This window comes from Anticarsia gemmatalis, chromosome 7 (genome assembly GCF_050436995.1).
Source record: "Anticarsia gemmatalis isolate Benzon Research Colony breed Stoneville strain chromosome 7, ilAntGemm2 primary, whole genome shotgun sequence".
In the NCBI taxonomy this organism is placed as follows: Eukaryota; Metazoa; Arthropoda; class Insecta; order Lepidoptera; family Erebidae; genus Anticarsia; species Anticarsia gemmatalis.
Window position 1 is genome coordinate 5544931 of NC_134751.1, and position 68459 is coordinate 5613389.

At 35.2% G+C, this 68459-nt stretch overlaps 2 protein-coding genes across 2 annotated transcripts; both read right to left on the reverse strand.

Annotated features, from left to right (window-relative positions):
- Positions 1–14893: 14893 nt before the first annotated feature.
- On the reverse strand, positions 14894–24182 carry LOC142974349 (uncharacterized). Its single transcript, XM_076116622.1, has 3 exons — positions 23687–24182; positions 21625–21811; positions 14894–20231 (listed from the first exon to the last, which is right to left on the reverse strand). The coding sequence occupies exons 1-3, from the start codon at positions 24042–24044 to the stop codon at positions 19880–19882; spliced, it is 897 nt and encodes a 298-aa protein (XP_075972737.1). The 5' UTR covers positions 24045–24182; the 3' UTR covers positions 14894–19879.
- A 1020-nt stretch (positions 24183–25202) lies between these two features.
- Positions 25203–60700, reverse strand: OtopLa (proton channel otopetrin-like a). The gene is given in 18 exon segments (XM_076116623.1): positions 25203–27425; positions 27524–27691; positions 27781–28018; positions 28348–28632; positions 28918–29134; positions 29429–29806; positions 29896–30090; positions 30219–30384; positions 30492–30652; positions 30738–30864; positions 31291–31374; positions 31692–31927; positions 32005–32189; positions 40634–40797; positions 43418–43567; positions 60472–60590; positions 60593–60640; positions 60643–60700. Coding segments are annotated over 18 exon segments (3105 nt in total). The 5' UTR covers positions 60686–60700; the 3' UTR covers positions 25203–27284.
- Between the last annotated feature and the right edge of the window lie 7759 nt (positions 60701–68459).

Genomic DNA, 68459 nt, shown 5'->3' on the forward strand with positions numbered 1-68459 from the left:
CGGCGCATACGGCACAGTTCGGTGCTTCCGAGCACGACTGGGCAATGTGGCCCGGCTTGCCGCACCGGAAGCACGTGCCGCTTCGGTCAACCTCTGACGTGCACCGCGCACAGACATGGCCTCCTTCGAGGCACCGATAACAACGGCGCTCGCGCGGTGGGAGAAGATCCACCCGCGCCGACACCCATCCGATCAAGAGACGGCGGCCATCGACGAGTTTTTTGGCCGCCGCAATTGGGCAGCAGGCCCAGATAGATCCGCCGCCATGAGGGCCGAGGCGGATCTGACCCAGCCGGACGGAGTCCGCTGGGCACTCGCCGACCCTGGAGAGAGCGGCTTTTATTTCCTCCGGAGAGGCAGAGTCATCCAGGCCCGTGATCCGTAATTCGGCGGTTTTTGTGGGCCTGGACACGCGGACGATGTCCTCCTTAAGGACCTCGCGAAGTTTGGAGGCGAAGGCATCCGCTTTTTCGGCTCCGGACGCTCCTGGGAGCTCGAACATCCGAGCCCCCGTGGCAGCAACCCTGAACCTGACGTCATTGGGGCCAATGCCCAAGTCGGCCAGGTTAATTTTAGCCTTTGCGTCCCCAATGACGTCTTTGTAAGTTGCGCCATTTTTCGCCGCCTCCGGCTGCAGTGTTATGACGACTGCAGCCGATTTCGGAGTCCGGAGCTTCGACGCCTTCTTCTTGGATGCCTTCTTCGCGGTCTTCGGCGCCTTCTCTTTGGGCGCCTTTGCCGCCTTTCCGTTCTTGCCGACGAGCTGCCACTCATCGGCAGCCGTCGGGTTAGCGGGCAATGTTTTGGGCGGCATGGCCGCAACAGCGCTATAGGACAGCTGGGACTTTTTGCCCCGCTTTCCGTTTTTGGCCAAGGGAGCTGCTGGTGTCGGCGCGGTGGCAAGCTCAATCGCCGGCGCAGATGGCGCTGCCGTCTTGTTTTTCCTGGCGGCGGGAGTGGGTGCCGCCGCCTTCGCCGCTCTAGCGGCGGGCACAGGAGGTGCCCCTACCGCTTTCTTGTCCGCCGCTAGGGGCGGACGAATGCGAGGCTCCGGCGGAAGCCGGGCCTCTATGGCCCCGAATCGGGCGTCCACCATGAGGCGGAGGTCGGCGATGGCGCGTTCGATGGACGGAGGCGCCTGCCCAGTGGTAACGGGCTGGGCGCCGGTGGTGGTTGTGCTGATATTCTCCACCACGGCCTTAAGCGCCGCCATCTCTTTGTGAAGATGGTCGACCTCCGCCTTTAACCGGCTGTTCTGGGCCTGGAGGGCCAGGTTTTCTTCAGACGCGGACCTTCGGCTCAATTCGGACGCCGCCAGTTTTATATTTCTGGCAGCGTCTTTGAGGGACTTCACAAACGTCCCTTTTAGGTTGCCGGACTTGTCGGCAACCTCCACGACTGCCTCCAGATTGGACAGGATCGTGTCCGCCAGTTGGACGGCGGATTTGTCTTCGGGGTCAGCCTCCGACCCCCGCTTGCTCTGCGCCTTCTTCTTCTTCCGCGCCCCATCCGACTCCTCGGACTCGGGGCGCGGGCGTCTCTTTCGCCATAAGCGACCACTCACTGACGGATGAGTGCCGTCAAAAACAAGGCTCATATCGGAGCCAGTGTCAGAATCGACACTGGACTCCTGAGCATCTCGTCTCATCCTCGTCCTCACGCTGGGGCTCCCAATATGGAAGGGGAGCCGCTCCAGCACCGTGCGACGACCCTTCGCAACTGCGCAGTCGAGACTGCCGGGCTTTTTGCCCCCGATCTCCTCATAGTTGGGCTTCTCGCCCCTCCCACTGATTTCTTCGTTTTTGTTTTTAATAGTAGACAATTCCATTTGAATCCCACGAGTATGGGGGAAGTAAACCGTCCACCCAGGCAGAGCCCCCTGTACCTGGGTAACCCTATTACACGGTGAGGTCGGGCAGGTTTCACCGGATCTTACAAACTAAATTTTTTATTGAGGTTAAGTCCTCTTGGCCCGGCCAGTTAAGGCAAGGCCCTCGGTCCCAGCATTGGCCGCGAGACGTGACCACGACACCTCCGCTGGGATAACGAGTTTGAGGGCGGTGACCGAAGTCTGCCCACCCGGAGACGATACCGAAACCGGGGGAGCCCGCCCTCCCACCGACGGATCACCCGTCCCACATCTGTGTCCTCTGCAAGCAGAGGGACACGCACAGTGATTTTTTATAGAGGTTTTCTTCCTCGCGATCGCTGTCTCCCTGACCTCCGACAAACGACCCCCGATCCTCACCCAAAAATTGAGCCAGGCTTGCGGTTTGGGTTGGTTTTTTATGGAGGTTTATCGGATTAATTTGCCTACCTGTACCTCCCCTGTCCCTGACAGCCTTTGTACGATACGGACTTCATTACAGAATACAGAATCACATACACACTGCGGCTATTATCCGCCAAATATTAATATCACGACATTTTGACCTTCTTTTATTATTTTCAGGGGCAAATTGGGATCAATGGTTTGCGTATTTTGTTCCATTTTATATGTGGTTCGACGAAGTCGTGATTAAATTTTGAATTGTGGATTTAGGGATCATTTTGCTGAGTTTCTGGAAGGGTTGAATATTGTTTTATTACTTTTGATGACTTTTAGTTGCTTTTGATTGTTAATAGAATTAGTTTGTGAGTGTTACTATTAAATTACTTGGTAATTAATAGAAATGTGGACTTTTACGGATGAAATGCGTGCGAAATGTTTGTCAGACAATTCACATCACACTTCTAACAAACACAATACAATTTACCAAACAACCAAACCACATACAAAACTTCGTAAACCACCGATAATCGCACACAACAGCTAAATAGAACTAATCTGTACAACAGTTTGTTATAACAAAAACGTACCATCTTTGTCCAAGAAAATATTGGCCAACTAAGCCAATAACGAGGGCCGTTAGTCCCCAACTTGGGAACTTACGCCAACTATTTTTGTCCGTCATAATAGCCCAAGTTCGCACCGATCTGCTGTTTTCATTGAGACTGTCTTTATCTCGTTCATTGCTGAGAAAACTGTTAAAGTTTTCTATTACATCCCTATTGACACCTTCGTTTAGTGTTCTCTTAATCGGCTAATGAATATAAAATGAGCGTTTAAAGTAACTGTTTCGTTTTATTGTCTTGTTGAACTGTTTTTCTTAAGTTCGTTGTCAGTGTTGTTTGAAAGACATCTTTTGAGTAAACATAAGTTTATGTAGGTTTTTTGGCATAAAAGTAACCTAAAAACCAAAAGACAGCTTTAGTAGAATTACACCTGCAAAGCACATGATTATCGACTTAAGTAAATAATTTTTATTTCCTTCTTAATTGATGATTATGTTTTGAACAATGGATGTTACCACATTTCTTAGGGATGGCTGTTTCAACATCTGAAAGGCAGACATGTCGTGCATAAAATATCATTTTTAAATACGTGATATTTATATCCTACATATTTGTCTTTCAACTTTTATAAGATGCTTCTCATACACTCAACCTTTCTTACCTAACGATGGATCTAAAAATAAACTCAAAGATAAACTCCACTCACGCGGGTGAATGAACCCCAAAATCCAATAAGACAAGATCCACAACAAAGTCCCATCAAGTGGATTCTTCAACAATAGCCGGCTGCAGATATCGAACTTACTTCCGTACAATTGAACTGCTAACATATCGGGCTCCTGTAAAAAGTGGACATTGTCCTCATAAAAGACGGTTAACCGCAATCGATATGATATCGCTGGACAATTCCATTTCGTATCATTGTCGTATTGATATTTGGTTGGATTATAGAGATTTTATTGAATTCAAGTCTTTAAAATAAAAGGTTTTATAGAGGACTTACCTTAAATCCAGCCAATATTTCAGATTCCGAATACTCAGTTTACTTAATTGGATCCGCTAATAGTATAAAATTCGGGTTCATTCCCCAAGGCAAACAAAATTGTGACTGTTAGCGTATCTGGTAAAAAAAAAATGTTTGTACCGGCCCAATATTGGTACGGGCCGAAAATAACACCGAAAGAAAATCTTTTTTTTTTTTTTTTTTTTTTTTTTATCACCAGTGCTCCACATTCAGATCTAAAATCCGGGCACGCCTGGCTTATTATATTCAGAACAAGGATAAAGTGAGTTGGCACCGTTGGCACGCATTTTATCGATCACCACTGTTATCAGTACCCAGGTGCAGGCTTCATCTCTAGTGTAATCCCACACCCTCTTACGACACCCGCGGGAGAACCTTCACAAAACCTCTTCTCCGCCATATTTTTGTTCGGCGATGTCTAAATATTACGTCACGTCCAAGCTGACGCGAAGTGTTTGATTTATAATGTTGTATCCTTAGGACCCACGTCACTCGATTTGTACAATAAATAATCGTTTCGCTGTGACAAGTAACGGCGTACGGATATTTGTTGTTGCGTGCTGAATACAAAGCTTGGACTGGATGGAAGGATTGGAAAAGAAAGGCTTTTTATGTTTGGATCAGCGATTTTTTATTTGCCGATACCCTTGTACCATTGAATAACTTGAAAAAGTAAGGAAAATAAGGTTATTCTACGCTTATAATATCTTGGTCCATTTTTGCATTAAACAACGTAGTAAAGTCGACGAACGATATCCGTAAATCTAGTTACGTCATACATATTCACTTGCACGTTTGGCGCAGTGGTTAACGGTTGTAACCTTTCCGTCACACCGCATGTGGCGGGTTTGAATCTTATCTGGGGCAAATGTTTGTGTGATGAGCACGTATATCTGTTTATATCTGCACGTATACCTGTTTGTAAATGTATCTATATAAGTATGTATCTAGAAGTATATAATTATGTTTATCAGTTATTCGGTTAGCATAATACAAGCTTTGCTTAGCTCTGCTGCATAGTTTGGAATCAAATAACCACATGTGAGTTATCCAATTTATTTATATAAAAAAGAAAAAAAAACCTATATCGTTATATTTAGTACTAGTCATATTCTTAAGAATTTAGTACAAGAAGTTTTTAAACCTCTTCCGTAGTAAAACTTGACATCACTCGATTAATATTTCTGCTTCGCTCAGGAGTCGTAAACGAAATTTTACGCCACAAAAATGAGCACCTATTCATTTTAAAGCAGAATAAAGTTAGCACCTTGGAAATAATTTTACCATCGTTTATGGCGTATTAAAATTATAAGCGGGAAAAGCATTTTTAAGGATACATGCAATTCTTTTAATAAGATTCACCCAGATTCAAGATGAAATAGGTTTCTGTAGAAGTTTGAAGCTATTTATGCTTAGCTTTTTATTTAAAGTTCCCAGCCCGCACCATCCAGCGTGGTGGAATCTAGGCCTAACTTCTCCCTTACTCTGCGAAGTAACCTCTGCTCAGCTGTTGGACAGTAATGGGTAAAATTGAGTTATTTATTTGCTAATTCTTATTTGCAGACTAAATTCTATGTAAAACTTAGTCATATAACAAAAAAATATATAACAACAAACTGCACAAAAAAGTAATTAATCCTCAATCACTCAACAAAAAATCAAAAGAAAGCGATACAAGAACATTTTACTCACAAAATATTACACGAACGTTCTCATTAATACCGGTAATTGCCTAATAATGGAATCCTTATCTTTACGTATACGCCACCTGATCCTGAGAAATCTTTTTCTCATTACCTTTGCTAGTAATCCGTAGGTGAATGAGTAATCATTTATCCATTATAAGAGTCGGAGTACAAATGAATAGTTTTTGGGAGTATTCGAAAAGAAACATGTTTTATAAGGTATCTTGTGCTCACGCGAGCTTTGTTCATAATTAACTTGATCGTTATGTCAGAATGTTTCTTTCTTGTTTTGTTTTGTGTTCAATTGAGCTATAGAAAATAATATGGATGTATTTTACAACAACACTTAAAGCTGAAGGCTGAAGGAAGTTGGGGTTTAAGTTAACAGTAATTAAAGACTATTCTAGTAACTATTTACTTAACGAATAATAATAAATCAACACAGCAGTAGTAGTAGTAGTCACTTTCTGATTGCATCAGTAAAATAAAAAAAATAGTAGTTAGTTATTTATTATAGTGGCAACCAGAAAATAATTACTTTAAATAATAATCATAACAACCTCTCCTTCAACATTTTTAAAATAACTACATTGATACACAATTTATAACGACATGTTTCAATCTGAAACCAAACTATTCTAACCACAAGAAATGCAAATATCACTTACAAGTTACACTCCAAACAAATAAGTTTCAAAAAGATTTTTAATTTCTCTCTCGAAGTTCGTAGACGGCGTTTTGTCAGGATTTCCATCGGTTTAGTGCGACCACGACGTTTCTGTAAAACCAACTATTTTTCTTGAACGAGACTTGGCCGGATAAAAGAAAACTTGCTCTAACTAAGAGCACGGAGATTGCACTTATTTATATCCCGTTGTTATGTTGAACCGACACCTGCATTTATTTTAAAATAAGCTGGTACAATTTCACTAGTTTCACAAGTTTACGTCTTGTTTATACTTGTTGAGATAAAAAGAAATGTGCTTTGTTTGAGTTGAAGTTGAGATTAGTGTTTGTATTTTATTTTTGTTTCTTGGATTAGTGGAGCAAATCAAGTTTAATACACAGCTTGTTTACACATCTGCTACGATAGATGTACAAGGTCTGTATATATTGGCTGGTACGACATTTGAACATAAGGAATCCATTTTCTATAATAAATAGGTCCAAACCGACTTTAATAGTAGATTACGGAGATAGACCTACTACAAGGTGCAGGTTTATTGGAAGGGCGTATTACACACGTCTAATATATACGCGTAGCACATGCCCGTAAAATGTACGGTACATTATAGCTTGCAAGTGTTGGATGCGAAACGGACGGATAGCACAGCTGCGTAGCAAGGACACGTAGCGGTAACACGTAGCCCGGACGTCTACGCGTCCGTGCTACGTGTCAATGCTACATATTGAGAATGTTCAGTCCGAGAAATATTTTTCATAAAATATAGAACAAAAGTCGAACGGGAGAAATAACGATGTTATAAAATGTTCATTGAGTGTAAAATATTGTGATTATTTATATTTGTTTGCTACTTAATGATCCAGGTGGCACCGCTCGCGCGAAAAGTGATTTTAGTTTTTATTTGTTCTTGGGCATTTCTCCGTTATTTTTACTCTCAATTTCTCCGTTCTTCTTACTCTCCACAAACCTTGTCTTAACCTTATCGAAAATATTTTTTTTAATATGGGTAATAAAATAAATAATGGGCAAAATTACCACAATGGCAATACATACGTTAAACATTAGGTTAAGCACAAGTATCACAGTTGTATACCTACCTATCGATGAAAAGCATAAAATTCAAACCTAGACGGTAATATCGAAAATGTTTCAAACTATGTTAAACGAATCAGAAAATCCAGGCTCTTAAATCCTGGACCTCATTTAAAGACAGGAGGCTTATGGGGCAGCAAAATGCAAAAGTTAATTTTAATGCACCGTCCCTATCTCGTTATCTACTCGATGCTATGAAAGGATTGGCTTGATCTTGAAACAGGAATTGGTAGTATGGAGAGGAACGTTTTAGAAAAATGACTTTAGTACTCACAACCTGCTCATGAAATAGTTTTACGTTGTGGGGCATTTGATTTATCTATTAAAATTAGCAAATAACATCTTTATTCTGCCAGGAAACAGGTACCTACACGTAAGAAAACCAGCTTGCTAGGTATTTAACATAATAATATTTAAGCGTTTATAGACCAATTTAATTCCAAAGAAAATGAAGTATTGATTACTGAAGTTTAATATAAAACTTACCTTGTAACATGATTTTTCAAACTGAATTGTAATACAATGTTAGTTTAGACTCTACGTTAGCAAAGTTCCAATTGGATACTTATACATGTACGCACACAATAGCAGTCATATAATGAGACCACTAACATCTTCGTGCCTGTATAATGAAAACACAGAATACTAATCGTCAAAACCTAATTATCACACGCATATAGTTGTTTGCGTGACTATAACGACATGTTATGTTCCTAATAACATTATATTATCTTACCATATAGTAGTCTGTACTGTTATGACTGCACATTTGCGAGTAGGTACAATGAGCGATAAAGTGTGATTGTTGAGGACAACTTAAGCTTTTGTAACGCTAAATTATTAGTCATATTGTTTATTATAAATAGCTTTGTTTAAAAATGGTCAAACTATGCAGACTATGATTATTCTCCTTAATCTACTTTTTATACCTCAAAATTAAAATATTATTAGTTACTCTATTCCAAAATATACATTTGGTACAATTAATAATAATTAAGGAATTCATAGTACCAAATGAAAATTTTATCAAAGAAAGGGAACGAAAATATATATGAAAAAACGCGACGACGAGATGAGCGGTTTTTGGCTTCCATGGATCGTAGTAATTTATATAATTACAAAAAAAACTCTGTTAAGTATTTTAATTAGCATAAGGCACGAGTATCACAAAAAAACACAAATAACGTCGTGATCTAAAAAAACTAAAACAACACTCCGTCTCCACGCTATGCCTGCACAAGGACGGCGCACTAATCCCTCGCCGCTATTATTTTCTCATTGCGAGCCGCTTACTCGTTCAGATCTCGTACATCAACGGATAATTAAAATACTCGCCATACCAGACCAATTGGATCTGGAGATTCTTTCCCTTCAACATTTGATTTAGCTGCCCTGAACAGTATACTCTACAAGACTAGTCTTTATTAAAGTTTAGTTTAGTTTCTGCACGTTTGGCGCAGTGGTTAAAGTAGTCACCTCGCCGCAATAACCGTAGCGCCGCGTGTGGTGGGTTCAAACCCCACCCGAGACAAATCTTTGTGTGATGAGCACGAGTATTTGTTCTGAGCCTGGTTGTAAATTATCTATATTATAGTAGAATGTCTTTAGAAGTAGTATGTTTATCAGTTATTTGGTTACCATAGTACAAGTTTATCTTAGTTTGGAATCAAATGACCGTGTGTAAGTTGTCCAATGATATTTATTTATTTATTTCATTTTCACTCATGAGATTAGGCAAAGACCAAAGAACGATACCCGCTACGATGCTTTCTAACTTATTTTGCTTTGTTCTCATCTATCCATACGTTTTTGCACACAGGACAGTTGGTTAAGTTTATTGTTTTGAAGTTTTATTTGAATATGAAATGTGCCGTAGCCCCGTAGACAAGTGTCATTGATTCCATTTCTTGGGAAAACATAATATATTTTTTCTCGTTTCGATTGAAAAGAATATAGATATGAGTAAAATAATAAAAAAGAAGACTATTTTGATCAAACAGGATGTATAAAAATTCAAACACAAACCAGGTAATATACGTAGTAACTTGAACCGCAGGAAATGAAAACAGTGGCTAGAGGGAAAAGAATATAAAAATAACATAATAATATTTATTATTAAAACTTAACGCGAATAAAAATACACCTACGTAACTAATACTTCTAAAAACAAGAAAAAGAAAAGCAATTGTGGAAGTTTTAGCAATTTGCGAGAATAAAGTGAATTTCAATCAAAGTTGTTTGAAACACAAACTAAAGAGTCGCGCAGTGCAGAGCTGAGTACACCGTACACCTTGAACAAACAACCGTCGTTCAAACTGATAACGTACACTGTATTACATTTTCAAACAGGTTTTTACATACATAAAGAAAAACACATCAAAAGTGTTTTGCAGCAGAGAAAAGACAGTAGTGGAAAGTAGTAGTCAAACGATTTTGACTGCTTCTTTTGCACAAAGATTGCGGTCCCCTTCTCAGTTCTTTCGTCTAGAAATGTTGACTGAAAGGTTAGTGTCCTTATAACCTGTTAAAACTTACGCCTTTGCCCAAATTTTCTCTCGATTTGGTGATCATTTTACCAGATCATTATGGTGATCCGTCATTCGATTCTAACATTTATCTAGTGTACTTCTCTACTCTATCTGCGGCCTGCGTTTGCAGTGAGAATCTGTAATACTTATCTACTTACAGCTATTTTATTTATTGTTTTTAACGCAGAATATATTTTTGAGTTTTCCTCTCACTAATATCAATTTATACTTAATTATACTTTCATTATTAATGTTATTGAACAATAACAAATAGGCAGTAGACAGACAAACAGACAGAGACATAAGGACTTTATCACAAATATTTTGATAAAATTTGTTTACGAAATAAGATAACTAAAGAAAAACAGACTGTAGAAGTGGATATTGTATTTACTTTCAATATTCGAGGTTATCTAGTATCTATTGAAGGACGCCAGACGGTCTGTGTAAATACTGGTAATATAATCACCTGCAAAAGGTTAGTTAGATTTGGCTACTTCAACGCCTTAGTTAAGGAAATACTAGACAGCTTCTACTGTAGGGCGCTTTGACGTTTTGTCGCAGGAAAAACTCTAGATACTTTAGAATTCTTTCGAGTTAGAGCAACTGAAACAAAATTCTAATGTACATTTAACTAGCGGTTTCTCAAACATTCTCATCAAATTGGTATACGAAAAACTGTAGTCCGTGGGGAAATGTCAAGGAAATGATACTAATAATGCATGTTTTTTAAACTTCTTTGTAATTATAAAAATACGATATATCAGCATGAGGAAATAAAATCACACCTTTTTCCGTGGGAGTAGGCAGACACCAAATAACGCCACTTGCTGCGACCCCAACAACCTTCTTTTGTTTCATTCACGTACATGCATCTTGACAAAGATGATTATACCATAATCATAATTCAAACATTTAAAAGCTATCTACATACATCATACATCATACATCCCACACATCTGCAACAGAAAATAATTTTAGGTATCAACAAAATATTTTGATAGAACACGAAACTTTGAAGCTCTGTTTCACAACGCATAATCCTTCTACAAGATACGCATACATTAATTAGCATCATTACACGTTGGAGCATGTACCAGAATCAGATATACAGCACACGATAACATCGTACATAAAGAGGTAATTAATACAATATCAGTAACATGCCGTGTCGCTAATCAATCGAATAATAGCTGTAATTAATTTGGTTTGACGCTAGTACCTGTACAATATTGATTGGAGCAGGTATTATCTTCTGTTCGGAGATCGCTTTGAGTTGCATCTAATTATAGTATTAGGCGGATAATCCAAAATGTTGAGCTGTACTAATCTATTAACTTAAGTTTTAAGGCTGGTTATTTTTTTTTAGTTCTAAATAGTTTTCTAATAAAACTATAACTTCCTAGTAATGTGCCAGCCATAATAAAGTCTTAGATAAAAACAAGATACAAAATATGTCTTCCACGATGAATCTTCAAAGCGTTAGAAGCGTTAGAAAGTTGTTTGTTAATAGCTTAAAGAAAACTTAAATTAAGGTTTCTCTAACTATTATACATATAAATAATCTGTTTGCAAAACTAAAATAAACTTTTATCATTGTGTTGGTTTCATATGAAAAAATAATCCAAAACTAGTTCATATTCCCACTGTCAATGTTACCCAAATGATTCAAAGTTACCCAAGTTGACCTTATCTAACCTATACCTTTTCTTTAGGTATGAGGCTAATATAGACGTTGCTATTAATAGGAGCGTTTCATTAACTTTTAAAATTCAGCAGTTTTATGCGTGTCAAGTTTTCTCATCGAAATCAATGCGAAACCGTTAAAAAAGTTACGTTTTAATGTCGGTCATTAAAAACGAATCATGCTGAAAGTTCAACGGACGCGTAATTTGTTATTTTGCGTATTCAGAGCTTAAATTATTTTATTCTTACTGAAGACTTCTACTGCAAAATAAATAACAATTTGTTTCGTTTCCAAATTGCTGTACTGCGGCAAAGAAATAATGTTTTAGAAGACTTCGTTCTATGTAATAATACTCTACAATGGCAAAAATGTCAGCTCCTAATACCACAAAGCATCTCAAATACTTCTGGATCATACGCGACATAACCAGACTTTTCTTACTTGCATCAAACACACTGCTGTTCAAATTTGAAACACCTTATAAAAAGTAGAGCAAATCTACTTTTTACGACCATAAGGAACTAAACGACCTTTAAGTGATACTTATTTCTTTTCAATCAATCTCTATTCAGAAACACGCATATTAAAAGGCACCTACAGCAAATAGCAATCGCTCTTCTAATCTTTATCTTTAATTAAGCATCATTTCCTACAGTACATAAACCTATAATAATAGTACATCAAAAGCATGTTTATTATCTTCCAAACCACAAACACTACTAGCCAGCTAGTCTGGTGGTGAGTTGAGTGGTGACGTAAGCGACAGCCCTTCATTTTCCGCGGGCGGCGCCGTGCGACGTCCGGACATGTTTATTTTTCATTTCCGCCCCGACTGGACGCGCCCTCCAGCTACGGTCCCGCGCGGCCCTACTCGTGTGAATGCAAGGGATGAACGACTAGCGATTGAAACAGACAGGCTTTTTCGTGATACACATAAGTATTATTGTTGGTTTTGCCAACTTATGTATGTTTTGTGATGTGTGAATATTACGATCAACATAAAAATACGTACAAAGAGAAATGTATGCATAGTTTTTAAAAAAATCTTTCGGGTCGTAAAGATAAGATTGTTGGTAGATACAACTACAATACAATCGAAGCAACATAGGATTATATACTACTAAAATATTCTCTCACTGAGTAGAATGGACCCAAGACGACACATTCCGGCATTTTGTACAGTCAAGAAAAATATTTTTCTTTTGGTAATTTTTTGGTGTGATACCAAAATACATATATTAGCAGTAGTAGCAATAGAATATATTTGGGTCTATGCTTATAGGTAGGTACGTCTCGCGTCGTGGAGATATTTACAAACTCTTATAACTTGTCCCACACACCATCGCAATTCTGGGTTTGTAGAGCTACGTAAGAACGGAGTGGACTAAAATAATATTTTAATAAGCCCTTAGGTCGTTATGGTCCGCTAATTGACGGACTGGCTCCCAAAAACGTACTTGGGACTCGACATCGAACTTTCAAGGTTTTGGTTTAAAATAACAAACCTCACAAAACACTAGCTCCTAAATGGAAAGCTTATGATAATAATTGGAATATTAACTTAGATCTGTAGGTATATTTGTTACGCTTAACCGCTTATGACTTTAGAAATCAATTTATTAAGTGTAATAATTGCGTTTTTAATAATTAGTTTAAACGCTATTGAATACATGAACTACCGTTTAATGTACCTCAGAAACTGAAAATTTCAGTAAATTCCTACATAAATTTCGAAATTATCCAAAATGGCCGAGCTATTAACTCAAATACGCAAATGGTATCCTCTATTCACATCCACTCAGCTTGTCGTAAATTCCCCTCCCTTAATAACTGACAAGTCATTTTGACTACACATACAACTACATTTTCATATCTACAGATAAAGCAGCAACCCCTGCTATTCGGCTATTTCGCTACCTACCTATAAAATGTGCTATATGAATGAAACCAGCCGAGTATAATCACAAGAACACGAGTGTTAAATTGCAAAAGGCTCTTGTTTTCACCGGGCCCTTTCACGTGTTTATTTCAAACATTATGGTATGCATGGTTATTTTTTTAAACGCTCTCTTTATCGCAGGGGAGATAAAATAATTTAAAGAATGTTGAACCTTTTCCCGTTTCGTGTTTTCCGTGAGTGGTGTCAGCGAAAACAGACCCTTAAAATTCATCGCTCTGAAATAAAAATAGATCTACCTATCAACGAGTTTCGTGTATAGGTACCTAAATTAATTTATGTATTTGAATATTACTGCTTCTGTACTTAGTAAAATTTTAGACGTCTCTATACCTAAATACTATCCAGCTATGTAATGTTCGTAAAACTGTATGAAGTTACTACTACTTAGGTACTTACAATGATTGGTCCTTATTGGATTGAGATGACAATTCCAAGCAGAGTTTTGAAAAGAAGCCTAGAATAAAAGTACTAAGATGCAAAGACGCTTTTGCTACAGAATTTTATACACTCGAAAAACCGATATCTTTACACAATTTCTTTATATTCTTTTCTCCTTACAAACATTGCAAAACAAAATCACAATGCATCTAAGGTAGGAATTTAAAAGTAAATCCTTTAGATCTGCGTGCAACGCTGGCAGGCAATGTGCCGGTTCGTTTATCTCAATACAACAGGCCGACAAGCGTGTACGTGCGCAACAGATGCGGACGAGACTGAAATAAACTATGCTCACCTTTGTTACCAATACGTATAAAATGCTCCTTGTTTTTACGTTCATTTGGAACTTAAGAAAAACAATATTGTTCAATAGTACGATTTCCTACAAGCGTCAATTGCTATCGAGACTTTTTTATGACAAACTGATAAGTGGTAGTCTCGAACGGATGCCGTAGAAACTATAATTTTATATTTCAAACGCTCGACAGTCGAATAAAGAAAATTTATTACCAAGCAATGCGTACGCTCGAAATAGTCAAGTAGCCTGACAAAATAGGCCCAACAAAATATTTTTTAATAAACATTACGTAATTTGCTCATCACATTTTTCTTTTGTGTAAAATATCATTTTTTAGTCGGAACAATCCTATGTTTCAGCTGTATAAGTTCAGGGTAGCCACGTACGAGTTACTTATAGCTAAATTTAAAAGTGCGCTTTTGCATATAAATATCATTTGAAAACGCATTGTTTTCCACTTACTTACCACATTTCGGTATTTGAATTTTATAGTAAGAAACTGTGGTAAATAGCACGAAAAGTATACTATAGTAGAGTCTGTATTAATACTTGTATCGGTATATCCTTACCAACTAAGCATATGCTTACTTAGTGCATATTTTTCCTTCGCTTCTTCATTTTGTTGCAGTGGGGAGGGAATAAAAATAAATAACCCAACAAATAAAATATCATATATCTTTATTAAATTAGAAACAACCTTACATTACAATTAGTTTCTACACTAACTATACCTACTACTGACTTATAACAAATTTGCAAAATTAATAATCTTACAAATTCTTCTAGGCCCATTACTTGAAAGAACGCATAGCAAAAGGAGCGCATAGACGTATTTTTTTCTGAATACCCTCTTATGGCTAGAACATTCTTTCAAGCATGCATTACAGGTAAAATAACAACTGGCAGTCCGTCATATTGTAATGAATATCATGAGTCGTTACTATTGTTATATCCGGTATTCGCCACAAAACGGCTGACTGTTATTTTTTATTTTACCTGTTTTTTTATGGAGATTGCACACCAAATTCATCGGCTCTTTATTTCAAAAGAGCCAAATATACAGCAACATTGGTATGTACTCCATAAACGTTATAGACTATAGCCATCAAGTAACAAGATTAAAGTGACAGAGAGCGATGGCAATATATAAATGTATAGCTATTAACTTCCAAAAAAATATATCTTTTTTATATTTCTACTCTCTCGTCTATTATCACAGTCCATAGCTCCAACATTGTGATAATTGGAAAATTACTAGATTTTATGAGCAATATTCAAACGGACAATATCAAGACATATTGACTTCGCCATGCGCCATAGTGAAGTCACGCGCCACTCGGTGGTAAAAAGGTATGATATCTACGACTACTTTGACCTGAATAGCGTTAAGCAATCTAAATTGTTCGTCTTATAATTTTAAATAACTCCATTTTTCATTAATAAATTGTCGCTAATATACATTTCTTTTTCAGCTCCTATATAATTTTGCTTAGGTTCAAGCCTCGAATCAATTTAATGCTAACGAAAATAATATGGGCAGTGGTATTAGGCAGTGTGGTTTTACAATTATTCGGCAGTTGCAAATTTAAAAATTCTGAGTACAAAAACACAGGCAAATATGAGAAATAGACTAACCAAATTCTAACATTTGGCCAGAATTGGTGCAAATTGTCCGTTTAAATACTACCCAAAATAATATCGATGTCCGTACGACGAAATAGAAGCGAAGTTACATATATGGAATATCATCCAAACCGCTTATTATAAATACTATGTTATAAAATACTTATACATAACATTTCTATAAGGCCAAGCGTTTCTATAAGTTTACATCATGAGATTGCGGTCTGGTATGCTATACAGTATTTACATTACTTATTATATTATTTCTATCGGCCAGTAACTGGAAGATATGCGGCCTGCCGCAAAATACTTTCAGTTCATCCACAACGCAGTTATAGCGAGATTTGGGGTAACATAAGTAATACACTACGCGACTCTAACGCAACGAATTGTTGCTAGTTGTACGGTTACGGTACGGTACTACTATTATGGGTATGTTACGTTATACTTAATTTATAAAAGGTTGCAGGAATTTACACGGCATGTGCCGATAGGGTTCATTTACATATTCGGTTTTGCCTCCCGGCTACGCCGAGTAACCAAATATATGTGTAGCAAGCTTTACTTTTGTTACTGTTACTTCATAAAAAGTAACTGCGTTGTGGATGCATCATTCAAAACACTTCGAACAAGGACCTACCACTTACTACTTATTATCAACGTGCGACAGAGACAACGCTATACGAACTGCAAAGCTGTCTCTTATTCACACTGAAAATAAAATGGATTTAAGGTGTCATGGTACGGCATCAGGACATTAAGAAATTTGTGTAATAGTTGACAACTGCCACAGAGTAGTGCACTATATAAAATGCACACAAATAATATTCTAAGCATCCCGCTTGAGGCTGTAAAATTTTATACATTAAAATTTTCCCCGTAAGCAAATATTTATAAAACACCAGCTCTTAAGGTTATTCATATACTAAAGGAAGAACGTAATACAAATTCATTTAAAACTACTTTCTCCATTGTTACACGTACAAGCAAAATTATCTTTTGGCATTTTAATTACATCGAAACAGCATTCACTTTCATTTTCAACTTAAAAATTAATGGTCTCTAAAATGGCGAAATGCGATAAAAACTCTTTTACAACTAGGTATTTAATTTATTATTCTATTTTTGTTACTTTTTCTTCGCCTTTGATATGTGTAGGTATGTTAAAATTTCGCATGATTCTAGATTTTTTCTTCCAAACTCTCAATTTTTTCTTTCAATACCAACTAATGTCAACCATTTTGTTTTCTCAGAAATTACTAAACTTTTAAATATTTCTGTACTTGTATTATGCCTATTTTTCTAAAGTTCAAGCTATAGGTTATATTTTTCTTTAAATAACTAAAACAAAAGCAAAATAAAAAAATGATGCTAAATTAATAAAATACTAATACTTTTTCGTCAGAAATAAGTCTAAGTACAAAAATACTCTTCTTCTCCTTAATTATTATTTATGGTCTGATTTTTACTTCGGGAAAGTTGGAACAAAATACTACATCATTTAGTAATTTGAAAACGGATCTTTATTGTATAAAAATATCAATATTTTCATTTAAAAAAATAATTTGAATATCAAATGCTAGATAAATCTTATGATGCGTACACACTATAACAATGCCTTTCTTGAAAATTCAGCTACGGCTACGGATTTTGTTTATGGTGTCCAAATGCGTGCACAATACTCAGGTACACTCTCTATTTCTTCACTCCCTTAGCCCAATGGCACCAACAAATGAGAGGTGAGGCGCTTAAAGTGTTACCCTCTTATTCATAAAAATATATGAAGTTATGAAAGGCAAAAATATTTGTTTCTTTCACTCCTTAGCGAAATGAAAAGAGAACATATTATAGTAGTTTTTTAACTAAAATAGGTTTATAGTGTGTTTATGAATAAGAGGGTAATACTACATGTTATGTGAATAATGTGTATGCACCATTAAACATAAAATTTATACAACAAAAAAGATTTTTGGCAAATCAGCATTTGAATATGACACAGAAGAAATAGAGATTTTTAGTAATAATTCATCAAGAATTTCGTACTTTTACATAGCCATTTTCCCGTGACAGGAAAGACTTATTTAACAAATAATACACTTATATAATTTTAACATACATGTATACTTAAAAATAATAAATAAATAATAAGCAGTAAAAAGCACTTAAAATAATTATGTAATAACAAATTAAAATAAATCAAGCTCTTCATCAAATACTACAATTTGCATTCAAAGACAAAATATTTTTTCTGCTTTTATCTCTAACTTTTATACGATAGGATTTGATGTTCTGTATTCTGACTTTTGTATATCTCCGCCAGTCGCGAAGCTCGCACACAAGGCCCTCTACAAAATTATTAGACTATAGTATACACATTTTGAACGTAAAAATCATTCACATCATTGTTTTACCAACATAAGTACTGTAGTATTTCGAAACAAAAAATAGTTGAATAAGCCTCATTCAAATCATCATGTTTTCTTGGTCTATAGATCTCCACCTAATTTGTATAAAGAAAGTATATAAGAATATGTTCATTATTTTTATCGTGATCGCATGACAGTTATTTGTGGTTGCGTGGCCTAAGTAACAATTAAAATTCGTGACTCAATATTATATCCGATAAAACTATAGGCAGCAAAGTATACGTGCAAATAAGAATTTATATTAAAACCTCTTTCTAGTAACATAACAATTTAATTACTTTTAATCCTTTCATTGAAAAGGCAAGACAAATAAATGCATTACTTTTTAATATCAATAGAAATGAAAAAAACAAATATTGTGTGCCTTTAGAAATGTCTACATTGTCGTTTTATGAATAGGTACAGACCTATTCAACAACAGTGTCTAGAGGGCATTGCACCTGTCAAGGCTGCACGCAATAAACGTCTGACGTAAAAACAAACAACATTATACCTTGAGTCTATACAAATAGAACTTAGTTTTTCTCTTTCATCATCAATAAATGCAATATAACAGAAATGAAGTGAAGCATTCATGACTAAGATCATTTCTCGCTATTTGTTCCGAACACATGATAATGTTAATTCTTCGGAAGGCCGAATTACATCACAACGTACCGTAACGAATCGCCACACATACATTGCGTGTTGAAAAGGCATTATGTTTTATTTACACTGAACATAACGATCAGTGTATAATAATTTGGCGGAAAACTTGCTATAAAGTTGGGAACATACTAATTTGTTCAGCACGTAAATTGAGGATGCTCTATTTTACCCACTGGTTCTTTTAAATATACAGTTAAAAGCGCAAACATCAGTTCGTGATAAGTTCTTTAAAACATTTGTAAAATGTATGATGAAATCTCACCACACCCACAAGTCACAATGACGTTTGCAATTTCAACTGTAAACATATTATAATAGTAAAAACATTTTAGTACTATCTTAGTTATTATATAACGTTAAGTGAACAGCGAAATTATAAGATAATGCCACCAATAGGCTATCAAAAAGATATCTTACTTAGTGTTTTCAATATCAAAATAAAATACTAAGGGCATTTCATCACCTATGGATAAGCATCATATTTAACAGAAAAGTAAATATCATTGAACAACTCACAGTCACCTGAATCCAAACAAAGGAGAGCTTGTACTTTAGTAACCAGATATGTAATAAACATACTTACTTATATAGATAAATTGACAACCAGACTGACACAAATATTTTTTTCGGGTGGAATTCGAACCCACCGCACTCGCTACGGCTGTTGCGACGAGGTGACCGCATAAACCTACTAAACTACAGCAAACGGGCAGTCAAATGACAGTATTTAATGGTTCCAATATAATGCTTAGCAATACTTATCTATAGGTGATGAATCAAGCTAAAAGTCACTTAGAAACTATATTTGTTTCGACAGCCTACTAGCGGCTTAGAACTTACAAGTATTCAATACAAACTTAATCAATATTCCAGATTATGGCGGAAAGTAACGCGTTAAAGCACTTTATACTCTCCTGTATCACACAAGCGCATTACATACTAAACAGGAATTATAATATTGACTTACTGCCACTACTACTCCAATTGATTAAGGTTTCAGAAGTCCCATCTTCTATGTCTAGAAGAAGATTCTCCCTATCGTTGTTCGTACTACTGTTGTGAGAGAATACAATATCTTCATCGTTCGTTTGTAAGTTTACATAGGATAGTGATTTTTTCTTCTGCTCCAGGTCGAATATTTCTAAGTCCTCGTCTTCATCATCATCGGACTCCATGGTGAGAGGTACACGGGATAGTTCCAGGTTGTCTCTCCGGTCCTCTGACTGGAGGACACCATAACGGAATTGGTTGGCATCGTTTGTGTTGTGTGTGTTGCCTGTGTCGTTGTTCTTGCCTTTCCTCCTGGAAATTGTTAAAGAATGCATATTACAATCAGGTATAACATATCGGAAGTAAAACTAATTTTACAACTAGTAATTAACTTTTTAACTGTGTAACTAAGTTGGGTAACATCCTAGAAAGTTATCTATAATTAGAGTTATAATATCACAAATAATTTTAGTTACTCAATCAATCTGTGTAATTTCCCAAACAGTCACAAACACTTAAGTAAAATCAACACAAACAAGAATCAAAGTAGTCTCTCAGATTGACCTTTCTTGGTAAATCCATAACGATAAGACGTTTATCAAAGAAATTCTCAGTCCAATATAATGTCATCATTCATTACTTATCGTCTTTATCACGACGCGCTCATAGCCAGTTGCGTTCACTGCTCGGTAAACGATCTGCAGGTTAAGCAACCTTGGCGCGGTCATTCCATAGATGGGTGACCGCATAGTGGTATTTGGGCTGAGCGTCTCAGTGCTTCGTACTAGACATAAAAAGTCGGTCTGTTGTCTAATAAGATAACAGTCGTTAAGCCCTGCCTTTCGGGCGGCTTGAAGGACTTTGAAACTAGGTTAACCACTAACCATATGATAAATCTAAATAAAAAAAAAATCTTTATCACAAATGTCTTAGATTTGTACTAGGCCATTTATGTTTTTCAATACTGGAAGCACTAATTACTTACATGAATCACTTAATATTATCATAAAAATATTGTTAAAAATAATCTTGTTTTGATTGTATTGATAATTATATTTAATTTGGTATTACATTTCAGAATTCGTTTCTAGGAAATCTCCATAAGTGCTGTGCTGGTACATTTACTTAATGATAGCAAAAGTATGGTGATAAGGTTTCAGTTGAAAAAACACATTTATTAATTTCCGTTTTTTACATACAAAACTAGTACAATGACCTGGGTGTTGGACATACATTTTTATGCCTAGATAAATTAGCCATTCGATTAATCGAATTTGAAGTTCTTTCTTGATGTATACAAATGTATTTTTTGTTTTCATGTATACTTAAGCATCTCTTACTTGAATTTAGAATTAAATAATTATTAAAAATCTTCAATTGTGTTATAAAAAAAAAACTTTGAAGAGTTTGGGTATCTGTACAAATCTGAACTATACAACGGTATGTATCATTTGGGATACCAATAACTTTTACCACAAATATTTAAATACTAGCTGACTCGCGTAACTTCGCTTGCGTCACATAAGAGAATGGGTCAAAATTTTTCATATTGGTCGTAGCGCGAGCGTGATGATATAGCCTATAGCCTTCCTCGATAAATTATCTAACACTGAAAGAATTTTTAGATCGGGCCAGTAGTTCTTGAGATTAGTGCGTTCTAACAAACAAAATCTTCAACTTTATAATATTAGTATAGATGTTTTACCTGTAAAATATGAAGTAAGCGACAGCAAGCAGTGCAAATCCTCCAAACACAATGAATCCTCTCTTCAAGACTCCAGGGTTGTTCAGATCCAGCTGCTTGGCAGTCTTCTCAACGGTACTGTTGCTCTTAGCTGCTTCAGCAGTGGCGTTCAGCGGTGGCACCGTCACTGTTATATTTGCTGGTGGAGCTGGAAAATATATAGAATAGGATAATATCATCTGAGAACGACTCTATTCTTTGCAATGTTATTATGTTTAGGTTTCGGATTACAATTGGAAATACTAAATTCCTAAACTGATAGATTCTATTCTATCAAAATTTTCAAATGTATCAAAAATCAATGTCAACTTTTAAATTCTCTTCGCATTTAAGGCCCATTTAGCAATTTAGTACAATGCTTACTAACCACAATAGTTTAAAAACTTCAATTGAAAATCTCTTAAGCAATTAAACAATTTAAGTTTTTTGGATAAAACAGGTTTATTCTATGTAAAACCAGTGTTTTTTACACATAACTTACCAGGCCTTTTTATAGACTTAATGACTGCTTAATTAGAAACCAAATTTTTATTATTGAATGGTAACTACACATGTATAAGAATTACCTCAGAACTTTTTCGTAAATAAAACTGATAATGTGACTTTACAGTTTTCCATTAAACATATTCTTATCTTCTAACTTCAAACTATAAGTTGGAAATACAAATATTAGTCATTAGCCATTCATATGTAATATTGTATCATTGTTTTCCTGTTGCACTATAGGATACAGGACAACTGTTTTGTTAATATTTTCCCAATTTCCCTGGGTTTAAGTGGTTCTCCTGTTTGATATATACTTAATCATATTTAGTAGTAATAACAATTACCAAGAAATACCAGGTTATTCTGAAAATTGTTTGTTAAGATCAAAATAAATCCTCGGGTCCTCCGAGACTGAGACCTCGGGGATCAGGGTACTCAGGGAATAACCCAAAATACCTACTATTGAAAACAAAACTTATATTGTAAAGTCGACTATAAAAGTTGTTTAACAACTTTATATTTTTGAAGCATCTTTGATTTGTAATTTTAATAGACAGGTAGGTACGAGAACAAAATCAATTAGAATTTACTGTAACTAAACATTTCAATCAATGTGAAATGTTTTTTTGATAAAATATTATGCTTACTTCAGAATATAGAGTTTCGAAAGATTTATTATATTCACCTATTACAGTAAAATAGATAATACTATGTAACAAAAATAGGTTGTTTGATACTTTTATATATTATTGTACAGTTCAGTTCAGTTAAGAGTAAATTTGCATCATAACAAGTTTGAGCTCAATGCAAATATTGGCATTGATGCAAATTTGCAATGAATATGCAAATAATTATGTTTCAGAGCAGCTGTCTTATGAATTTGAAATTGTTTTAAAAATAAATTTGTTGCAGAACTTGTTTTACACAAAATTGTATTGACCATTATTTTGCTATTAAAAACCGGTTTCCTAAAGATAACATAAGAGGGAAAACCAGAGTTATGAGAAATGATTATTTAAATTATGATAGAAAAATGTTTTCCTTATAGTCACTTATAGTTTTACAACCTTCCTATAATATTATAAACTTTTAGCTACCTAGTACATAGTTACACTTAGATTATAGTTAGTTAGAATATAAACTGTACTGTTCATTCGTTAGTTTTATTCACAGAACATAATATGCTAACATAACTATTCATTTAACAATGTATAATTTTTTTTTATTTTACTTAAGTACTGATCATCACAACTTAGCATACATAGATAGTACCCAATTAATAAGCAACACCTGGCTAATTAGACTGTTAGAAACAAAGGAAGAATTGGCTATTTTAGAAAACAAATGGAAAGTTCATAGTTGATCATTTAAACAATAATATGATTTTAATACTATAATCACCCAAGAGACCCAAGCTAAGATAGATTGAATGTTCTGTGTCCTCCTGATGCTCATCGTACTAATCTAGCTTTTGAAGCGAAACAAACATGGCCATGAGTTTCTATGATGCAATTAATTGAAACCATTGTGTAATCACCTGCTGGTACTGCTGCTGGAGCCACTGTTGGCTCAGTTTTCGTCTCTTTAGTCACGTTCTTATTGTCCACGGCTGCAGGCGGCGTCGTAGGCGACGGCGACAACGGCTGAGACTTGCTATCAACTACCTCAGTTCCTCCTTCACTCACGCCTTTAACAACAGCCTGTTCCGCCTGACGCCTCACTCTAACCAAACTCGCCGCATTATGCACAGACGGCCACCAAGAAAACCGTTTATTAAACTCAGCAACACGATCATTCAACGCACCATTAGAATCAACATACTCTGTCGTCCGCACACAGTTAAGAAATAACAACAATAAACCACAATGTATCAACATTTTCGACGATTTCCGCATCTAGCCAACTGAGATCACTATTTCACTCGTGAAGGTTAATAACTTTCATAATTATTACGATGTTACTAAGAAATATTGCCCGATTGATTCACAATTCCCCAATTTATCATACGCATCAGGTTATTGGAATAACCTGTCAAATGTCAATGTTATGTCAACATGACGTTTCTTAGAAATTAGTAGGGTTGTACAATGTGTGGTTTATGAAGTCGAGTAGATTAAACGAAATAGTTATAGTAATTCAACTGAATAAAAATTTGTTTACTAATTATTGTAAATATCAATAAAAATACAGTTCCGATAATACACGATATTTTTTCACCGACAATGCGTGACTTTTTTTCCCTGCACTGCACAACCTACGCATGTGGTGCAACGGATAGATTGTCTGCTAGGAATCATAATTTAATTAACAGATACCTTAAGCTTTGTATATAAATAAATTCAGTCTTATATCCTTTGTTCTCAACTGCTTCAGATAAATGTTTTTTTTTAAATGGTACTTTTTTCATGTCACTAACAATTTAATTTAGTATGGCAAGTTCAATAAACCTTTCAAAGTTTTGGCGCGAACGTTTATGTTTTTAAAAAGTTATGTTTATAAAATAAAATAATGCTGCCGATCTACGCAGGTGAGTAAGTTTTTATCGAAATATGTAGCTCATATTTACGTTATGTAGGTATTTTGTCTTATTCGTATGAGTCAACACTTATTGCAGCTCCCTGTAAGTCAGTTATGTTTCACATTCAATATATTTATTATACTCGTACTGTCGTAACTACATTCTTACCCTACATTAGCATAGAGGTACGTATCGTTTTATTGACCATCTCATAAGATATAAATTCTGACCTGCCTTTCATCTGTTGATGTTACCATCATAAAATCGAATACTGCCTCAGAACTTATTAATTCCATATAATTTATGTATGTTTATCTTGGTCACTGTTGTGTCCTGAATAAATTGTCAATAAAAAATCATACATTGCATAGCACTGGTATGGCATTGCATTTTTGGTATTGTAGAGTGAAATTGTAAGCAATTATTTAATTTTGCGTGCATAACAAAATTATAATATAGTTCTAGTAACATGTTAGACGAAAGTAAGTGAGGTTCCTACTTATTTTTATAAATATAAATAAAATAAAACGCACAATCACGTATAAGTATTATTTAATTTATTCAAATAGACATTTACATATATTAATTATATATTTTAAAGTAGAATTTCCAAATTTTAATTTTTGGTATCTATATAACACTGATTGAGTATCCACATAGGTATGATAATAATGTTAAAACCTAGAGTTATAAACATCGGTACATTTTGTTCCAAACATCAAGGTACACATTAAATATCACCTACAAAATTGAACAAGTTAGAAATAGTATAGGTTTATCAAAGGACTTACTAACAATTATCTATTGTTAAAAATATCGGCAGTGATAAAACAAGCCAAACTCGCAGGTTGGTGTTAAATAACAATAACACGACGAGATGTTATTGTTAAGCCATTAAATTTCTCAAAAATCAATACGATTGAGCTCTCCATTCTTCTTTTTTTTGTTCACGGCTTTTATTAATAAATTACTAAGTATAAACATTAAAATATTTAAATCAATCGTAAACTAACTACATTCACTCAAAATCTCACGTTGTAAGCACACGTTATACTCTCAGACTCTAGAGCAATAAGTTATAATTTTTACCTTACAAGTTAATTTACAAAATTAATAAATATAAATAATCGAGTATGAACTATTTTATACAAAATCCATAATATAGAAATGATATCACGCAAAAATCACGTTAGATCATTGCATCACACGAATAGATAGGTATGTAAATTAGTCAGCCTATAAAAATAGATTGCACAAAAATCATTATGAAAATATTTGCTGAGAAAAATTTTAACGTACTTCGCGTTTATAGACATTTTTAACGCTGTGAAACTTAGTCCCTTCAAAAGTCGCAAAATTGTAATAATTGTAATCCATTAATTATAATCACTAATACGCTCGTTTCGTAACAACATCTAATCATGTCGCCAGTAATAGTTTCTTAAGACTAGTTCTAGTTTACCACATCTCTGAACATGCTAACGTCAGCGCGATAAAAGTGTGCTTGTTAGTGATAAAAAATCTTACATTTTTATGGCCCCGTCTGCAATAAAAATGTCCTAAACTCAAATACCCAAAATGATCCGTACTAAGCACTCCGTAGCCCAAGCGGCAAGTCTCTACTCTGTCTCTAAAGTTAAGTACGTTTAATCAGATATAAGTTTTCGACACGTCAGCTACCCTCTTACGATACCACATAATGTTAAACTTTCATTGTAATCCTACTTGTTTACCTCATGTTGGCTAATAAATCTTCTGAAACTTTAATATAGTAATTAATTTTACATTTAATTTTATCACCTATAATTACGACTTTAAAATACACAAAACGGCTCCCATTTTGTGCTGAAATGTTAAATTCATCAATAACATGTATCAATCAATCATTATTAATAAATAACAACAAGAAATACCGGTTTTAGAGAAGAAGAAGTAGTTTTGACATGGATGTTTTTCAGGAAATGTAAAATATTGTCCAATTTTAATCAAGCCTTAACCCTAAAACCATGGCACACAAATTATTTCTAACAAAGGAGGGAACTTCTCACAACAGGGAATTTATTTTATTATCGTGTTTCGATCAAATCATGTTAAAACTCTCTCATTTAATTTTTTTTATTCGCAAGTATAGAATTCCGAAATCTGAGCAATTCTGTTTACGTATCTAATAAAGAAAAGTGAGCTGAAAATATGTATGTTTGGTCGCTTTAAAGTCTCCACAGTCAGTCTTTCAAGAAACCTAATTTTTATTGAATCTGTAAAAATAGAATGGAATGTGAAAGATAAACGAAGTATGAAAGAATCGTAGCAAATAATAACCAACATAATACAATGATTCGTAGGGTAGATCCTGGTGCGATATATCGTGTCAACTACAGTACATTCCGGGAGAGCAATTACTTATTCACTTCTACATTGTAAAATGCAATGTTACCACCCTAAATTCGTCACACCTATACTAACACTTGAAATAGCGAGATGATTTTGAAACTAGCAGCAAATTTATTCGTTCTACCTAAAATTGCTGTCCCGGAGGAGGACGAAATCTTTATTCATCCTTTTGTTTCAGGATGTGTTAATGTTGATTGGACTTCGGTCTCCGTTAGTGCGCGTGAGCTCACTCCAGACGCGCTTTGTAGCTAGTCTTCCATATTTCAGCTAGAGTGACGGCTGAGTGGAAACGGTGGAAAATACAAAGCGGGAGAGTGAAGCGCTGGACGAGTGACCAAGCCACGAAGCCGTAGAAGTCAAGTTGCACCTGAAAAAAGAAAATCATTAAAGGTAATTCAAAGGAATACTTATGTTTTAAACACTTGGGTATATTAAATGACCTCATTTGTGTAAGTAGTTACTTACAGGGTTAGCCAGGACTTTCTGGGCCTCGAAGGTGTAGATGAGCCACATAGTAACATTGCAGATGAGCAGGAAGGTGACGGCTTGACGAGCAGGCTTGCTGCGTTCTTGTTCCGGTAGGTGTACGCGACGTCGGGATACATCAGCGATAAACAGCAATTGGAGAACAACCTTAAATAATAAAAATAACAGAATTATTCTTAATATTTTATGTAATTGTCTAAATGAAAAAATCCACAGAATTAAAAAAAATACTATACCTGAAGTACACTCAAGCAACCAGTGATCATGACGAGGAGGTTCGGTTCGTGAGTGAAGGCTCCCATTCCTCCAGCGATGACGCTGAAGACTGCATACACGAAGAGGCCGAACGCAGACACACGCAGCAGGATGTCGTTCAAGTCAGATTGTTCTTCGGAACGGAACTTCAAAGATTGCACCCTGCGAAGAGGCTCGGTACAGGAGGGAGGAGAATTGCTCCATTTCATAACACGACCACTAATTACACAGTGAGCAAAACCAAAAATGGTAAACAGAAAGAGGAAACAAATAGTTTACATGAAGAACAAAACAATGATGGATTGTTTGGAAAATGTTTTGTCGGTAAAGTGGGTTAGCACGGTCATTGTGCAAAACAAAAAAACAAATTGGAGCAGTGTTTAACGTGAAGGAGTAAAGGAATGTAGGAAAGGAAAGTAAAATTGGGTCGGGAAAAACAAAAACACAAAATTAAACACAAACTAAAGACTACATGAGTAAACTAAAATGAACACGTAAAATGTTTAACTATTGATCTAATGTTGTGTAATATAGTTCAAAAATCTTACCGAATGAATCCAATCAGGATCGCCAAAATAGACAGGACCATCAAAGCACAGTGGGACACGTCAGCCAAATAGATGGACAAGCGCTTCAACTCTTGGTGTCTTATCAGGACGAAGAAGAGAATCAGGCAGATCAGAGAGGCCACCAGCAGCAGTAGTCCGCAGAAGAGTCCTTTGGAGGCTCCAGCACAATCGACTCTGTTTCCACGTTGTGCCGCTGCAAGCGCCGCTGCCCTGCGGGAGAGAACAGCCTCCAGACGTCTTTCCAGATCTTCGTCGTTGGCCACGCTGCAACGAAACGCGTGCCGTGTCAGTCGAGTCTGTGTTGCTAATCTTTCGCTCTATATACTCTCTATCTATGCTATGGGTTATATGGGTAGTCTAGAGTTAATATTTATACTACTACTAGATGAGAACAATGGAATTTTCAAGCGGTTAAGTGGGCATGGTGGATTATTTTTCATTGTTAGGTATGTGAGGTGCAAACGGGATCCAAAAATAAGACAATTACTGTACAATCTAGTGTTACAGGTGCCTATTACGTAGAATAAATCTATGCAGAATATTATTTACCTGGGGTAGCGGCCGATGTGCTTCCACATAACGTAAATGACGGCAGCGCCGATGAGGGAGTACTCAATGATGAACGGATACAGATAAGGTGCCGAGTCAGTTACGATAGTGCCCATAATTGGGTTCCGGCCGCACACCGTTGTGTTATCGATATTGGCGATCAGCGCAGCTGGGTTCAGGGAGTCGAACGACTCGAAGATCTCAGACGAATTGGGCACTGAAAATAAGGTTAAAGTTAGGTTGTATGATTCAATGGAATTTTTTATATGAGATATTAAAATTAAAACTTTCAAACTACTGAATAAAATTAAAACTAAACTATTAAACTTATACATGCAAAAGACGTAAAGTAATGTTCACCCTTAAAATAAATCATTGTGTGGAAACGAATGTGCAACGAATGCGAACGTGGGGAATGTAATAAACATAAACAACATTTTACAATCTGCAAATAAAAAGTGCAACGGCGGTTAACGTTCGAAATAATCAATACGACACTCCAACGACAAACCTGGCGAATGCGGTGGTTCATCTACGCGATAAGTTTCAACACTATTGCCCCATTCGTCTCTATCAGTTACTATCTGTCCGGTGGTCGTGCTCGGCATCATAGTGGATATGGCGTTAACGATCGGTTTCAGAGTAGAAGTACGCAGCCATTGGAATACTTCTAACATGGCCGTCTGTGTTTGAGTCACTTTATCTGACTCCGTTGTTAGTGGTGCAAAAGAGGTTGTGGTGAAAGGATTGTCATTGGGCCATTCTCTGAACTCCCGACCATATCCCATGCCATTCTCGTAACCTACTGTACTCTTAATAGTGTCGATCAATTTTGACTTAGGAAGGAACCCACCACCCACGTTATGATATGATGAGAGAGTAGTAGTCGCTGAAAAATTAGTCCAAAACACATTTTAATTGACATACATGCAGTTGTTAGGAGAACAGGGACAGAAAATAAATAAGTGGAGTACTAACTTGTAGTGGGAGTGGTGGTTGGAGCAGCAGTGGACGTGGAGGTGACAACGTTCATGAGTTGCTCTCCAGCGCTCTTAGCGGTGGTAATGACAGTAGATGCGACAGTGGTAGCGGCAGTGGAAGCAGCACCGAACACTTTTCCCGAATGCCTCAGAGTGTGCTTACGGATGACTTCTGAAGATGCATCATTCAGTTCTTTATACAACAATGAAAATGATTCTTTGGAATTATGAATAACATTTAGATTAGAAAAATAGTAAAGATAAAATTACGAAAGTGCGAAAAGCTGTTTGCTGTAGGATTACATAAAGTAAGTGACTTACTTCCAAGTACGCCTTCTCCTGAGATACCCTGGGGATTCTTTACGTGATAATCGGTGATTTCCTTTAGGGATTCTAATACCAAAGTACGAATCCAAACGCAAATGTTTGTTGCAACCACGTGCATTAGTCCAAACCGAGCAATGACTTTGAATCGATGAATGTTAAGCTAAAAGATAAAGAAACGTTGAATCTTATGTTCCGTCACTCCTTTTTTTAAATTTTGCTTTAGAAAAAGTAGTCATTTCACATTTAATTGTTTTGTTTTAATCTTACCCTTGAATTCATAAATATGAAGTACATTTGCATAAAGGTGAAGACCATTTGCAGAACCGGATTAACCCCCTTCAAAATCAAATAACAAGGCGAATCCAAAGGCAATTCGAAGAATGTACCGAATTCCAACCCGTTATAGATCATAGTACCGAGACCAAATGCTGAAATGGCAAAAAACACATTATCATTTTGTTTAAGATTCATCACATTACCAAATACGACCTTAAACGGTCAATGAACTCTTACCAATAGCGCCGATTCTAAGGAAGAAGCTGCCATGGCTGTGATCGTTCTGGGAAGTTTTGCGCCTGCGTACTGGCCTGGCCACCGGTCCAGCTTCAAGTTCAACAATATCTTGTTGCTGTTGTTGCTGCTGTAAATATAAATAAAAAGTATTTTTATTAAACGAACTACACTCTCCAACCTCAAGGGCAAACCTGATGCACATCAATGCAGCAAGAACCGATTTGTTATATTGGAATAAGATTTTTGTTGGTTGGTTTTCAAATAATGTTGGTGGCAAACGCAACTAGCTTAAATAATACAATTAGTAATACTAAATGAAACAGGAATTGTTTGTTATTTGTCCACTCAGGAAATGTCGATGCAATTCTACTGACTGCAGTCAAGTTGAATGTTGTGTAAAATGTGATTATACGAAGTCCTTATAGAAGCAAGGTGATACAATAGCGAACACAGAGAAGCGATATGAACAAAACGAACTACGACAGCACATCCAAAGCACTCCGCAATGATAATATGATACACGTCAAGCAGGATGCGTCAAGATGTACCTCACCTGGTCGGACGCATACAATTGCGCCATTTGCAATTGCAATTGCTGTTGACGAACTTTATCACGCATCTTACGGGGATACACCTCCTGCCCAAATGATATGGAAAAAACAAAAAAGTAGGCAGCGTAAACAAAAAAGGGATCATGCGGCCTGATGTGTTCGGACGAAGCGTTGACCATGATATAAGTGAACGGCCAAATAATAAATTGCGAACCAGTGCGTATCACAAATACTTAGTTAAAATAATAAATCACATTATTGAAAATAATTAAATAAACATGTGGTTATCTAACACAGGACGACACGCTAAAGCGACAAATAGAGAGGGTGTAATAATGTTAAATACAAAAATATGGATGTGCTGTGTATAATGAGTGTGAAGGTGCGATGTGACCCCACTCACCTGGAAGCTTTGTTTCTTGGATTCTTTGGTTGGCTTCTCTTTATCGGCGTCTTTGTCTTTGCCCTTGTCCTTGGACTTTCCATCTTTCTTATCTTTCTTGCCATCTTTGCCTTCCTTTCCGTCTTTGCCTTCTTTTGCTTCCTTATCTTTGGTTTTCTTTTCTTTTTCTTTCTTGGGCTTCTTTTCTTTTGGTGGAGGTTTCGGTTTCGGAGGACTGCCGCTGCAGCATGCACTCTCTGGACAAAAACTCAAAGAGTTATATTTATCTGTTCAAATAATTACATGTAGAATATTTGTTGTTAATAATACAAACCTTGCAACAGGAAGCAGAAGACGTAAAGCAGGAACAGGATGCTCATGCCATAAAGGTAGGTGAAGAATCCCTCGTAGTAGTAGAGGGGTAGGTTGTGTGTGATGACATCGCTGATAACATAAGCTATGCACACGACGACAAGGAGTTTGGCGTAGATGAAACTCGAGATGATGAAGAGGGAAGTTCTGTGAAAAAAGAGTAATTATTACTATGTATATAGATAACAGGTAAGCCGGTAACATTGTTGATCTTATAGTTTACTACCGGTGCTGAACAATATTCGGCTCGTAACAAAGAAGCCGGTCCGATCCCAAGTGGGAATAAAGTTTTACGGTTTACGGAACCTATAATACGACCGTAATCTTAACGTCTCTATATTATTATACTAATACGGTTAGAGGAGGTTGTATACCTTAAGAGGTATAGACGTAGTTTTAAAGTACTTATTTTTACTCAAGTTCCGAATATTCTGAAACGCCTTAAAAATTTAACAATATAAAATCACTGTATTGAATTTTTTTTAGTTAACTAATTATTTTTTAATGTCAGATAAATTATTAACCATATTTTGAATTTAAAAATAGTATTGAATTTTTAAGTTTAACTAAAAATATTGTTCATTTTTAAACTAAGTCCAAAGTAGGTAGGTACCTACTTCACATAAAGGTGTGGTAAGTACAACATATTTATGTTATAAAATGTAAACAAATATGAAGCCATGTATAGATTGATCTATATTTTTAAACACTGCATTTTTTTAATTGCAAAAAAAAGTAATCATATAACACAAAAACTATAATAGCATATGTATGCAACATACTTCTTGGATGGTTTGGGTTGTACGCATTTCAGCTCCATTTCTTTGTTAGCGTTGTTGTGCTTCTCCGCGATCGCGATGTCACTCCCCTGTTGCCGGTGCTGGCCGACCGGCAGGGTCGCCATGTTATCCACAGCTTCGAGATCCACCGTCGCTACCTTCACTTCAGCCTCCGCTGGCTGATGCTTATCTTTCCCCATCACTCGTATACACTCAGACCGGTAGAGGGAATTACAAAGTGCCCATAATGGAGTGCTTCAGGGTGAAGGACGGGCAAAGGACCGAGGAACACTTTAAAGATCGCCGGAAGTATGGCGGTGCGGCGTCGAACTGTGCCTCTGGCTCGAATGTGCCGAGAGTTGCGCAGTAATGGATGCTGCGCGCAACTTGTACTCCCGAAACAGGGGCGGCACCGACCCTCTGTACGCACCCCATTTTGTATAAATTGCACTCTTTAATAGCGGAGGGATCTTTTGTATTGCTTATGGAAGGAGTGTCGAAATATAATCCCTTGCAGAATGAGGTTTTAATATTTGAGAAGTCAATCTAAACAAACGCACTGATTTTTTATTTTATTTTGTCGAGGATAACAAAGAAAATGAGATGTTATGTGAAATTTAACAGGATTGTCGTTACTTGCCTTGTAAATCTTTTAAGCAAGAGTTAAAGTATTACTTAACATTTCAAACAACGTTAAATACAGAAATCGTTACTCAACGAACATTAAACTACGGAATTTAATGGCAATGAAGAGATTACGCCACGGATTTTGGGCAGCCCTAGCATTGGCGGCACGCGGTCGATAGAGGCGCGTCTCTCCGGGAATGCTTTGGGAGGCTGCGCGAGCGACCCACTGACCTGGCCCTTGTCCCCAACCTCCGAACACACCCCGGCACTACGCACTAGCTGCCATCCCTATGCACATGCACGTGTACGATGCCATTAGTTGAAACAAAGAAATGTCACGGAACAAGGCCACGGGAGGAAAAAGTTTTTATTCCAGAATACTCAGAAGTAAAACGTAATCGATATTCGATAGCTTTTGATCAAAAAGTTCATTTTATTTGCAAAAGTTTTGAAACAACGGACAATGTAGTAAAGTTATAGTACGTAAACAATGTTGCATTACTCCTTGACAGTCCATTAATGCTACTGAACATATCCCCTGAGGCGACGTTTACGACTGCCCCGGGAAGAAACTCAAGGACAAACAGCTGTGCTATACTTGTATATTATTCTTACACTCCCTAGATTACTGGGGAGATTTATTAACCTTGAAACTAAAAATATATGAAGGAGGGCCTTTCTTTTTTATACATCGACTTAATAGTTAAGTGTATATTTCATGTAGATATAGGATTACAGAAGACATATTAAGAATTTTATAGAAATATAAACAAAGGTAACAATATATACATACAGTCATATTCTGGGCAATAGTAACAGTAACTAAAATTTTACTGCTCATACTGCGGGATTGAAGACTAACTAGGTACCTGCTTCCGCAAATATCTACACTGACATTAATTACTACAAGATATAAAAGTACTTAGAACAATCCTAAAAAGAAACTGAATTGCAGTCATCAGAACTCCTGTTATTAAAAGTATTTATAATAGCCGGTTAGAAGGCGATGCACATGCCCGAACGATGCTCTTTGCTTTATGAGTTCAATGAACTAAATCAAGAGCCAAGTTTACTATACATTTTTTAACCATAGTATTACGTGAGTTCAGTAGCTGTTATTGTTTTGGTCCACAACAAAACGTTACTACGAAATCATTAATACTTAATTTATGGACCATTTCTCGGCTTGCTATTTATAATTTATAGACTGAAATTATGACTTTTATAAGAACTGAACGAGTTGGCTCAAGATTTGATTGTTGTTATTTTACTAGATGAAATAGCAATGACTAGTGTTTTGGCATGGTTCGTTATTGGTTGATATTGAGATTCGATTACGCTACGTTAATAATGTATTTAGATCTATGAGTAGATCTAAGTAGGCGATCATCGATGTAAATAAAGCACCATAAAATATTGTCCATTACATCTCTTCTCTCATCCTTTTATATTTATTTGTACTCCATTCATGTTAATGTTACCATGATAGCACTTTTATTATGTTGTTGTTGTCAACCTAAAATTGGGAAACAAATTGCTTAATTTGTAGCAAAAGTAAGTCAGTAAGGTAGTAACAGAAGCTCAGTAATTGCAAAACCTCGACAGCGCGTTCAGAATTTAGTTAAGAGACTATAATTAGTGCAATGGTGACCCGGAGACATGCTAAAATTGCCACGTGCATACAAACGGCTTATTACGCAATACTCCAACGCCCTCCTTTTAAACAGGATTGTACGATATCACAGTCTTTGTACGAGAAAATGGGTTAATTTTTCAAGTTTTTATTCAAACGTCTCTTGACCCGTTTGTTGTGAAAAGGTTATTTTATTGGGGCAAGCTGCCGTGAATAATTTTGTGGTGATGTTGAAAGTCGTCTGTCGTTGTTGAAACACAACAACGCGAGACACAAGGGCTAAATATTTTAAGCTTCTGAAAGGGTAAAAGAAAGATAAAATGCCGCTTATCGTAGCGCAGAGATGAACGACGTTAGAGACAAGATGGGATGAGAATTTTACAAAAAGTGTAAAATTTTCTACGTTACTCTTTAATCTGCATTTTATGTAATGTGTATTAAAATATTCTACGACTAACGTAGCTAGTTACGTAACTGTATATTCAAATTTTACATGTGTACAATTTTCCCTAGCGCTTACCGAGCCAGTTTCATGTAAATATTTATGCAAATCATACGTGTGTAAAATATTTTCAGTGTGGATTTGTAATACTATTGACTCAGGGTTTTACGATCGTTTATGCCTGCGCTACAGCAATGTGGATTAGGTATTTTCTTAAAAGGTTCCTAATGCTATTATATATATATTCTACTAGTCTCGGAATAAAAGATAATTCTAACTGGTAATCTAATCATATTCCTACTAAACTCATATCCGTATTCAATCATAGTATATTGTATTCTACTACTTGTAATGTAAGTCGATATACCTAAGTGATAACGGACAGATGCAGTTGGCATCATCATACAATGAAGATATGTTAGTAATATCATCACGAAAAATAACAATTTTTAAGTCAACTGTCGAAAAACCTGAAAATTTTGATCCCCACGATAGTCATGAATGTTGACAAACTGATTAATTATTGTACAGGTGATGGGTGTCACTTAAAATTATCCTTCATTCGGTTTTACTGCACCCGTGGGATAGACAGGGGTGGATTATTTTTAGACGAGACCACGTAAATGATAGCGTTGAGAGTATTTATAATATAAAAGGACTTAGTTTGAAGAATTTTCACCCTTTTTATTCAGAGAATGGTAGAAAGTAATTGTAGTTGATGAGTCTTACCTAGTAATTTTTGCGACGCGTTAAAATAATCATAAAGAATTCTAATTTTGAGTCATTGCTTGTTTCAAATGGTTTTTTTAACAGTCTAGATCTTCTGTCATAGTTACCTAAGATGTTTATGTAACTTATTAAGCACAAAATTAATACCAAATATTTTTTCTTAGCGCAAAATTTCACCAAAATATACAATGGTGTTTCATTATCTCATAAAGACAAAGCCAACGAGCAACGACGAGAATAAATCGATAAAAGAAATATAATAAGTTCAAGTGGGTTCAACGACCTTAGTAAAGAGATAAGACGTGAAAACAAAAAGCCAAAGATATTCAAAGTCACACTACACTCTGTATACAAACATAACACCGAAATTGGCACCATGCCATTGAATGCAGGCGACGCCACATCAATTAATATGGAAACCTATGGGGGTGCGTTTGACAGTGTGGGGAAGAAACATTAATAACAATATGCAAGTAGCCCCCATGGCATAACAGTTAGTGTACATTTCGAATAGATGGTTTCTCTATAGGATAGTTGCTAACAATACTCCTTTAAAGATGAAATTCTATCTGTACTGATACCGCACAGTCTTAGTGCTCCTCTACACTTCCTAAGAATCTTTATAATATATCAAATTTCAAATTTCTACGCTCAGTAGTTTCTGCTGTGCGTTGTCCATTAGTCAGTCGGTCACTTAGTAATGGAACATTTTATATTTATAAATTGATTGCTAAACATAAAATTAATTTATTTAGTTAAAGTACCTACCTATTTATGGAATGATTTTATTAATTTATTTTTATTACCTATCTAAAGGATCACAAGAATATTTACAATAGAAATCTTTCCACAGTATAGTAATAATACCTATATATTTTAGCTGTCCTATTATTCTCACGTATTTACTAACGAAGTTACAAACGAGAAAAGATACCTTTATATATAGTATGACAGACACATAACATTATGTAGGAATCTAGACAGATTCATTGATTACTCGCCTTGTTAAATAAACACCGCATTAAGAGGCTGACTCGAGACGGCAACTAATTGCATATAACACAGCAATGACACAATGTCTATTACAATCGACCTTGTGAACACAATGTACGTTTACATAATATTATGGATGAATGACTTTAGAATCCATAAATAAGTCGGCCAAATCTGTTGATTAGATCATTGTTCGATTATATTGCAATATTAATAGATATTTAAAGACTCTATATCACTGTGAATTTAATGATTCGAAATAACTTATGTACTTTGGAAACTAAAATTCAAATGTGTTCGTAAAATTACAGCCTTCCTGAACTTTTTGGTCATTTTACGTCTAAAAAGGCATAAAATGGCCTTGATTTTGCCGTTTTCAGATTTACAAAACAAATACTGTGATCCGGCCGGAGATACAAAATTCTCCGAAGAAATCAAATGCTGTCTTTATAGATACGTCTGGCGTCTTACAATAACCAAATAAAAGAGTAAATACATTACATACATAAAGGACTCTCATATCATATCGAAATCTATTACTGTCATCGGCGAGCTTGAAGCGCCCGATAATACACTCGTGCATACCCTTGCCAGACATTTATATCTACTTAAGGATCCCTTACCGAACTCCCCTTTGTCAAATTACGTGCTATCGGATACATATGACGCAAATGGAACGTAATACGCACAAAAATGAAGCCGATATTATTTTTTATTCGCCGTAATGTACGTGTGTATAAATATTTACATAGGTCAATTACTTATAACTGTTCTATCCCGGTACAATGCTGATATTCTCAACCCGTCCACAATAACGCCTTCGGGCGTCTCAAACGCGTTACCTTATATCATGTTACAAATGAAAATGTACTCTATTTTGCATGAAATAAGGTTTAAGTTATACTACTTATTTATATTTACACATGCCTTTATTTAGCTTCATATGGGTAGGTACGGAACCATTTAATCGATTGTCCATCCATGCGACGTGGAAGTGCTTTGATTACAGCTTCCTCCCCTTTATTTATTTTTAAATTGTTCATCGGGGCTTTTTGTCCTGGACATTATGTCCTTTTTTTGTTAAATAGACCGTAATTTACGTATCTAAAAGCGGTTTATTTGTTGGTTTTATTTTGGTATAAATAGGTTGTTAAGCCATTAGATTTGTTATCGGTTTCGTGGGACGATGAGATCATTCGACATTAGTTTATTTAACAATATACGGGTGTGATCGAAGAAACCACATAAAGTCGTAAAAACAGCGATTAAAATTTCAAGTTCAGTAAAATATATGTAGGAGTTACAGAAAAACTTTAATCAGTTTCAGATAATAGGTATATGTTTAGCGAGACGCTTCATTAGGTATCCTTTGCACATTTAGCACGCAAATACAAAAAGCACCAATATTTCAATAAGTCGTTTGATACATTTAACTTATTGTTCACAACATGCGGTCTATTGTTTGAAAACCTTATGAATCTTTTAATTTGATCCAGTTCTACTTGCAGCAAAACGTGGAGGCATTACTGTCAATTAACAGGGGCCGAAACAGGTCAGTAAAGTCAGTAAAAGTCAGTATTTTTGGACCTGGTCAGTAAAAGTCAGTATTTTTGAAAATCGGTCAGTATAGTCAGTATTTTTCCAAACTCAACGATATTTTTTTGGTTTTCCTTAGCTGTTGGCCAATCTTACATTCTCGATTTGCCCAGTAATGATATCAGAGGGCTGCTTTGGATGCTCGATATTATGTGGATGATCTACGTAATATATGTATACATCCATTACAGCATCACATGACTTCAATAGAATAGCAAATTAAAATTTACTATTTTTTTGAAATCAATAGTATAAAGTGAAAATTTTTTAGCGCCGTTGCACACTTTTCTGTAATTTTTAAAAACTTCTAAACTCGCGTCCGGACACGTGACCTGATCGAAAATTCGTAAGACCTGATTGAAAATTCGTAAGACCTGATTGAAAATTCGTAAGACCTGATTAAAAATTCGTAAGTCCTGATTGAAAATTCGTAAGACCTGATTGAAAATTCGTAAGACCTGATTGAAAATTCGTAAGTCCTGATTGAAAATTCGTAAGACCTGATTGAAAATTCGTAAGACCTGATTAAAAATTCGTAAGACCAGATCGAAAACTTTACTAACAATAGAAAAAGCTCTTTAACACAATAAAAAGGCGGTGCTGGTTGACTATGGGGATGATGGAGACCAATAACCGAAAATAATCTTTTTAACCGACATCTAAAAAGGATTTTGTCTTTTCAATTCGACTGTATTTTTTTTTTATTTCACACCGTTCACCTGAAAAACGGTTTAGAAATGGTCTGTATTTGGTCAGTATTTTTGAATTTTTGGTCAGTAAAATCAGTATTTTTGACCTCGGAACTTGTTTCGGCCCCTGAATTAAGCATCGTTTATGTTCATAGAGATAGTTCCGAGTTAAATGCTCGTTTATTATTCTTTGTCAGTTCAGTTTCACTTGTTTTGCTTTAATAATCAGTTTAGCCTACTGCAAATTATAACGTGGCAGATTAAAAACGGCTTAAACAAATAAAATGATACAATAAATGCATGTCCTATTAGGTTGGTTATTAAAGGTTTGAAAATAGGCGTAACTTTGTGAAATACTCGGTGCTTGCAACAACAAAGATAAGACTGTAAATGAAAGAAAAAGGTCTAATTCAACATTGTATATTTTATCTTCTAATCCGGATATTGGAACTCGAAAAAGGTTTCCAATTACCGCACCAAGATTAGTCTCACTTATTCAAATGTATGGTACTATAAAATTCTATTGTTTCACCCTGTTTGAGATTTATTGTTGGATCAAAGTATACATAATTCAGTGACGGCACGGGCACGTATTAATCAATTGATGTATTACATATATTCATGGGATATCAGTCGTTTATGTGCGTACTTTCAAATCGGCTAGACGGACAGTGCATGTTTTTCCATTAGATAAATGTTTAATGCTGTGTTTTAATGCGCAGCTGGATGTGATTTTAATACCAAAGTGGTCTACGGATGTGGTTATATATGCCGTTATTTTCTGTAGCGCTAGCTAGCCGTTTAAATGTTATGTTAAAGAGAAGTAGAAATACAGGTGTTTTTAAGGGTTTTTTCGAGCACACGTGCTGCGTTAGTATCTAGTTATTTGTATTCTATAAATAAAAAATCAACTATTTAACATGTTTAAAATATGATACGATTTGATGTATTTTTTTTAAGTCTCACCCGTTACTCTTCAAAATAAATTTATTTCAACGTTTTACCAGTATCAAAAGACTTGGTGATCTGGACAATTTGGGCTGGGCTGCCCATTCAGTCGATTAATAGACCGCGCCGGTGTAAAAAAATATTTGCACACTTACTTGGCATTTTTAGGAGTAGTGTCAGGTTGACAGCAGGCCCTGTAGCGGAGCACTGCCTCAGTAGGAGTTAGAGCTTCGGTCTCGTCCGGCGGCGCTTCACACTCGTCCGTGACGAGTGGCGCACGCGCCGGCGATGTGTGCGACCCGTACCCGTCGGAATTCAGCTGAAACATTGTCATATACTCTAATATTATGATTGTCTTTTTGTTTTGATATACGAGTTCCACTTCTGAATTTACTAGCGTCCTTTTATAGTCATCATTTTCTTGCAAGTACGCGTACTAGGAAAATGAAACAAATCAATTAATTTAGGTAAACTTTGGTATCCACAAACTATCTGCACGTATAGAAATAGGTCTTTAATAATTCTATATTAATAAAATATAAGGGACACTGACAAATTCAAAAGAAACCTCGTAATAACTCCAGAAATCTAGAGCTTTAGCACCATTAAGCGAAGCTGAACGACTTTCCACAGGCTGATTGAATCTTGTCCCGTTTCAAAGATACTGCTCTCAAGGGAGGCTGTATCATATTGGCAGGCGCTGACCTAAATGTCTCATGTGGCAAGCACACCGATGATCTAAATTTCATTCGACACTAAACTATGCGTAACAACATGTATTCTATCTGCTAGTATATAACTTGATGTATTTATAGATTTATTTAATAAATTCTATTATTATTGCTAATGTTTTGTCTCTTTTCATATACTGTTTTGTTTTATATCAATCCAGCATAAAGGACGCTCCCGTCGACTCCCATATTCTTACTCCAAAAAAATACAGTGCACTTGGCCAATCCTTCCATTTGGGTCTTCTCTTCACAATCTCGTCTAGCTAAATACTTTTTTTGTTTCTGGTTCTTGTTGGAAAACGAGACAAAACATTCTATCAAAACTAATGAACAAAGACTAAAGACACTGAAACGTATTTGTACTCCTACTCCTACTAGGGACTTCTAAATTATTAACTACACTAGTAATAAATCTAACATTGATGACATCAATCATTGCAATTGCAGCTGCATTTTTATTACTACACTACTAAACCCGTTAGGGTGATGTCATGGTCAACTTTGTCACTTATCTATTCAGCTTGCAAGTTTTAACTTATGCTGTGAACAACACAAGTGATACTCAATGCATTGCTAATTTAATTGGTTTTATTTTTATACATGCTGTTATCTGCTAAACTGGGACGTTATCTCACCTATATAGTATGGGCAACTACTATGTAGGTGCTGCTATCTGTGTAGACTGAATAAGAGATAAATGTTCTTCTATGACTTAACAAAAATGGACAAGGGAAGACAGTTGCAATTTAAAGTTAGGAGCGATCACGAATAACTTGCAGCCGACATCAAGATAAATATTAACAACGAATGAAACAAAAATCATTTAGTTATCTATGTATTTTCCAGAAAGAATTCATTAAGTATCAATTTTCCGATTAAAAATACTAAATTATAACGACTTCCAAATGTCAAACTGTTCATTTAAAACATAATATTGTTAGTTCGTGATCGCGCTGTTAATCTGCTGATGCCGGTTTTCGGTTCTTGGATAAGTTTCTTCTGAATATCCATGTATATAAATTCTTATTTAATCTTCGCCATAAGAAATAACTTCCCCCATTTTTCTTAACACGGGGATCAACAGTTAGTTATGCAACACTGTCTTTTCCTTATAACATTCTGCAATATTTCTACAGATGCTATAAAAAGTAAGTATCTAGAGGTTCTACAGACAATCTACATTTTACCGTTAGCTACTTCCACTACACAACTACGTGCAGTAATGTGATGATAGGAAAGTGTTACAGTTATGCCTAGACTATACATAGACTTCTTAGAATAATTCTCAAAACTAATAGAAAACAGTAAGAAAACACCAAGGAATAATTTATGGTCTAGAAAAATGTGATGTTTGAAAGAAGTCTACCCTCAAGTATTGAAATTGTTTGCTTGAAATTATTTATTAACAGCCCAGCTTAAATGAAATGGACTGCAATAAACCATTTATGAAAAGTGTATGAATAGGTAATGTTGCGTTCCTTAAATATTCACTTACTAACGCTGTGTCTCCCACGGGTTCGCAGATTTCCTACGAAAAACTATCCTGTGTATAAATACTTAAAAAACATCTATAATTTTATAACTACAATATTTTATCGTAATCTCAGCTTCTTAAAATCTTTTTTTTAAATCGCTTTATATTAATAGCAAAGCTTGTAAGTATAGTATGAAAACTGCCATGAACATTCTTGATTTCGAATTAAATTTCACGTTTCATAGACGGCTAAACCCGTATCTAATTAACCATAATCGAATTCAGTTAATCTAAAGGCCCGGAAATATGCTGTGAGAAATAACAAGTAGGTATCATCAAAGGATATTAAGTTCTAAATCCTTCTACCGTTACATTTTCTTGAATTATGTAGATGTCTGTAATGTGGCTAATCAAATCATAATTATCATAATGATGTAATAATTCCTTTAATTTATTGTTCAATACAAAGTAAAAAATATGGGATTGCAAGCAAACGGCATTTTGTTTGCAAACGCGAAGGTTGGACCAAAACGATTTGGTAAAGTTATAAAAAATTAAGAGCAAATCATGTATTGATAAAAAATATACTGTATGCAGGTCATATTTTACTTGAAGATCTACAAGATACATCGGGTCCGGAATAAATAGTATCATAAAAAGAAGGTACGGGTTTTCAGCTTTCAAATAAGAATGTTCATAGCGGTTATAAGTTGATGAGAATGACATGAGCTCACTTTGACGATGGTGCCGACCTGCGTGTCTTGGGGCTCGACGCGCGGCGCCTCTCTCTGCTCGGGTTCCACGGGGGCGCCAAGCAGCCGCTCCTTCATCTCGTGGATGTAGGGGCAACGCTGCATCGCGATGTAGAACTCGCGCACGCGCACCTGGAATAAAATAACAGTTTAATTTTTATGCGAAAATACTACAAAAAATCCTTTTCGCTGTCAAAAGATGCACCATGCATTTAATAGTCCTAACATTTTGCGAATTCCTTGTGCACGATAAGAGCCTATAAGTAAACTGAGGTAGGTACAATTATGGTTGCCGATATATTACGATGTGTCAGTTCATTACACTATTAATGCTATTGTTTTATTCGCCGCTACCTACCAGTTCCTCCACAGTTTTTTCGATAAGCAAGTCCATTATTTTTCTATATTTGATTTTGATTGTGCCTCATCAATATCGATGCCTATCTACAAGGTTAGCACCTTTTCATACGGAAACAAAGTTCACGTCGCCCTGTGGGAATGAATACACCTCGCCATATCTGAGTGATAATGGATACGCTTCGTGAATTATGCCCTTTATATGGAAGAAGATACGTGTACTGAATGCGAAATAACTTCTTGTGTCACACAATCCCCGCTTTGGATCATGACGCAAGAAAATTGATGGATCGTGACATACATTTGTGAAATGATTGTATATAATCCCAATACCTATTTTGGAGGAATAAGTACATACATCTGTCTTTGTCATGTTCTCTAATTTTGATAATGGTGACGTATTGGTCACATAAGAATTGGTGCACAGCGATCATATATAAATAACAACACTAAGCAAAAACCAATAGTTTAAGTGATTGTAAGTAAATACAGTTGTAGTCACAAACTGTTAATAGTTCAAGTTTGATATAAACTTACAAAAGTTATTATTTCTACTGAAAGGCAAAAGTATTTTTCTGTAATTCAATGTGGCTGACTACTTTATTATTATTTCTGTCATATTTCATTATTATATAAAACAAAAAAGCCCTCATAATTAAGGAAAAGCAAAAAGATCAACAAATCAGCACTTCTGGAGTGGACGAAAGCAATTAAAAGGGAAAGAGCCATTTATATTTAGCTCGTAAAAAGAAAAGAGTCGAGTCAATAGGTTTTGTCCTAACAGGTGCGACCCACTTACAAACTTGAAGTGTCTGATTGATGTGTTGCTGCCGGTGTAAAGGTTTGACCATTAAGCTAAAGTTTACGTGGTAAAATAAAGTTTCTTGTGTGTGAATATTGCATTATTATCTAATGAGTAATAAAAAAATGGCAAGGTTAAAATTAATAACCGTTATATAAAAGTATAGTCACATTTTTAGATTTTCAAATAGTTTTTTAAGGTAGGTAAGTATTACGCCTTCTTTAATAGGGGTTAGCAGAGACCAAAAAATACCTCAGTAGTATCTTGATAATAATTGTATAGCGCTAATTGAATACTTTGAAGTGTCTTAAAAACCCAATTAACAAACTTAACTACTGGTTCCCGTTTCCAAACAATTTCCCAAGCTACTATAAAGTGAATTTATAGGTCTTACACGGTAAGATGCTTTCACAACTAGAACCGTAGTCGCTTATATACTGACGTGCAAAACTTACGCCCGTATGAGCAGAGCAACCGACCTGTAAACTGCAGCCTTCTATCCAGGACCAAGGAAAATCGTTGCATGCAGGCAAAGCTGCAAGTAGGTTAGAACAAACTATTGCATAGGTATAACTCGATAGTATTATATTAGCTTTACTTTTCATAAGGGATATGGATGTAAAATTCCGTGCAAGTCTTCTTATTTTTAAATTTAAAAACTTATTAAATTTTTAAATTATAAAATGAGTAGGTACCTATAGCATTATTTTTAATAACACTATGTTTTTAATAAATTAGTGTATTTTTAAATAATGATTTTATCTTTTAATTATATGCTCATTATTGTCGTTCAAGAACCAACCTACTTGGATAGACTAAGATGACTCTTTATTTTATAAATTTGTTGAATTTTTTAAAATAGTGTATTCCATACAGTGTTAAGTATTATCAGGCGCGTTACAGAAAGCACCATCAAAGTTTAAACCAAAATTAGCGAAGTTATACAATGTTTGGCATAACTCATAATTAAATGAGTGACTGCTCTTATCGGGGACAATAAGGAGGGGCTGACAGGCGGTAGCTTTATTGAATGCGAAACGTTTTCATCTGTCAAACCGAACCGCGGGAAAGTTGTGAAACTTAATATGGACAACTGACAAGTGTCTCCAAAGAAATAAATGTACAGTTTTTATTGATGCACGTCTGTCATGAATCAATAAAGATATTGTATAATTTTGTCTTGACCATTTTGGTTTTTGAGATAAAAAAAGGAGGAGGTACCGACAAAGAACGGGGTGATTATTTTGTCAAAATGCGGAAAATAATTGTAAACTTAAAGTTATCAACATAAAAAGTTATAAGAGTAAGTCAAGTTGATAATATTTTAAATTATTGAAAAGCTTTTTAAGAGACAGATTACATTACTCACTTACATATTTTCTAAATGGATTAGCGTCTTTTATCTATCAATTTTACTCTAGTAATTGCTTGATCACAATAGACAGGAATTAACAATTCTCCGAAAGAAAAACAAAACTCATCGCAATCACAATGAAAGTGCAACAGTGCATATTTAAGATACCTGCGACAACCAAGGAAGTCAATTAAAAATCCGCAGCCATTTCAAAAGTATGTGACAAACGCTTTTCCAACCATTGCACATTGAATTATGTGAATTAATTCTGTCCTCGGAAAGTTGGTTCAATGTTGAATGCACAAGGTTTTTTGCTTCGGTAGAAATCTGTATTATGTGTGGGGAAAATGCTGGTGACTGGCTGCTATGTGGGTGGTTTGTCGACCCGTCTGACCATGTTCGGCAAAATTGTGTCTATGTGACAAATGTATTGAGAGAAAAAGTAATGTACCGCGGTTGACAAATGGTGTGCGCGGAGCTGAGCATTGGCGTTCAGATTACTTTTTTGAAAGCAGTTATAGAATCTTCTAAGAAAAAATGAATGAGAACTATGAGACCTCGATACAAAAATTACTTTTTTTATAGGCGATTAAATAGTAGCTAAGTAAGATAGTAATAAATTAAGTATATAATGATAATTGACGTTTAGTCTATATCGCTGATTGTTTGGCAGCTCCTCGCATGATCAATTATTGTATCAACCACATTGTAAAACTTTTTGGCGATTGAAAAGAGTGGCCGTGAGTTTCTCGCTAGCTCTTCTCTTAAGGCTCTACCCCCTTTCCGAGCTAGTGGTAGATTCAGTAATTGTAACGACTATCATAAGTGTCAATATTTGACCTAAATGAATAAACGATTTGATTTTGATTTTGATTTACCCAAGTCTTACGTATAGTTCGAACAAATCGATACTTACACATCAAAGTAAAACGAAAAAATAAACTTCTTTTTTCTTCTTCAACGACATTTATCAATCTTGAACTTTCCAATTACTGAAGAAAAAAATGCAATTGCTTCGTAAACTATTTGCCACCGAAGGACCAAGTAAAAATCGATTTTACGAAATGAGGTCACCAGGTCAATGCACTCCGCGGCAGTAGGCATAAAATCTTTTCTGCGTGTCCGTTTAATTGGATGAAAACTTGAACAAACGAACAGCACTTTACAAATATAATTGTTTATACCTTCTCTACCGCCTACTCATTGAATGTCCACTCTAGAATTTAGTTACGAATATTTGTAATGTAAACGCGCTGCTGTACCTACACAATTATAAATATTGGTCTATTTTAATAGGTAACAATAGATATTCTCGAGGTTTATCACACTCAATGATGACTTAATAGACCTCTACAAATAGTAAAAGCCTTTACCGATCAACTTACGTGCTATTTTACATCATAAGGCATTCCTACAAAATACCTTAGTTAGATAAAAAATTAAATCAATTTTGAATCCAACAACACCATCTTTTATTATATTCTTTAGCTACAAAGAAACCGTTCAAGTCACGGACCGGGAGTTAAGCGACCGTGTAAATAATAATCTACAGCTCCATACCATTATAAAAAGAAGTCTAGTCTTATTTTTTAAAAAGAAACCGGGTCATCGAACTACTGCGCTATGAAATGTGATACCTTGAGTTCTCACTAACAGTTTATAATCCAAATCAAACTAGCATTCGCCAAGGCTTAATGCAATTTGATCCTGTCTCACATTTGCACAAAACATTGGCCTAATTCGTTGAAATGTAAACATAAAATTGATCTTTTGATCTTGTAGTTTAATATTATGAGGCGTAATTGATGTAAATTACTTTGTTACTTTACTGGGCGTTAGATTAATTACTTATCGCTTGTCACGAGTTTCTATTGTAGTATACGAAGGACCCTATCAAGTGTCATAATACAAAATAGAATTAAATTAGAAAATCCATTTAGAAGAAATATTTTTTACCAATAAACCGAAAATAAGTATAATACAAGGTGCAAAAAAAATAAAAATGAGTCAGTATCTGCTGGCTTGCGTATTGATGACAAAAAATATGAGATATGGTTGTAAGATATAAGATACGTATAATAGCGAACGCTAGATTTTTAAAACTACTATCTTACGAATAAACGCCATGTAAGCTATAGTCTACCGAGTTTTGTCACTTTCATAATGAATCAACCTGTACATGAGTCGAAAAGAGAAACCACTGTATGACCCATCAGCGCTTACATGAAGATTATCAGTAAAACAGTTACTATATTATTATATTGTCACACTTCAGTGTACAAAATGTAAGACTAAAAACCACAGAAACCGTTTATCTAAGTCACACGTTCACTGGTAATGGTCTAGTTATGCTAACGAGACGGCGCTTAATTGTGCCAAGTCTCATCCCTGAAACCTAGAAAACAGACTATCTTTTGGCACAGAAAAGATTTCACTGGAGAAACATCGTGCGGTGTTATTAAGATAAAAAAAAATAAACCATTATTGTCCTACTGCTGGGCAAGGGTGTCATCCAGTTATGAGGCAGGTGTTAGGCCGTGAGTCCGCCACGCTGGTCAAGTGCGGGTTGGGGACTTTGCATACCTTCAAGAACTGTTATAAATATATCAAAAAATATTACTTATGGATGTAAGCAAATACTCGTTTGTAACAAATATTAACAAACAAAAATTCTTACGAAAATTTCCTATTTGTTTTCCATAAAAATATATGTGTCTTATATAAAAACACACATTCAAATACAACAGGTTTGTGTTATTTTCTTATAATAATTACCATAATTATATGAAGTTGTAGTGTACATTTAAAATCATACATAACATAATTTTATTATAGAGCCTTCAGCCTAGCAGAGCACATTACTGGTAACGTTATCTTTGAATACATCTTGTCAGTTAGTCTCAATATCAATATCATCAAACAGTCTAGAACAGCTCAGTTTTAAACACTAGAGTGGGTCGTTTAAGCCTAAGTGGTGAGACAGAGGCTCTTTGTTACCTCTTTTCTTGTGTTAAGTGCGCGAACGTCGCGTAAACCTTCAACGTTTTATCTAGTTGTGGGAAAATTGTCTGTGAAGTAACTATGACAGTTTTGCTTCAATATTGCAATATGTATCATAAGTTATTATATGTAACCATTATTTTTACCTAACTACGGTTTGACCTAAGTTTATTCACCGATTTATAAAGAAATATTTTGTTTAGATTTAAAAATTTATTCTCTTTCTCTTTTCTATTATTATAAAACATAATTTCGCAAGCGACCAAATAATTTTACGATCAAAGTATCAATAAACTACTGAGTAGACCACCAACGCAGCCATTTTCCAATATTAACATAACAAAATCAAATATTACGCCAATAAAACTTATTTAACATCCAAATTTAAAATCAATAATCAACCCATCTTAAAAATAAAACAAACAAAGAAACAAGGTCCCTATTTTACGGTCCCATTAACCATGAAACGTGCGGTAAAATATTTTTAAACTTTACGAGGTACCTCTCGAAAATGTTGTAAATATAGGTACGTTGGAAACTGGGTCACAGGGAACAATGTTCGAAGCCATAGAGTAACCACAGAGTAAACATAGTTTCTTGTAACCTGCGTTATGGTTATCGACGGCGTATGGAAAAATATTTTCAACAAGTATTGAAATCATAACAGCGTTTGATCTCTATGGTGTGAAGGTTTGTTATAACCATTTATTAGGGCGTTATTAAACGTTAAAGTAGCGCGTCTAAATAAAAAATTAAAGACTGGGAATTAAACACATTCTTTACACTATTCTGAAGTTAAACTAATGAATGAAAGCATCAAAATAATTTCCTGTAGTTTAATTTCAGTTTCAATATACAACAAGTCTTTGGCACTTCTCAATAACAGATTGTTCGATATTCATACGTGACACTAGACCATATTTTTATTTATAATTTTATTGCTTCAGTTAAAAAAATGCTATATTAATATTCAATTGAAAATTTGGCTAGCGGAAACACCCAAAGAACAGAGATGCACCACTTACAAATCAGTTTATGAGTCATCAAAGCATCTATTTTCAATAAGATGAGTAGATACCTATGAACGACAGATGAAAATAATGCCAATCAAACATATAGAGTAGGTTTTCAGTCCAATCTATGTAGAACAAATACAATAAGACGGAACTGCAATATCTATCACTACGTCTATAATGATTGCAAACTGCACTTGCCAAGATCACTGTCTACTAAAGGCCTGTTTAGCAGCCATTATGTCGCGTGAATTATTCAATAATGCATCCGTCATCGTGATATATGACATGAGCGTCGTAAATCACATTGCTGGCATGATGTGTTAAAAAATAAACCAATTAATTTTGGCTTAGACTGTACGCTATAGTTTGGGCTGACCTAAAGACTGATTGTGGAATCTAGATTAAGTTATGCTGCTAGATATTGTAGCATTGTTAATTAGATAGGTTATTACTAATTATTTTTGGTATTTAGGTTATGAGAATTCATGTATGTAGGTGGCGGATAATCTTATTTATTTAACATCATCTGGATTGACGGCTGGTAGAAGCTCTTCAGCATTCAGAAAATGTTTTCAACTCCTTTATTTTTTTTTCCACAATCATAAATAGTCGACGCAATTTTTCGTCCACTTCCATAACGAACTTCCAAATCTTACCAGAAAAACACATTTACTTATACAAACACAGAATGATTCAATTCACCTATCTACCGCCATTTAGACCGGAATACTAAAAAGTAAGTATATGACACAATAAAATAAACACCAGAAGCTTCCTCTAAAAGATTCTCTGAATTGTGCCCGTGTCCGTTCCTCTAGCAATCTAAACAAGACATGTTACTGTCGGATCCCTTTGAAATAAACAACAATTCACATTAACACGATTTCGACTGAGATATAGGGCTTTTATATCCCAGCCTAGTAGAACGGAAACAAAACTAGGTTGTGAAGAGAAGCTCGCGTTTCCCGCTCTAGGAAATTAATGTTCTGCATCAATGTTCACTGTTCCCAATTCAGTTAATCATGTTGTTCTAATTAGTTGTACCGATTGGGATTACACGCGACAGTGCCGGCAAAGTCTTAGATCGACGGGGATCATGTGTCGTTGTATTGCGCAAGGGTTGATTCATAATTAAGGTCGGCTTTCCCATTATGATTTGGGAAGATTGTGAAACTGATCACCATTGTGGGAATAGAATTTCGTGACTTATTACCGAGGTTGGGTCATGTTGGTCATGAAAGAACTTCAACTAGTGGCGTCGGGTTTAGGCTACAATTCAAGCAAAACTTATGACCCTTATACATTATTATCGATAAACTTCTTAAGCTTCTTTTACAAAAGACTTTTAGATTCCCTGACAGACTCTGAGCCTAAGATACCTATAAAGAAGCATCAATACAGTTGGTAAAGTTAACTATTCGGTACCGTGATTTTATCATAAAATATGCAAAACAATAACAAAGTACTACATATTTATAACAACAACAAGACACTACACGCTACACCGGGTGTGCAATAAAACAAAGAATCACAATTCTGAATGAAAGCCAGCTGTGGCGAGTGTATTACGAAAATGCAGGAACTTTTGGCGCGCTGTCAACAAAGTAAAGGCTAAATGGCTATGTAAACAGCTGCCAGTGATAACGATCAGTAGCTAGTAGCAAAGTGCTCTGATAATGTGATTAGGAAAGAACGGGAGGGGGGTAGACTTTTCTCGTCGTCGGTTTGTGGCTTGAAAATGGTTTTATAGAGCCTCAGGAAAATTAGTTTAATTACAGCTATTTTCTTGTATACTTAAAAAATTATAACTCTTATCTACATAGTTTAGGTACATCATTGTTACGATAAAATACTTTAAGTTTAAATTAATGAAAATGATATTAATTTAAAATGAGAATGATAACGTTGAACGTTGTCATTTAAAATACAATTAAAGAATGAATTTTGAAAATAATTGTGTAAACAGCGCTTTACTTAGCAAAAAAGGCGCCAATCTACCACAGACTAAAAATTAAAAGCCACTCAATACAATTCTGTTGGCAGGCAACGGAACAGCGAGCAAACAGCCGGTATTGGCAGTGCCACAGATAATGTAATTTAGTGTCTGACGTTGAGAGCGAAGCTCGCGGCGTTTTGTACAACAACTGGATCGAATATGCCATAATTTGTGTGCAACATCGCAAAGGTTGTATTCAGGCTGTAATTTCAACGCTTGTCTAGATTCTAATAAGTTCTGTTTGAGGTAACTGTTACAGTTCCGTGATTGTTTTGGTTGAAATTAATTCTCAGTTGTATTGTTGTTTTCGAGTTCTCAGCATGAAGTTAGTCTGTTATTGTCTTTATTAAAATTTTGCCAATTTACTATTTCTTGGAGGAGTTTATAATAATAAACGGAAAAACGTCTATGTATAATATTTTTGCACATATTTTCCTCATTCTTCATTGCGTCGATTTCTTTTCAGAACTTCTATTTTATTATTCATTTCATAAAATAACAACTTTCAAAAAGCATTCCTTCGTATCCTGTAGCAAATCAAATTGCTATAGAATCGATATATTCGCATATTTCCCGCTTCAGCGTCCAACTTTGAGAGAAAATATGCAGCAAAACAAAAGTTTTCGCTACAAGCACTGAAGCGATATGCTAAACATCTCTCGGAGAGTTCGTATGGCGAATATTGAAATGCGAAGCAAAGTGCAAATAAAACGTATGGAAGCAAATAAAATGGAAATTCACAGCACTGAAAGTAAATGAAATGGTACCGAGAAAGGCTAGATTATGGAAAATAATCTACGTATGGAATAAAAAAAAGGAATGCTTATTTTTGCTTTGAGTGCTTAATGGTAACAATCCGATCCTCGCCAAAGTATTAAGAATTTTAAGGTTAGTCCTTAACCAGAGGAAACTGTAAATGGTATTGAATTTGTATTCGTGAAACTGACACAAAAAATATTTTAATAAAGCAAAAACTATCTAACCGTTTACCTTAACTATCTGTCACTGGCGCCCACTGGCCAGAAAACTAATAGCTTTATGTTTTTAAAAGTAAAACAAATGAAGAAATAAATTGTCATGACTGTGCAATCTTTGAGAAAATAGGTCGCATGTCAGATTGTATCATCAGAATACGTCTGTTGCGCCACATGGACAGTTTTATTGGTTTCCACAATATTTTGATAGTCCAACCGTGCCAGATTGAACGACATGCCGAAAACTGAAACTCCATTAAATTATTTATGTTTGTTTTGGTTGAATCGTTTGAGTTATGTTCGTTACCTAATATATTATACGGAATATATATGAAGCAATGACATAAAATGATGTGCAAGGGCCATTCGATTATTTATACGGATATGAAATGGTCTTTATGTTATAGCCTACGTGAAATTATGGTAGAAATGGTCGCAGCTCGCTTAACCCAGAAGCAATGATAATATAGCAGAAAATCTATGAATGTCTATAGTGGAAGTTGGTTGTTTCTTTAAATCTCCGAAAATGATGCAGTATTTCAAAATACGAGTACCATAAAAAAAAACAGTAACCACTGTTGTATCTATTCGTTACAGCCGAAAGTACTCAAATCGTGTCAAAGGCGAACGGCTTGAAAAACTTCGACTCCGACCACTAAACTATAAATAGACAACACTATCCAGGACATAAAACTTTTGTATCTAGATATCGATCTAGGACTTAACCACAGCTCTGCCAGCTCGAGTTGCCTCGCAGACCGATCGATCTGTCTCGACCTCTCCTACTAGCGATCGAATTGTAATCTGATCAAATGAAATAGCTTGGATTGAAGACAGGAATGGAAGAAATATAATGTAACTAGGTTCTTCCGTCATCATTTCGTTTGCGTGGCAATATTTACCAGTAATTTCGGTAAAAAAGTAGGCATTCATGGTTAAACTGTAATGAAGGAGTTGAAATTGATCATGCCATATTCTATTTACAAAGACATCATGAGCATATGTCGCTATATTACTTTAAATCATGAAAATTGCAAGTAATATATTATTAATATTGGATAAGCAAAAAGCCCTTGCATTTGTTCCTAGAGTGAGAATTTTTAGTTAAAAAATATGCAAACTTTCTTCAACCAAAGCTGGTTAAGAATACTAGTTCAAGTAGATAAACTTTAATATAAGATGACATAGAACGAGCTTTACTTGAACCCTCCCACGCCGTATCATAGCCAGCACATTCATGTCTTACGTGGGACGAAAAGGCCAATTACAATCTCCGTTTTCTTTCGTTTCCCGAGAATCACGGTAATATTATAACAAAATTATGTATAAAAACTTACACGTAAATTAGGAATAACGAGGACATTTATTCTTTTGTTTTTCGTAAAGTTTTGTACAAGATAATTTTGTTTTGTACGAAATTATTGACAAGTTCTGCGTCAGTGATAAATAGTTGAAATTTACTTAACAAGTCTTATAAACAAAATTATCGTTTCCTCTTCGTTAAGATAATGAAGTATACATTTACTGTATTCTTTGGACGTGACGTGATTTTATGCTAGCTGCCCGTAAAGAATGTGGTTTTAATGTATCGACTGATGGACATATACAATATATACAACACTGTCTTGCGCAGAGTGAATCCATTTTTGCCAAAAAGTCTCGATTCTTCGGAACTAATGGTGTGGGTTGGTTGTTTAATTTGTTTTAGAAAATTATATAATTTAGAGTCAGATAACTACTGTAGTGATGATAATTTTTTGGTCACAAGAGAAATACAAACACCTTTCGCCAACCCTACATTGAATCATCAGATAAAGTTTGTTTATGAGCAGACTCATTCCGAACTTCCTGACTGCTAATAGGGTTAACACCTAAGCGTATACGTCGTTACAAACCAGACTATAACAAATGATTTATTGACGTACTTTTCAACGCTTTATATCGTTAAGGATCGCGTGTGTAAGAACATGTTATAATAATTGAGGCAAGTGCTATTTTTTATTGTTAATTTTCAATTGACCAATTGTTTGTTTCGTCGGTTCAGCAATAACATTTTGGAAATCGTGGTGAGTACTTAGTAGAAAACGAATTTCAATTAAGTGAAATATAGGCACTTAATTCCAATTTATCACAACATAATCTTTGGCGTTACAGGGTTTTTAATTTTTTTGATAGAAAATTTTCTGCGACTTTCAACGCGAACATGCTTTTCAGCGCAGGTTACACTGGTCACCAACTGACTTCCATTATTAAATATCTAAGTAAATAAAAGTTAAAGAATCTGTACGAGAACCTAGACACATATTATTCTGGTTTCAGTCTATGGTATCAAACTTTTTATTCCAATAGTTTGCATTAATAAAATTGGCAAGAAAATATAGGTAAAACGTACAAATAGCCTTTAAAAATTACGTTTGATATAACCAAGTTTATTTGCGGTTCCTACAAATACCTTATACACATCAATCACTAACATGATTAAAGCGGTTTGGTAATTGAAACATAAAATGTGCTGTAATTTAATTTTATTTCTCTTCCTTTATAGAATGTATCAGTCTATTTCCGCGTGTTAACTGTTACAGAAAATATAGAAAGGAAATCTTAATTTGTTAATATGGAATCTTTGATTAATGTTTTGTTTGAAATGCGACTGTTTTTCCTAAGTGTCACCTGAATATTTTGTTGAATCGAATTGACTGCTCGTTTTATTATTCTGCTCATAAAATACTGACATCTCCCAAAAATAATAAAGAATACATAATTGTTACAATATAATACTTTTTACATTAAGGTCTCTGTCTTGCGGTTGGTGAATTCTTAACAAATCCTTCACATAGATTTTCCTTCTTCTAGAAGAGAAGATGTTACAAATGACCTATATGAGTATCATACCTATCTATACTAATATTATAAAGCTGAAGAGTTTGTTTGTTTGTTTGAACGCGCTAATCTCGGGAACTACTGGTCCGATTTGAAAAAATATTTCAGTGTTAGATAGCCCATTTATCGAGGAAGGCTATAAGCTATATATATTATCATCACGCTACGACCAATAGGAGCAGAGTACCAGTGAAAAATGTTACAAAAACGGGGAATTCTCTTATGTGACGCAAGCGAAGTTGCGCGGGTCAGCTAGTACCCTCCGCGCAAGTGGCGCCACCTGCTTTATAAAACTCCCTTTTTGCGAAGGAACAAGAGGTTGTATGACATAATCACCCTGGTACGTAATAACTGACGTCAGCCAGTTACCGGCACACAATGGACTCGAAACCTATTCTTTAAGCAAAGAAACCGTTTAAATTATTTAACAAGGCCTTTGGCGGGGTTCAAAGTAATACCGTTTAATTTGATTGCTTTAAGAATTATGTAATTGCGAAAATAAGATTTCTTTGCTTAATTTTTTTAAGGTCAGCTATGATTACTTTTAAATGTGTAGCTTTTACACACATTTACGTTAAATTAAAATGAAAGCCGTACGTTAAAATTAATAGGTATCAAAGAAAGCAAAACCTATTTATTTATCATATTATTTTTCCAATATAGCATTACAAACTATGGCGTCTTACGCAATAATAAAATGAACTTGCAGAAATTTTTAAACAAGAAATTTCTTTCTTTTATTTCAACTTACCTTTTAACAAGAAAGATACTTTTAACTCTGAAACCACTAATACACGAACAAAAAAGACACTGCAGTCATAAAGTCTTTTACAGCACTTTTTTATCTCCCTACATTTGGTAGAACAGTATCAAAGGCTAATTTTATTGCTCCCAAAATGGTAAAAATAAAAGGTACCATAGGTGTATCGTATAGCTTTAGATCCTGTCTGGTTGCATGTCACATCAAAGGGCCGACGTAAATAAGTCTGGGAGCTTTTATACACCCTTATAGGTATAAAGGATGGACAGTGGATATAGGGGTGCAAAGCCAGTGATGAGTCACCGACGAAAAAAGATTTTTTGACTACAACGCTCGTTGTAGGTGTATTTCTGTGTATGACTTAACAAATTTTGAAAATATAGACGATGGATATTTAATATGCATTAAGTATACAAAGAGTATATTGATTTGCACTTATTATTTGGATCTATAATTAGATCCAAATAATAAGTGCAATCTATACTAATATTATAAAGCTGAAGAGTTTGTTTGTTTGATTGTTTGTTTGTTTGTTTGTTTGTTTGTTTGTTTGAACGCGCTAATCTCGGGAACTACTGGTCCGATTTGAAAAATTCTTTCAGTGTTAGATAGCCCATTTATCGAGGAAGGCTATAGGCTATATATCATCACGCTACGTCCAATAGGAGCAGAGTACCAGTGAAAAATGTTACAAAAACGGGGAAAATTACGATTCTCTTATGTGACGCAAGCGAAGTTGCGCAGGTCAGCTAGTATACAATATTCATTAATGATTAATGATTTGTAACTAGTTTTGGTAGTGATATAGCAAAAGCTATGTCAATAATACGATTGGTTTTAAAAATGATTTCATATGTAACTTATGTAGACTATTTCATATAAAACGTAAAGTGGATTGAATTCTATTCCCCCTCAATTTATACATACGTGTACACTCAATAGAGTGCCACATTTTACAAACATGACATAGTAGAAAAAATATTTGGACATCTATAAAGTGATTCTGAAGGAGTTATTACACATGATTGGTCAATTTGGGTTTGTTTGAGTTGAAATATTCTTTACGTATTTTTCTGCGAAGAGGGAGAGATTTAAAGCTATGACGAGTGCTGTTTTTGTAAATATACTAACACAGGAAGTGATTCAACTGATTTAAGAATGTACCAAGTCGAATCTAGACAATTTATCTTTATTATTCATTATTTTAATTTATTTCTCTGACGTCTTTCAACGGCTCCTACACGTATCTAAGCAAATTCTAAAACACTCGAAAATATTCTAAAGCTGCAAAACAAAACAAACATAAAATTTATTTTACGAAATGCAACCAAGAGACGGGAAATAAAATTATTTCTCGTTTAAAATCTCTGGAGCGCAATTCATACGTAATAAGTTCGTGCAATAACAGACCGAATGCGTCTATATTTTTAATCCAGACTTTTATAAAACCTACGGGTGTTGTTGAAAAGCAGAGTCTGGATTTCAAAGCATTTACCCACCTGCCTGTTGCTCATCCCTTTAGAAAAACCACAAGTGAAACTGAACTTTATGCGCTCGGACTAAAGCTTATATTCGTATGATTAAGCTGTTATAATCACCGTGCAGCCTACGCGAAAGCTTTAATAATGAAACTTGAATAGACCCTATTTACAAAAAAATCGTAGGACCGCGTTCTGTGCCAATCCAACGCGAGTCGAGTTTATGTATTTTTGATATCTTTCATATTTCAGTGACCCTTGGGATCTGCGGAAATGTTTATTATTTCAAGTCTATACTGTTTTTGTGTTCGTATGATTGCGTCAACAACGTGGCAAGGACAGGCGAGTCAAAAACCAAATTAATATGAAAATATGACTGGACATTTCACGAAATAAATTTAGAGGAATGTTCGTAGCAATTATGAACTTTAATTAAAGCCGGAACTATATTTTTGGGAGTCATCGTTACGTGTTATATTTGACGAAAGGTACAAAACAATACGAATGTAGTGTGTATTTGCATTACGTAATTGGAAGTATCTGACCCATATCAGTAAAACATGTGCCGTGCGATGTCTCACTGTCACGCAACTAAGGAAATGCGCTTATCGTGTTTGTTTTTGAATACTTTCTGTACAAACAATTGTATACTACTGACTAACATTTTATATGCCACAGTTTGTGAGAATTAATGTATGTTTGTATTAAGGGCGTAAAAAGTGTGAGGATAGATTGTTCTATAAGGCCAAAACTAATGCATAGATTTAATGGAGAATTTGCTCAAAAGTAGCTTAAGGGCTAAGGATAGATAGAATACTTTTTATCCCGAAAAATTATTATTCCAACCGGGTGAAATCGCAGCCGGAGGAAAGTTTTTTCATATCTGTAAGGCAACTAAATGAATTTGAATAAAATGTTTGATACACTGTAACTAAATTCTTTATAGTAGAAAGAAAACTAATTTATTACAAAGCTGAAAGTTGAATGAAATAAAACAATAGAAGAAGCTCTCGTAACGCAACAAAAGGTGAACTTTCTCAATGAAAGGACTATGAATGGAAATGTAGAGATCTAGGTATAGAAGAGTTTATGAATAAATTTTACAATAGTTAAATTCAAACAGGAATATCGTATTATATATCTTTGAATTATGGACATAGTATCTATTGTTAAATGTGTATTTATTAGATTAAGTACTATTACGCAAAAATACTTAAATTAATTACCAATAATAGTAGTTACCTATACCTAGCGTTTTATTTCATTTGTTTTTGCCATGAGTATGACGATAAAACAGGCATACTAGTATTAATTAGGCACCAGGAAATAGTAAAATACTAAATGACTATAAGACCCATATTTTATACCTCGCAATTAAAGTCTGTTCTAGTCAAGGACTTTTGAAATAAATGTCGAATTCAAATCTGCATTTGAATATGATGTTTTAAGTCATGCGATGAGATCATCGATTCGTACATTCGTTCGTCGCATCGCTACTATTATTTCTGGGGCATGACATATCCCTTGGCTGTTTTGGTCGACGTTTATACCTATGAACGCATTAACGCAATCTAATTTCAGTTTAAGACTCAATATCTAGGTCGCAGTACTCCCATACTCTTTTTACGAGGTTGTTTAAGAAATAAGTACGTTGGTTCATGCATTTTCACGGAAGCTATTGGCAATTTGTTTACTGTAGCTGATGAAATTGGTTCACAGTAATAGTGAGCCCTTGTAAACCGTAAAGAATCTGGTTTTCGTAATAGCATCGTCATGATTCTCTCCGTTAAGTAGGGTGAGAGTTTTGGTTGAAAGTCTTGCGTCACGGGTGTCAGATAAGTTTCACTGATTTGCTCGCTAATGGACGATGGTGGAACGATAAGGTCGTTGTTTTAATTAATATAATATTGTTGTCAAAAATAATAAGAAGCACTATAGAGCTACACATGTTAATTAATGTCAAAAGTAGCGACGAGACATCTAAGTTAAATAGCACTTTGTTAATGAAGACTGATAATATACATACATATAAGTAGTAGGTTACAACTATTTTCGCGAACTAAACATTAAATATTGGCATTCTCAAATAGAAAAAGCCATCAGCAAATCCTTTCAGCAGCAGGAAATTAAAGTGTAACTTAAATCTCAAGCAATTATGTCGTTTACTAAACACATCAATCTCTGATTCAATACCGAAATAACCAATCACTAGTTTTCAAACTTCGATAATAGGGAAATAAATCAGTGCTTCATAATAGCATTTCCTACTCGATCGAGTACGTTTGACATTTGCGGCGCACGAGGAAATTACAACTGCTCGTAGTGGCGGGTGACAGGAGCTCGTGTGGTAGGAAACCAGGCTGTGCACCCTCGCGTTTGGGTGGTATTTTGGTCGCACCAGAGTGGGGGGGTCACCAACCTTTTGACACTGAAATTCTGTCACGGTGGCAGTGTTGCCGTCTGCGGTCGATTCGGAAAACGTAACGCCGCGGCGAGCGCGGCGCGTGCCGGCGTGCGCCAGGGCGCAGGCGTGCCTACCGTGCTTCGGCGCGCGGCCGGTCGCGCTCGCGGGCCGAGACTGCCGACTTCGCGCGTTTTCCCTCCGCGCTTTCCCGGTAGCGGCGTGCGCACATCAAGCCTGCATTGTTCTGCAAATAGCGAGCTGAGGGCTGGGCCGCTATTCAACCGAGATGGGCGCCTTTCAACTGGACTGTTGCCGCTCGCTTCGCTGCCGTACGCACTACGTGCGGATAACTTCGCTTTACTACAGACTCTACCGAGCAATAACAATCAGTTTAGTTTTGCGTATTACACAATCGCGCTTAGATACGGCCTTCAAGCCGTTTCGCTAAATAAACATTTTAGTGAATGTTGTTTTATTTTTTTACATAGATAACATATCCAATGTATCAAAGATATTAACAAAATGAGAGTTTGAAAATGCTATTACGCAGGCTTTATTCCATACAATTACTTTTTATTATTTTTCAATCCATTTAAAAAATATGAAATTTATATGAATGTGCTTTTTAAAACTTATCACATGTCATTCAAAACATTAACACGATTAAAAATTCCTGTCATGACCCATTTATCTAAACACACCATTTGATTATCATTTAAATTCGTGGGAATCAGGTTTATATCGGTACGGATTTTTTTTTTTTTTTAATCAAATTTATTGTCAAGGCCTTTAGCCAATTAAAGGCTATGTCGGCCTCATAGGGAAACACAAATTACATCAAAGTGTACAGCAAAATCTTTAAAAAAAAACTAATTTTCTAACTGAAGGCAATTAAAATTTTCAAAATACATAAATTAAAAAGAGAAAAATAAATTGAACATATTTTAATTTAGCATATTTACAGAAAAAACATAACTAAAAAACTTAAAAATTTTAATAGCCTTTTCAGAAAATGGATCACTTAAAATAACATTTATACTACCGTTATGACAAAAAAAATCCTGCAATTGCAACTGTGCTCTAATATTATTATATAAACTGCATTCTATTAAAATATGCAACAAATCATCGATTTTCGAGCATGAATTACATATCGGCGACGATTTAACACCCACCAAATTCAAAAATTTGCCGCAGGGCACATGACCGGAACGAACCCTGAATGCCGCCACTATCTGATCCCTCGACAGGCCTGACTCATCACACCAAGGGGCCCGAGACAGCGCTGGCTGCATGGTCCGGTACCAGAGACCTTTGGTTGACATTGTGGACTCAAAATGTTGCTTCCATATGTCGAAGCAACTAGATTTCATGAAAGAAATCAGTTCTGAAGGGTAGGGCTTGCTGCCGAAAGGTATACCATCCGATGCAGGGTACGGATTTGTGACACGTCTTTAACAACAAAGTTCCGACGTTTCGAACATCAGAAAAACGGAAACATGGACGTTATTTGAAGAATGCGAGACACGCAAGTGAGGTGCATGTGACAATCGTCGGATGAACAGAAATCACGAATAATGTTGGCCAAACAATAGTTTCTCGGTAATGTGCCGTGTGTGGCCCCGTTGCACGTTAATGCGTTTACTTACACCCGACACACATATTACTATGTATGTGCTGTCGATATGTTGACACACCCTACATTTTTATACGTACCTACTACTAGTTAGTAAACTAGTGGTTAGTTCAGATATGTTAAAAATGAGATAACGAGATTTCTAGATCCTGGTGACATTTAACGAGGTTTAACGTTGCATCACCTTTACTTAGCTTGCTTGCGTAAATAAAACCTAGATATTTTCACTCGTATTTATTTGAATTATAGTCATGTGAAAAAAGGTAAACTGTACCTCGATTCTCTACCATTATCGACTACCGACAACTACGACACCCGTCAGAGGCGCTGATCAAATTTTCATACAAAATGTCTCGATGCCAGGTCGGTTGTCGGTAGTCAATAGTAGTAGAGAATCGAGCTACTGCTTACAGCTTACAAACAGTAAAGAATCGTAATGACAAACCTTTTTTTCTGCGTCAGGTAAATGCATTACTGGAGCTATTAAAGTGTCTCCCTTTTCAGAAGTGTTCTTTCTCTACCAATCATAAGTTTTGATCAACAATAACTGACTTTTACAAATTTCTTCAACACAATACTTTTGCTCATAAAACTACGCTCCAGAGAATCAAATAAGCGTATTTGTATGTAAAATAAACGCGTCAAACAAAACACAGGTACATACAATCATCGTATCTGGTGTTTGGCCAAACTGTATCAGTTTCGCTCCGTGGTTGGCTTTCAACCAAATTGTCACTGTGAATGCCGCGCGATATTATTTCCATTCGTTTAAATGAATTGCACTCAAAAAGCATTGGGGCTGGGTGTAAAGTTAATGTTATTCTAAATGTGTTAAATAAAATAATAATTATTATTATAGGTAATACAATACTAAATGTGTAAAATAAAAGAAACTGGCCTTATAGGATAAACATTGTAACATATTGTTTTACATAATATTTAATACCTAACATATTTATTACCCTAACTAAATCTTTATATTACTAATGTATAAGTAAATAACCTAGTTACTGTGTGACAAATTAAATTACTGGGTAAGAATGATTTAATAGAAATACTCGAATGAAATGTCGTAAAGGATTTTGAAGTGATTTTTAAATAAAAAAAACAAATACGTGACAAAACTCCAGGAAGAAAAATATATTCACGTTCTAAAAACACATACCTACTTAGTTCATAAAACGTTTAACAGACCCATGAAATTATTAAAACATTAACACAAAAAGTAGTACATAACTGTAGGCACAGAGCTTGCGAGAGCATTAGGCTTGGATTACTAAAGGATAAAGCAGCCTAGGGTTTCTGGATCAAATGGGGATTCTTTGCAATCGGAGAGCTTGCTATGATTAGAAAAACAGGCAGACCGAATCACTAGCTACGACGTTACTAGTCGTGGAATATGTTTGACATATTATTCTAACCAGTCAAATGTAATACAAGGCAGAAGTATTTCTAAACTATCACGGCTTGTACACATAATAATAATATAAAGATGCACATCGTACATCAATGTAACTCGGTCGAAACGTCGAGTAATTGTTAAGGTATACTTAACAAAAATCAGGCCGTACAAGCATCTTAGTATTAAGGCAAATTAAAAGCAACTAATATATTGTTCTTTGCTAATTGTTCAAAGAAAAATAATCACTCCATGTGATGGTAAAATCTGTACTTAATTTGTAACTTTGAACTTTTACTAAATATTGAGACACTGGATTATATTGCCGATGTCAGATTTGATTTCGATTTAATCCTGTAAAATTCTTTTTAGTATTACTGTTGTATAAATATAGCATTTCCTAAAACTGCTTCGTCAGAAACATTGATAGGATGTTGTATAGAAGCACTAATATTAAAGCCTAACCTAGATTTCTATAATACGTAGGAGTAATTGTCCGTTTAAGTGTCCATACAATAACGGGCATTGAATGTCCGAGTAAGCGATTTAGCTATCAATAGATGGTACAAAATAACAGGCAGATTATTTTGAAATAGTCTAGCCTTCTTTAATATAAATATTTTCAATTTTGTTTCACATTATACCTGGAGGTGTAAGAATTGATGCAGAAATACAACCATGTTTTGCCATTAACAATGTTAGTCTCATGTAATAGGGGGCAAGCTTACTGCTGTTTACTGATCACATTACCAGACTCCAGGCTGCTAAAGACTAGATAGGTACTTATTGATATTTATTTATTATCAATAATTAGAAAAGACCAACAGTATTTTGCTCTACCCAGCAAACGATCTCTGTACCTCTTGATCAACAGTCGGGTACTCTACAAACCGCGCCATAAAGACAGTCAAGTTTTGCTATATATTCAATACTGCAATCAAATATCCCAGTACAAATCTTCTCACACAAATAAGTAAGTCACAATAGAGAGATCATCTCATACAGTTATCTGCAACAAAGCATCCGTTTTCCCGTCGCCTCATTATTTCTAATTATTCCTACATTCCTGGATGTTACGCGGAATGTTAAACCCTTTTGTTGAGAAATCTTAAACTCATTTCATTTGTACCTACTTTCATTCCGAAATCTTTTATTATGGTTTTAATTTGAAAAGTTGGGAGAAAACTAGTAAAGTTTGAGTTTAGATTTATTTGAATGATAAAACGCCTTCTATGTTATCAAATTATTAGTTCGATTATACGACTTTTGTTTTAACTATAAAAAAAAGTATAACATATAAAGATTTATTTTTATAGAATAAAATGTTCCAGTTCAAAACTAAGATTCAATATACCCATCACTATTATATCAAAAATAAATCTTTGCCTATAAAAGAGGATAGTAAAATGAACGATTAATAAAATAGCAATAGCCGTCAAAGAATTAATTTATTATATTACTGACTACGCATTAATATGCTAACGCTGGCTTGACCGGTTCAAGACGGTAACTTGCAATCAACATCAATCATAAAAAGAAATTGCTCTGTAGAAAATTATTTGCCGCTTTCTTTGACTCTGGTTAGAGAAAATCATCTTTATATACCTATCTTAGTTTAAAGATAGACTTTATCTGATAAGCGTGGGAATATTCCTGACAGCTTGAGCATTTCTTGATCGTACAAAAAAAATAAGTATCAGTTGGACTTATTTTGTTGTTCAATAAGAGTGATACTACTCACGTATTAATTTAGTTCTTCTGATTTTCGCTAGATGGCTATGCGTTGATGTCTAGACGATGAGAGTCACACAAGATTTTTAATAGGTACCTATATGTTTTTCACTCTAAAGAGTTTATTAACTTTAAACATTATTACCTACGTATAATCGAACCTAGTCAAGATTCTTTCTCATTACGGGATTTTATCATACGGGAAAGAAACAAACTAACAAATAAAAAAAAGAAACAAAAAAAACATAATTCTATTAAGATATGCTATAATAAATATACCACTTCTGTATATAACATTGACCACGACACAATAAATTTAGATATAAATAATGACGTGTGACCAGTCCAGTCTGAGAGGTCGTCACCAGCCGTCACGCCTCATGATCAATCGGTTCCGCGCTAATTAAACAATTTTATTAATATAGCTGCTGGACACTACAAATACATAATAATATTTGATCATTAAGAATTAAATTACAGCATTGAGAAATTAACCTTAATATACTAGCGGACCCGACAGACGTTGTCCTGTCTACACGTCTTTAATTTGAAAATTTTAAACTTTTTTTAATAATCTAAACCATTCTCAGATCCCCTTGAACACACACAAAAAAAATCATCAAATCGGTCCAGTCGTTTAAGAGAAGTTCAGTGACATACACACTTACAGAAGAATTATATATATAAAGATTATGTACTTAGATATTTCCTTTAATTTAAAAAATGCATTAGTTTAGTTCAATAACAATATCTTTGAATTACTAAGTCATAAATAATTTCGTAGGCACTTAGCAATAAGTCTTACTTAAAATTACAATACGCACAATTGTTTTAATAACCCGATACTGAGTAACAACAAAATACTATGACCGTAAGTATAAATCCGTTCGAAATTAGGTCGTGCCACAAAGAAAGTCCAATTACTTTCAAAAGCAACACAATACAAGATAACAACAACATCCGTGCTCTGCATTATTTTACAAACAGCCGTGGAATGTCAAGATTCCAGTCCATACTACGTTAATAATTCTTAAAATATTACTACCAAAACATTTACTACTCACATTTTAAATACACCGGTTATTTTCTACACAATAACAACACACACAGCACACACAAACATATAATTTACTCTACAAACACCGGTTTTCTTACACAAATAAATCGCAACAAAGTTTCAATAATGTAAACAATATGAAAATGATTATAAGCACGTTCGACGTACGTGAACTCGTACGCTAGCTTTGAGCTTTGAACCAAACTATACCCGACATGTTTTTGTTATAGTGAAAGAGCGAGACGGAGCAAAAAAGCACCATAAACATTCGGGGAACTTCGGCCGTTTCCGTGTCATCGCCTGTTGAGTTTCAAGACAGGATAGAGTGGATACGGTCACGTAGACTATTATTTTTATGATGTTAATTTTATTCATGTGAGTAGCGGATATTTTATTGAAGTTATGCGGTATCACGCGTGGCTAACACATATGCATGCTTCAGACGGGTGCTCGAGACAGTTTTTATTTACAACACAAAGGGAGTTTAGTGTTCACAAGTTTAAAGAGTCTTGTTACACTGTTTGATATTCTTTATAGATGTAATTTATAGCTCTGTATTTGGTATAGCAATAGTATCCATACATAAACCTATTTCATCATATTATTTGTACACGAATAGTTTAATAAGTTCGTTAGCTAGTCAAGGTCTAACCGTCACAATTAATGTTTATTAACGCCATTAATAGACTTAGGTATCAAATAACACTAATTAAATAGCACAAAAACATGTATTTCATATCCAAAAATGACATTCTTACCCTAATGGTGTTATAAATGACTGCCACGTGTAATAGGGGATGAGATATCGTGACTACCCCCTATTTATGTTGAACGGGTAATACATCAAAACTTTGAAACAATTACCGACTTTTATTTCTGTGCTATATTTTATCGCTTAATGAACTGTATGATGTATAATACACAGTAATGAGTGAAAAATGGAAATAACTGAACCCAGGGTGGGTTCTAATTCCCCACCCATCCACAATAAGAATTTATTTATATTTATAGTTAATTTTCCGGAAACTTTATAAAAAAAAAACACTTTTTAACATACGTACATTTTATGTAAAATATTGCCATTAATATCGATCCTAATTGAATCGTATAAAAAAGGTAGTGAACAAAGACATTATTAAAAAAATAAAACAAGAAAGGCTTGGACACTGGCTTGGCTTGGTTTCCATGAGCCATTTTTAAATTAAATATAACTAATGATACAGTCATCGGCGATATAGTCTAGACAACAGGTTATCATCATCAGTATTGTGTTAGTAAAAAAAAATACGGGTCAGTCCACATAACATTTAGTTCACAAAAAGTCGCCAAAAAATTGTTAGTCGATATTTTCCTTACCGCGTCGGTCTAGTGCAATAGTGTATTAAGTGTTAATTAGCTTAATTAAATATAAAGTTCTTCAAAATAAACTGGGTTTTACCATATAAGTAAATGCTATATAATTGCATATTATAACCAACATCACGTTGAGAATTTTCATGTTCTGTACGGTACAAAAGCGGAAATTTTTCTATAGAATCTAGAGTACTTCTGGAAGGAATATTCTGAGATTCTTATGTTTATGAATGTGAACGATCTCCGGCTTTAGAACATATAAAATAACTTAAAGTAAAACGGTTTTGCCAGCATAAGTTTACGCCATGTTTATACTAGTCTTTTATAAATATGATCTAAGTACTAACTCTCATTAATAAGTTTTTAGTACGATTCATGACCACAAACAAACAAATTACTTTTTGTTCCTCAATAAAACTTTCCACTACGCATCATTCAATGCAAAATCAAACAATTGAATTGCATTAATCGCTCGTTAATTTTTTGCTGACTTAAGAATGACATCACCGAATAATACATTAATCAAGGTATGGTGTCATGTAGTCTCAAATGACGATACACTGACATTCATGGAAGGACTGACTCGGTGGTCGAAATCGTTGAGTATTGAATGATGTTCAAAGTTCTATTGTAATTTTGTGACTCGGTTACAGTTCAAAGATCTAATAATGGGCCTAGTTACAGGTATAGGCTTAAAAAGGGACCAGGAAAAATATGAGTATTTTACTTTCCTGTCGTCTGTCCACAATTAGGTATCTCATTCCCGGGTTCGACGAGATAGTAGTGGGTTTTTCTCAATCAGTTAGAATATTCATAAAAATATAGTC

What these genes read in the sequence shown, in the direction of transcription:
- LOC142974349 (XM_076116622.1), bottom strand. Translation starts at nt 24,044, where the DNA reads ATGCGGAAATCGTCGAAAATGTTGATACATTGTGGTTTATTGTTGTTA. An exon ending in TCCAGCAGCAGTACCAGCAG is followed by an intron (nt 21,812 to 23,686) that starts GTGATTACACAA and finishes TATATTTTCCAG; the next exon opens with CTCCACCAGCAAATATAACA. An exon ending in GCTTACTTCATATTTTACAG is followed by an intron (nt 20,232 to 21,624) that starts GTAAAACATCTA and finishes AACAATTTCCAG; the next exon opens with GAGGAAAGGCAAGAACAACG.